Below are 72,089 nucleotides of genomic sequence, written 5' to 3'. Positions count from 1 at the left end.
GCGCTCTTCCACCTGGGTGGCAGAGGGGGGGAAGGATAGAAACAGTTGTGTGTCATCGGCATAACAGTGATAGGATATATTGTGAGCAGAGATGATAGTGCCAAGGGATTTTGTGTACAGTGAGAAAAGGAGGGGACCAAGTACAGATCCCTGTGGGACCCCAGTTTGGAGGGTTCGGGGGGATGATAACAGACCTTTCCAGGAGACCTGGTAGGTCCGGTCGGTGAGGTAAGAGGAGAACCACTTTAGTGCCGTCCCGCCGATGCCTAGATCCGCTAGGGTGTCTAGGAGCAGCTGGTGGTTCACTGTGTCAAATGCTGCTGATAGGTCTAGGAGAATCAGGACTGCGGAGTGGGAAGCAGCCTGGGCAGCATGTAGTGCTTCTGTGACTGCCAGCAGGGCAGTTTCTGTGGAGTGGGCCTTTTTGAATCCGGACTGGTTGGGATCCAGCAGGTTGTTATGTGAGAGATGGAGAGAGAGCTGGTTGGAGACAACACGTTCAATGCTTTTTGATAGAAATGAAAGGAGTGATACCGGTCTGTAGTTCTTGACATCTGAGGGGTCAAGGGTTGGTTTCTTGAGGAGTGGTGTTACTCTGGCTGACTTGAGGGCAGATGGGACGCAGCCTGAGGTTACTGAGGTGTTGATGATGGAGGTGATGAAGGGGAGCAGATCAGGTGCGATGGTCTGGAAGATTGGAGACGGGACAGGGTCGAGAGGACAGGTGGTAGGTCTAGTGGAAGTCACTAGTTGTAGGACCTCGTCTGGGGAAAGAGGAGAGAAGGAGGACATACATGGTGTGTTGGGGTTAGTGTTGGTTGAGTCAGATGCCACTTTATGGGGGAGAGGGGGGAAGGAGCTGCTGATATCGTCAACCTTCTTCTCGAAGTAGTTGAGAAAAACATCAGCAGTGAGGGATGAAGGTTGGGTGGGGGGAGGGGGCTTAAGGAGGGAGGAGAAAGTGGAGAAGAGCTTCCTTGGGTTAGAAGTACAGGATTGGATTTTGGTGTGGTAGAAAGAGGTTTTAGCAGTGGTTAGTGAGAGGGAGAAGGCAGAGAGGAGTGAGTGAAAGTGGGATAGGTCATCAGGTAGCTTTGTCTTGCGCCACTTCCTTTCGGCTGCTCTTAGAGGTGTTCGTTCAGATCTGAGAGTTTCAGATAACCAGGGAGCCGGTGGACATGAGCGAGCTGGCCTGGATGAGAGCGGGCAGTGTTGGTCGGATGCAGATGAGATAGAGGAGAGGAAGGATGAGGTTGCAGAGTCAGGTGAGAGAGAGAGGAAGGACTCCAGGGAGGGTAGAGAGGAGAGAATAGAGGATGAGAGGGAGGAGGGGTTTAGGGATTTGAGATTGCGTCGGGTGGTGACGTTAGGAGCGTTAGTGGGTTTAGGCGGGAGGGTGGAGAGAGAGAGGGAGAAGGCTATGAAGTGGTGGTCAGACCTAATTAACGGAGTAACAGAGAGTGTAGAGGGAGAGCAGGCTCTGGAGAACACAAGGTCCAAAACATTACCAGCCTTGTGAGTGGGAGGGGAGGGAGATAGAGAGAGGTCAAATGAGGCCAGAAGGGATGTAACGGGAAGATACTTCTCTGCTGTAGGTAGGTTGAAATCGCCCAGTAGGATCAGGGGGGTGCCATCTTCTGGAAATGAACTAATCAGGGAATCTAGTTCTTCCAGGAAGTTCCCAAGAGTTCCTGGGGGGCGATAGAGGACAATGAGGGTGAGGGGGACTGGTTGTGATATTGAGATAGCATGGAATTCAAATGTGGACAGAGAAAGGTGAGAGAGATTTAAGACACGGAAATTCCATTTGGGGGACATTAGTAGTCCTGTGCCACCCCCTGCACCTGTTGGGCGAGGGGTGTGGGTAAACTTGTGGGAAACAGAGAGGGCGGCCGGGGTTGAAGTGTTGTCTGGGGTAATCCAGGTTTCAGTCAGAGCAAGGAAATGCAGAGACTTGAGGGAGGCGTGGCCTGAGATGAATTCAGGCATTTTCTTCTTGGTAGCTGCATGGCAGTTCCAGAGGCCTCCCTCCACCACCATGTGGTGACTGGGTGAACGAGCTGGATAGATGAGATTTGAGGGATTTCTGAGACGGGGGAAGTAGTGACTAGGACGGCATGAGGGGGAAAGTATGGGGATGGTGGGAAAACACATTGTACAGAGAAAAATAGGTAATATATATATATAGTGGTAGTAATAATAGAACAAAACCGTAGTAATAATGATAAAAATAATAATAATAATACAAATAATAATAATAATAATAACAATAATAGTAATGACAATAATATGTAGTGAAAAAGGATGATACAAAACCCTGGGAGGTAGTTTTCTTCGCTGGATGTGTTTCTGGATGTCCGGGTCTTTAGCTTTGGCACTAGGCTATACTAGATAGCCTGTGAGAGTTTGTTCGATGAGGATGGAGATTTAACCAGTCGTGAGCCAGAGTATAGCGTGGGGGCACAGTGAAGACAGACGGGAGGAGAGGAAAGGAACTAAGAGAGCTCAGAGAAGTTTTAAAGAGACAGACAGACAGAAAGAGTGAGTGACCGAAGGAGTGAACGATAAACAGATGTAGATGTTATTAAAAGAGAGTGGCCGAAGAAAATGAACAATAAACAGATGTAGATGTTATTACAAGAGAGACAGACAGAGAGTGAGTGACCGAAAGGTGTCACACCGCTGGTCAGAGTGTTGTTTGATCTGAGGCATATATATAGCAGTGCTATTTATATGCCTAGAGAGCTATTAAGACAAGGATATGCAAAGTCCAAAGAGGGGCTGATTGCTTAGCCTAATGGTGATTGCATATCCTGCTAGCCCTTCAGATCAAGCGGACAGATTGGGTTAGGAACGAACAAAGGAAAACAGACAGAAATAGTAGAAAGACAGAAATATTACTAAAAGGAATTCAGATAGTGCAGAAAAACTGCAGAGTAAGTTCCCCCACCTACTGTGTCCAATTTCAAATAGCAGCAGATCAAAATATCAGCTGCTCTTGTCACACCACCACTGGTCAAAGTGTGGTTTTTATGACCAAACATTTTTTTAAAGTGAAATATCCCTTTAAGTGGAGCCTCCTCACACCAGATGGAGAACATAAAGGTTTAAGTGGAGCCTCCTCACACCAGATGGAGAACATAAAGGTTTAAATGGAGCCTCCTCACACCAGATGGAGGACATAAAGGTTTAAGTGGAGCCTCCTCACACCAGGTGGAGAACATAAAGGTTTAAGTGGAGCCTCCTCACACCAGATGGAGAACATAAAGGTTTAAGTGGAGCCTCCTCACACCAGATGGAGGACATAAAGGTTTAAGTGGAGCCTCCTCACACCAGGTGGAGAACATAAAGGTTTAAATGGAGCCTCCTCACACCAGATGGAGAACATAAAGGTTTAAGTGGAGCCTCCTCACACCAGATGGAGAACATAAAGGTTTAAGTGGAGCCTCCTCACACCAGGTGGAGAACATAAAGGTTTAAGTGGAGCCTCCTCACACCAGATGGAGAACATAAAGGTTTAAGTGGAGCCTCCTCACACCAGATGGTATCACTGATGGAATGTGAAACATGGTGCTTTAGTAAACAGGTGTAGTTTCACCCACCGTTTGAGACACTGACAATGACACAGCGAAGCTCCGACTGATATGTGGACGCACTGAGAAAACAGACATGTTTAATGAACAGGAGTTTAGTTTTATCTTCATGGTTTTCATGTGATGTGTGTAAGCTATTCAAAAGGTGAATACATATTAAAATGGTTAGACAGACAGACAGACAGACAGACAGACAGACAGACGCTGACCTGTTGGTCTGAGCAACAAAGCAGACAGGGTGATGTTCTCCATCCTCTGACTGTGATGGTGTCCATCTCAGGATGAACTGTCCCTGTGCTGGTCCAGTCAGCTCCATGTTGTGAGGTCCACTGAACAGCAGCTCAGAGACCCTACAGCACCAGCAAACAAGAGAACATTAGGTCCACTGAACAGCAGCTCAGAGACCCTACAACACCAGCAAACAAGAGAACATTAGGTCCACTGAACAGCAGCTCAGAGACCCTACAACACCAGCAAACAAGACAACATGAGGTCCACTGAACAGCAGCTCAGAGACCCTACAACACCAGCAAACAAGACAGCATGAGGTCCACTGAACAGCAGCTCAGAGACCCTACAACACCAGCAAACAAGACAACATGAGGTCCACTGAACAGCAGCTCAGAGACCCTACAACACCAGCAAACAAGACAGCATGAGGTCCACTGAACAGCAGCTCAGAGACCCTACAACACCAGCAAACAAGACAACATGAGGTCCACTGAACAGCAGCTCAGAGACCCTACAACACCAGCAAACAAGAGAACATGAGGTCCACTGAACAGCAGCTCAGAGACCCTACAACACCAGCAAACAAGAGAACATGAGGTCCACTGAACAACAGCTCAGAGACCCTACAACACCAGCAAACAAGACAACATGAGGTCAAAAGTCTTTAGCAACGTTGGGGACATCATAGGACAACAAAACACTAACTAATACATTACTTCATTCAATATGTCAGATGTTCAGAAACCCTTTAGATCAGTGATTCTGGATCTCAACCTTTTGTGCCAAGAACCCCAAATGGATCCACACCCCTGGTGATATAATGTCTTTACTGTAAGCAATGAAATGCTTTTAAAATCAATGAAATGGTTTTGTTGAATTTTGTTGTCATGTCTGTGTCAATTCTACTACTAATTATTAAAATGCCTTTCGATCCATTTGTTCTGAGGTCTGCCAGCCTTGTTTCTGTATGAAACGTTACAGCAAGCTATCCAGGGTTAGCGTTAAAGTTATGGCGTGTCTGAAAATGACTAAATGACGTGTGGGAAGTGAACATATTCCTGTTTGACTGCATAGTAGGATCAGAAGGAGATAGGGAGACAGTGGAAAGAGATCAGAAGGAGATAGGGAGAACGGGGATGAGCGAGTGCGTAAGTTGTCATGTGACCTTATAAATCTAGTATAAAACATCCATCATTTAAACTGTCTGTGACAATTGGAAGGGAAAGTAGAAAATATTATTTTACAAAACAACATTTCAACATCAGGTAGACTGACTACAGGCAACAACCAAAGTAAACCAGGTCTAAAAATGGCATATTTAGCTGCCAGAATTATGTGTTTGGCAGTATTTTTGTTATTTCTTATTTGGTTTGTTGGTCATGTAGGTCATGTATGTATTTGTTGCGGAGTTTAATTTCGTCATATCCGGTCTTATGACCATATATGGTGTCAAGTTATCATGCCTGACGAGCCTTGTAGGCTTCCGTCTGAAGTGGGCAGACGGAGGTTTGTTTGACAACAGCGTGTCACCATGTTAAGGTTCGTTTGTTTGTTTCTGTGTCAATATGTTCTGTTTCCTTGTTAAGATTTAAGTTTTATTGCATTTGGTTATGAGTCTAATTTATCAATTGTGTGAAATGAAATGAAATTAAATGATGACTATATTTACCCAGGGTATCTGGGCTAAGCTCAAGAACTTGTTTCCAGCCAGGCCCTGCTCATAGAACACATTTCATCGTAGTGGTTCAATGCCTTGTTCAAGGGCACTTCAGCGGTGGTCATTTTAACGTGTCGGACCGCTGATTCGAACTGGCAACCTTCCGGTATCAAGACCGCTCCGCTATCCGTTCGGCCACCGCTGCCACAGTCTGGGTTGCTTTTGATGTTATTGTGGGTTTCCTCCTTCATTCCCTTTGATCCCCATGTGCAGCCAGTGAGGTGAATATTTGTTTGTGTATTTTCGTATGTTTATGTCCTTTATGCTTCATTTATTGTTGTTCTGAATCTGATCACTGTTTGTTTCCATTTGTCAGTTTTTGTTGGCTTTTGAGAAAGAAAGTTGCTCTAAATAAAGCCACCAGTCCAAAGAAACAGCCGACTCGTTTTGAAGACATCACTGGGAGTGACAGCATGCATGTGGGTGATTCTTTGACAATAGATAAAACCATATGTGAATAATTTAGCAAAGAAATTGTCTGGAGTTTTATTCCAGACAATTATGGTGACTGTGTGTCACACTCTGCCCTGTTTAGCCTGTCTCTGCACTGCCCTGTGTACTGTGTCTCACTCTGCCCTGCCCTGTGTCTCACTCTGCCCTGTCCTGTGTACTGTGTCTCACTCTGCCCTGCCCTGTGTACTGTGTCTCACTCTGCCCTGTGTACTGTGTCTCACTCTGCCCTGCCCTGTGTACTGTGTCTCACTCTGCCCTGCCCTGTGTACTGTGTCTCACTCTGCCCTGTTTAGCCTGTCTCTGCCCTGCACTGTGTACTGTGTCTCACTCTGCCCTGCCCTGTGTCTCACTCTGCCCTGCGCTGTGTACTGTGTCTCACTCTGCCCTGCCCTGTGTCACACTCTGCCCTGTTTAGCCTGCCTCTGCCCTGCCCTGTGTACTGTGTCTCACTCTGCCCTGCCCTGTGTCTCACTCTGCCCTGCACTGTGTACTGTGTCTCACTCTGCCCTGTGTACTGTGTCTCACTCTGCCCTGTGTACTGTGTACTGTGTCTCACTCTGCCCTGCACTGCTGTGTCTCACTCTGCCCTGTGTACTGTGTCTCACTCTGCCCTGTCCTGTGTACTGTGTCTCACTCTGCCCTGCCCTGTGTCTCACTCTGCCCTGTGTACTGTGTCTCACTCTGCCCTGTCCTGTGTACTGTGTCTCACTCTGCCCTGCCCTGTGTCTCACTCTGCCCTGTCCTGTGTACTGTGTCTCACTCTGCCCTGTGTACTGTGTCTCACTCTGCCCTGTCCTGTGTACTGTGTCTCACTCTGCCCTGTCCTGTGTACTGTGTCTCACTCTGCCCTGTGTACTGTGTCTCACTCAGCCCCTGCTTTGTGTACTGTGTCTCACTCTGCCCTGTGTACTGTGTCTCACTCAGCCCCTGCTTTGTGTACTGTGTCTCACTCTGCCCTGCCCTGTGTACTGTGTCTCACTCTGCCCTGTGTACTGTGTCTCACTCAGCCCCTGCTTTGTGTACTGTGTCTCACTCTGCCCTGTGTACTGTGTCTCACTCAGCCCCTGCTTTGTGTACTGTGTCTCACTCTGCCCTGTCCTGTGTACTGTGTCTCACTCTGCCCCTGCGATGTGTACTGTGTCTCACTCTGCCCTGTCCTGTGTCTCACTCTGCCCCTGCGTTGTGTACTGTGTCTCACTCTGCCCTGTCCTGTGTACTGTGTCTCACTCTGCCCTGCCCTGTGTACTGTGTCTCACTCTGCCCCTGCACTGTGTACTGTGTCTCACTCTGCCCTGCGCTTCCTGCCTCTGCCCTGCCCTGTGTACTGTGTCTCACTCTGCCCTGCACTGTGTACTGTGTCTCACTCTGCCCTGTGTACTGTGTCTCACTCTGCCCTGCCCTGTGTACTGTGTCTCACTCTGCCCTGTGTACTGTGTCTCACTCTGCCCTGCCCTGTGTACTGTGTCTCACTCTGCCCTGCCCTGTGTACTGTGTCTCACTCTGCCCTGCCCTGTGTACTGTGTCTCACTCTGCCCTGTCCTGTGTACTGTGTCTCACTCTGCCCCTGCGTTGTGTACTGTGTCTCACTCTGCGCTGTGTACTGTGTCTCACTCTGCCCCTGTGCTGTGTACTGTGTCTCACTCTGCCCCTGCGTTGTGTACTGTGTCTCACTCTGCCCTGTCCTGTGTACTGTGTCTCACTCTGCCCCTGCCCTGTGTACTGTGTCTCACTCTGCCCCTGCGCTGTGTACTGTGTCTCACTCTGCCCCTGCGCTGTGTACTGTGTCTCACTCTGCCCCTGTGCTGTGTACTGTGTCTCACTCTGCCCTGCCCTGTGTACTGTGTCTCACTCTGCCCTGCCCTGTGTACTGTGTCTCACTCTGCCCTGTGGTGACTTCACCCTACAGCTAGGGGTTCTCAACCATGGCCATGGCTCGCGAAAATAATCTATTATTTGAACTTTCATGTTGTCAGTGGAATATTTCAGACACACCCTCAGAGACAGTTTTTTGAGTGGTGTAAACCACTCCTACAACTGGCTTTGTTAGTGCAGAAAAAATGAGCATGGTTGCTATGTTCACCCTGTTCACCCGGGTGTGATTTCATTACATCAGACATGATTTCATTAAGTCGGACAGGCTATATAAGACCTTACACCACTCAGTTCACACGGGTGTGATTTTTTTGGTTTATGGAAAGCTTCTAGGAAATCTTAGCATTGATGTTGACCTCAATGTGGAACTCTGAGTGTGTTGTCTCTGTTGATGGTGATATATTTATTGTACTCACGTGGCGAGTGTTGCCTCTGTGCTGATGGTGATTTCCAGTGTGTGACCAACAGGGGTGTAGAGCTGTGCCCTGTTATCCGGGGTGGGAGGCAGGAACCTGGGTAGATACTGTCCCTCTGTACAGCTGGCTACTGCTCCATCCACTGACCACATGACAAGGAGGGAATATAACCATTTTAATGGCTTTATGTTTAGGTTAGATTATTGATTTAATTAGATCATCTATATTCACTTTATTAGCACATTAACTGGTTGAGGTGCCAGGAACCCCTATAGGAAAATAGAGCTGCAATGGTCAATGTTTATATGTGAGGGTGCTGAGTACCTTTGATAACAAACTGTAGAGGTATAAGGTTGAGAAGGTTACTGGTAGTGATATTGTACTGAGATCCATCAGTGCGGGTGATGGTGATATTCTGGTTGGGATAGTCATCCATCCTCAACTGGACAACGTAGTTACCCTCATTACTGCTGTCGGTGGCAGGAAATGACAAAGTGCAATCCTGAAAGAGAGAAAGGACAGGAAGAGTAAAAAAAGAAAAGAAAAAAAACATGAGAAACATATTTCTAAGAAGAGGCGTAGAGAAAAACAGTACAGATTGATCATAACTGTAATCATGATTAAAATAAATGCAATGTTACTTAAAATCTGTGTTTGCATCAGAATTAAATTAGCATACAATTGTGTATTAGCATCAGTATGGCGTGATCTATGTTCTTATTTACAAATTAAAAACATTGAACTCACAGGTGACAAGTTGAGAATGGAAGGAAGAGTAGACCATGGTGCACATATAACCCGGTCTCCATCTGGGTCAAACGCTAACAGGGTGAAGTTTCTCCCACAGTTAGAAGGAACTCTGAGAGACAAAGAGACATTTATCATTAGTGTCTTTTACACTTCTTTATTAGTAGAGGTATGTAGTATAGTGTTATATTAGTATTACAACTATATCATTATATTTTTGTATAAATGATAATGGGAATATTTAGCCTCAAACTGAATTCACATTGAGCTTTTCCAGTTATCTTAAATAGTAGGCTCTAATAAAACAGTGTCTAATGTTAATGTTAGTAATATCAGAACATAACATCAGTGTGTAATGTTAATGTTAGTAATATCAGAACATAACATCAGTGTGTAATGTTAATGTTAGTAATATAAGAACATAACATCAGTGTATAATGTTAATGTTAATAATATAAGAACATAACATCAGTGTGTAATGTTAATGTTAGTAATATCAGAACATAACACCAGTGTATAATGTTAATGTTAGTAATATAAGAACATAACATCAGTGTATAATGTTAATGTTAATAATATCAGAACATAACATCAGTGTGTAATGTTAATGTTAGTAATATCAGAACATAACACCAGTGTGTAATGTTAATGTTAGTAATATCAGAACATAACACCAGTGTATAATGTTAATGTTAGTAATATAAGAACATAACATCAGTGTATAATGTTAATGTTAATAATATCAGAACATAACATCAGTGTGTAATGTTAATGTTAGTAATATCAGAACATAACACCAGTGTGTAATGTTAATGTTAGTAATATCAGAACATAACACCAGTGTATAATGTTAATGTTAGTAATATAAGAACATAACATCAGTGTATAATGTTAATGTTAATAATATCAGAACATAACATCAGTGTGTAATGTTAATGTTAGTAATATCAGAACATAACATCAGTGTGTAATGTTACCGTAGTGAAGGTATGATGGTGGTCTGAGGAGACCTGTCAGATTTCCCAGTGTCTGATCTGGTCCAGAGGTTCACACCCGTCCGCGCATACCAGCTCACAGCGCTGTTATTGTTATTTATCCAGTTACCACCTTGTAACCTGTGGGGGATGATTCTATTATTATTATTATTATTATTGTTTACAAAGTGACAGATAAAAGTATAATAACACATTTATTCATGTCATAATTTTGTCAGATGGAACAAAAGTTAAATGTAAAACATGTAGGGGTGAAAGAGTTAATTGAACTCATTTAATGAATCAATCAATAAACATTATTTTGGCCACGTGATAAAAAATGTTGAATATAACCGATCAACAATCATAGCGCCTCACATCGCACGCACGCACGCACGCACACACGTTATATGAGAATTATAACTAATTAAATACCAATTAAATGACCTACTGTGTAAAACATGAACATGGTATCTAGTGTAATGGTGTGTGTTGTCATAGTGCATCTCTCTTCACTCACTGCATAATGAAGCGAGTGTTGATAGGAACCAGTCGAGTCATGATTCCCTCTCGTTGACACCACTCTGAGGTGTTATACACCGTGTTCACCTCCAGGTGGCTCTCACTGCCACAGTCTCCATAACGACGATAACACTCCCATGTGTCTGAATGTGAGCAGGACGTGAAGGCGTTCTTATAGCGCAGAACCACCTGGAATTAGGAGATTATGACATCATAAAAGTTACACTACATGACTTTGATCCTGTCTCTGTTTACAGTAGGTGGATACGGACACAGAATAATTTTAATTTACTATGAAAACCTGCGTATCCCGTCAGTCAGTTAGTCAGTCAGGTAACGCCTCGTGACACGCTCCATATATGGGCGTCTCCATATACAGTATGAAGATGCATGACACTGAGCACATCAAACCCTGGATAGCCATACATGGAGAAGACTGGATCATCAACTAGATCTGCATATATGGAGCCGGCCAGCAACTCTACATCTGACCTCAAACCCTTAGATCTCCATACATGGAGCTGACCTGACATTCCATTATGTTTTCTGACCTTATCAAACCCTGTACACTCAAGACACGCAAAACTAATTTGTTCAGCCCAAATAAAATTGTTTATTGTCATGATTTGTCACCATCCGAGTTGGCTTTGACCGAGGCTTTAGGTCTTTAAATAAATTCTTTCTGAAACGTCTGTGGGAAAAAATAATTGGAAATTGTCTTCCGGGCCGCTCGTCGGGGGCGGGACTGCAACACTCTAGTATAGTATATAATATAATATAGTATAGTTAGATATAATAATTATTTAAAAAAACAATTAAAATGAACAGTTAATTAGAAAGAAAGACATAATGTTTCAGTTTGAGAAGAAGTTAAACTGTGTTTAGTCGGGCAGCCGACCGGCTTCTTTTGTTTAAAGTGGGAAATTGGTATATAGTCTTTTATTGGCCTAAAATATTGTCTATATACATTCATGAATCCACTTGCTGACCGGCTGTTAGTATTGAGCAAATTGTTTTATAGAGCGTCACAGTCCCGCCCCCTACCAGGGCCCAGGAAATGAATGCTTTTTGAAATATCTATGAGGAAAATGCATTGGGAATTATTTCTTGGGCCTGGCGTCGTCATGAAAGGGGGCGGGACTGCGACGCTCTATTGGGGTTTATATGTGACCCTACCATTAACATCCTATATAAGGCAAGATTTAAAAAAATGTCATTATGGTTTATATAGCATGTGACGTGTCAAACTAGGGGGTTTCCGTGATAGCTTGTGACATGTCAAACTAGGGGGTTTCCGTGATAGCTTGTGACATGTCAAACTAGGGGGTTTCCATTATTCTGAATCCATTCCAAGCATTAGTTTTGCACAAAAAACACTCCTTGGACTAAAAACTGCCATAGCCACTTGCCCAAATGTGCCCAAAATGTGCTGACCTCATCACATTTCATCACATTTGTGATGACAGCTATGACCGTTCTTAGCCTAACGAGTGTTTTTTGCTACTTAAAGCATAATGAAGATTTGTCATTTTTGCCTTATAGGATGTTAATGGTAGGATCACCCCCTATAAAACAAACATCAAACAAACAACAAACATCAAAACAAATTTCTAATTGTTGACAGCCAGTCAGCAAGTGGATTCATGAATCTATGTGTATATAGACAATATTTTAGGCCAATAAAAAAAGACTATTCCCCACCCCACAACCCCGGCTGCCGAACTAGTTTATTTTATTTTCGTGTCATTCGTGTCAGATCCTGAGTCTACGTGAGACACGATCTAAAATGTCTCAGTTGAAGAGCAGGGAAACAGAATACAGTCACCCCAATTGTACTTATATTGGATTAACATCTCAACAACTCAACCATACAGAATGTACAAAAATAGATTTTATTCATGAAAAATAGAGTTATACATACTTTAATAAATAATTATTTTTTATTTCCGTTACCTAAATGTTTTTTTTTAATTTATTAATTTTATTTTATTGTATCTTAATTTTTTAATTGTAGTTTTAGTTTTTCCCCAAATGTTATTATCAATGGTAATCCTGACTTACCGTCATAGTTCCATTTTCGTACGTGTCCTTTGGGTCAACGGTGATGACAGTTCCATAGAAGTTGTTCTGCTGGGTTCGTCCACGCTGAGCTCCACAGAGCAGCAGCAGCACCACCGCCGTCCAACTCCAACACACACTCATGGTTACGGAGAGAAAATCCTGAGGAAGATCCCAGTGATCCAAACGTTGAATTAATAAACCAGTGGAGACGAGTGTTTTCTACCAGCGTTGCGGACTCTAGCTATGTCTTCCTCTTGTACTGAGAGAATGGAACAACTACTCTCCACTGTCAGGTTTTATACACCCACTCACGCACGCACGCACGCACACACACGCGCACACACACACCCACACACACACACACACACACCCACACACACACACACACACTCACACACACACACACACACACACACACACACACACACACACACACACACACACACACACACACACACACACACTGAACATTTTGAATATTTGAATTGCCAGTTGATTGAAGATAACTACCTGGTATGAGGAAATAGTCTGTCTGTCTGTCTGTCTGTCTGTCTGTCTGTCTGTCTGTCTGTCTGTCTGTCTGTCTGTCTGTCTGGCTGTCTGTCTGTCTGTCTGTCTGTCTGTCTGTCTGTCTGTCTGTCTGTCTGTCTGTCTGTCTGTCTGTCTGTCTGTCTGGCTGGCTGGCTGTCTGTCTGTCTGTCTGTCTGTCTGGCTGGCTGTCTGTCTGTCTGTCTGTCTGTCTGTCTGTCTGTCTGTCTGTCTGTCTGTCTGTCTGTCTGGCTGTCTGACAGATCAACTACATAGCCTATTACATACATATGTAGCAGGGCGGTATAAATACCCTCCCCCTCCCTCCCTCCCCCCCCTCCCTCCCTCCCTCCCTCCCTATTACATACATATGTAGCAGGGCGGTATAAATACCCTCCCCCTCCCTCCCTCCCCCCCTCCCTCCCTCCCTCCCTCCCTATTACATACATATGTAGCAGGGCGGTATAAATACCCTCCCCCTCCCCCCCCTCCCTCCCTCCCTCCCTCCCTATTACATACATATGTAGCAGGGCGGTATAAAGGCAGTATATAAAGGCGGTATAAATGCGACTACGCCACCTAGGAAATTGCGCCCCAGGAAATAGTTATAATTTAATTAACCACCTGAATACATGGTATAACTCCTCACACAGTTCGTTGTACATTATAAATAAGGCAGAAACGGGGAGAGTAAATATAAAGGTCAAAACAATTTTTATTTTTTTTAATTTTGCCACATACGGACATGTGTGTGTGTGGGTGGGGGGGGGGTGTTGTGGGGGCCCAATACGAGCTTATGTGGGGGCCAATAAGGGCTTGTGTGGGGGGAAAACAAGGGCTTGTGTGGGGGACCAATAAGGGCTTATGTGGGGGGCAAATACGGGCTTGTGTGGGGGGGCAATAAGGGCTTGTGGGGGGCCAACAAGGGCTTGTGTGGGGGACCAATAAGGGCTTGTGTGGGGGGCAATAAGGGCTTGTGTGGGGGGCAAATACGGGCTTGTGTGGGGGGCCAATAAGGGCTTGTGTGGGGGGCCAATAAGGGCTTGTGTGGGGGGGGCAATAAGGGCTTGTGTGGGGGGCAAATAAGGGCTTGTGTGGGGGGCCAATAAGGGCTTATGTGGGGGCCAAAAAGGGCTTAGCTTATGTGGGGGGCAAATAAGGGCTTGTGTGGGGGGCAATAACGGCTTGTGTGGGGGGCAAATAAGGGCTTGTGTGGGGGGAAAATAAGGGCTTGTGTGTGGGGCAAATAAGGGCTTATGTGGGAGGCCAATAAGGGCTTGTGTGGGGGGCAAATAAGGGCTTGTGTGGGGGGCCAATAAGGGCTTGTGTGGGGGGGCAATAAGGGCTTATGTGGGGGGCCAATAAGGGCTTATGTGGGGGGCCAATAAGGGCTTGTGTGGGGGGCCAATAAGGGCTTGTGTGGGGGGCCAATAAGGGCTTGTGTGGGGGGACAATAAGGGCTTGTGTGGGGGGCCAATAAGGGCTTGTGTGGGGGGGAAACAAGGGCTTGTGTGGGGGACCAATAAGGGCTTATGTGGGGGGCAAATACGGGCTTGTGTGGGGGGCCAATAAGGGCTTATGTGGGGGGCAATAAGGGCTTGTGTGGGGGGCAAATAAGGGCTTGTGTGGGGGGCCAATAAGGGCTTGTGTGGGGGGCAATAACGGCTGTGTGGGGGGCAAATAAGGGCTTGTGTGGGGGGCAAATAAGGGCTTGTGTGGGGGGCAAATAAGGGCTTATGTGGGAGGCCAATAAGGGCTTGTGTGGGGGGCAAATAAGGGCTTGTGTGGGGGGCCAATAAGGGCTTGTGTGGGGGGCAATAACGGCTTGTGTGGTGGGGCAAATAAGGGCTTGTGTGGGGGGCAAATAAGGGCTTGTGTGGGGGGCAAATAAGGGCTTGTGTGGGGGGCAAATAAGGGCTTATGTGGGAGGCCAATAAGGGCTTGTGTGGGGGGCAAATAAGGGCTTGTGTGGGGGACCAATAAGTGCCATTGGCCCTTCAAGACGAACATTTGACAAGTAATGATAAATGCCACTATCATAATTAATTATCTTTTAATCTGCCATCAGTCAGTTTTAGTTTCAGACTAATGACAACATATTTCTTATTTTACTGTCCAATGACATGAAACGGCACAAGGGAAGGACTCCACAAAAAGACCACCTCCAAAAATCGGCGTCCCACGGCACCCTAGGGTGCCGTGGGACCCTTAGGGTGTCGTGACGCAAGTCCAGGGGTGTCTCAGAATACTTTGCTAACATTTGGAATTCATCATCTCTTCAGTTTAACCACTTAAACCCTGTATACTTAGTAAGACGGACCACCAAAGCCTCTAAAAACACCATCATATAATCCATGGTAAGCCTCCACCTTAAAAACTAAAGGTGATCGAGCCTTTGCTAGTTTCGCCCCCAGGCTATGGAATGACCTCCCAGGCTATGGAATGACCTCCCAGGCTATGGAATGACCTCCCGGAGCACCTGAAATCTGTGGCCTCAGTGGACCTTTTTAAAAAACATTTAAAGACCCACCTTTTTGGACAAGCCTTTGCAACATAGTGCTGTATTGATCTCTTGATTATTATTATTTCTTTATTGTTCTGTTTTCTCTTTCTTTGCTTTATTTCTCATTATTCGTATTTTTATTATTAATATTACTTTTGTTACTATTGATATGTTTTGCTTTTATTGTTGTGAAGCACTTTGTGACTGATGTCTGTGAAATGTGCTCTATAAATAAAATGTACTTACTTACTTACTTACAGCTCCTCCAACCTAAAAGTTACATCAACTCTGATCAAAGTTAGGTGTCGTCACATTAAACTATTGTGACACTGCAGTCAATTGGCACGCCCTTAATTCATTAATCTGTCATCGTGTACGTTTCTGTTGTGACTCTAGTTCCTTGACAGCGTTCCATTGGTATTTTATCATGACGTTTCCGTGAGGAGCATTCAGCTTGTAATCATTACGTCTAATAAATCAAATCAAGTGTGTGTGTGTGTGTGTGTGTGTGTGTGTGTGTGTGTGTGTGTGTGTGTGTGTGTGTGTGTGTGTGTGTGTGTGTGTGTGTGTGTGTGTGTGTGTGTGTGTGTTTTTTCCACTGTTAATTTGCATGCCTTAGGACATTCTCATCAGTCGAGAATAGCCTAGAATAGCCTCCTTTAAGGAAGCTATTGAAGCTATACTTTGCCAAACCAAACAAATAGTTTAGCAGGTATAACTTGTTCTCGGTAACACTGTCCTTTGAAAAAGCTATAATTATATGACGTGCAATACACCCACTCACCTCTGCAGCTCAGTGGCCGTTTTAAAAAAGCACTGAGGAGACTCAATTATTATTATCCAAAATAATTAGGATTTTTCTTTTTGTCTTTTTAAGGCTCAGTCAATATCAACCCCTCAATCCTCCCTCCTCATGTGTTCATCATGTCTAGGTCAGAACCATCCCTCCTCATGTGTTCATCATGTCTAGGTCAGAACCATCCCTCATGTGTTCATCATGTCTAGATCAGAACCATCCCTCCTCATGTGTTCATCATGTCTAGGTCAGAACCATCCCTCCTCATGTGTTCATCATGTCTAGGTCAGAACCATCCCTCCTCATGTGTTCATCATGTCTAGGTCAGAACCATCCCTCCTCATGTGTTCATCATGTCTAGATCAGAACCATCCCTCCTCATGTGTTCATCATGTCTAAATCAGAACCATCCCTCCTCATGTGTTCATGTCTAGGTCAGAACCATCCCTCCTCATGTGTTCATCATGTCTAGATCAGAACCATCCCTCCTCATGTGTTCATCATGTCTAGGTCAGAACCATCCCTCCTCATGTGTTCATGTCTAGATCAGAACCATCCCTCCTCATGTGTTCATGTCTAGATCAGAACCATCCCTCCTCATGTGTTCATGTCTAGATCAGAACCATCCCTCCTCATGTGTTCATCATGTCTAGGTCAGAACCATCCCTCCTCATGTGTTCATCATGTCTAGATCAGAACCATCCCTCCTCATGTGTTCATCATGTCTAGATCAGAACCATCCCTCCTCATGTGTTCATCATGTCTAGGTCAGAACCATCCCTCCTCATGTGTTCATCATGTCTAGGTCAGAACCATCCCTCCTCATGTGTTCATCATGTCTAGGTCAGAACCATCCCTCCTCATGTGTTCATCATGTCTAGATCAGAACCATCCCTCCTCATGTGTTCATCATGTCTAGGTCAGAACCATCCCTCATGTGTTCATCATGTCTAGATCAGAACCATCCCTCCTCATGTGTTCATCATGTCTAGATCAGAACCATCCCTCCTCATGTGTTCATCATGTCTAGGTCAGAACCATCCCTCCTCATGTGTTCATCATGTCTAGATCAGAACCATCCCTCCTCATGTGTTCATGTCTAGGTCAGAACCATCCCTCCTCATGTGTTCATGTCTAGGTCAGAACCATCCCTCCTCATGTGTTCATCATGTCTAGGTCAGAACCATCCCTCCTCATGTGTTCATCATGTCTAGGTCAGAACCATCCCTCATGTGTTCATCATGTCTAGGTCAGAACCATCCCTCCTCATGTGTTCATCATGTCTAGATCAGAACCATCCCTCCTCATGTGTTCATCATGTCTAGATCAGAACCATCCCTCATGTGTTCATCATGTCTAGATCAGAACCATCCCTCCTCATGTGTTCATCATGTCTAGGTCAGAACCATCCCTCATGTGTTCATCATGTCTAGATCAGAACCATCCCTCCTCATGTATTCATGTCTAGATCAGAACCATCCCTCCTCATGTGTTCATCATGTCTAGGTCAGAACCATCCCTCCTCATGTGTTCATCATGTCTAGATCAGAACCATCCCTCATGTGTTCATCATGTCTAGATCAGAACCATCCCTCATGTGTTCATCATGTCTAGGTCAGAACCATCCCTCCTCATGTGTTCATCATGTCTAGGTCAGAACCATCCCTCCTCATGTGTTCATCATGTCTAGGTCAGAACCATCCCTCCTCATGTGTTCATCATGTCTAGGTCAGAACCATCCCTCCTCATGTGTTCATCATGTCTAGATCAGAACCATCCCTCCTCATGTGTTCATCATGTCTAGATCAGAACCATCCCTCATGTGTTCATCATGTCTAGATCAGAACCATCCCTCCTCATGTGTTCATCATGTCTAGGTCAGAACCATCCCTCCTCATGTGTTCATCATGTCTAGGTCAGAACCATCCCTCCTCATGTGTTCATGTCTAGATCAGAACCATCCCTCCTCATGTGTTCATGTCTAGATCAGAACCATCCCTCCTCATGTGTTCATGTCTAGGTCAGAACCATCCCTCCTCATGTGTTCATCATGTCTAGGTCAGAACCATCCCTCCTCATGTGTTCATCATGTCTAGGTCAGAACCATCCCTCCTCATGTGTTCATGTCTAGATCAGAACCATCCCTCATGTGTTCATCATGTCTAGATCAGAACCATCCCTCATGTGTTCATCATGTCTAGGTCAGAACCACCCCTCCTCATGTGTTCATCATGTCTAGGTCAGAACCATCCCTCCTCATGTGTTCATCATGTCTAGGTCAGAACCATCCCTCATGTGTTCATCATGTCTAGATCAGAACCATCCCTCATGTGTTCATCATGTCTAGGTCAGAACCATCCCTCCTCATGTGTTCATCATGTCTAGGTCAGAACCATCCCTCCTCATGTGTTCATCATGTCTAGATCAGAACCATCCCTCATGTGTTCATCATGTCTAGATCAGAACCATCCCTCATGTGTTCATCATGTCTAGGTCAGAACCATCCCTCCTCATGTGTTCATCATGTCTAGGTCAGAACCATCCCTCCTCATGTGTTCATCATGTCTAGATCAGAACCATCCCTCCTCATGTGTTCATCATGTCTAGATCAGAACCATCCCTCCTCATGTGTTCATCATGTCTAGGTCAGAACCATCCCTCCTCATGTGTTCATCATGTCTAGATCAGAACCATCCCTCCTCATGTGTTCATCATGTCTAGGTCAGAACCATCCCTCCTCATGTGTTCATGTCTAGATCAGAACCATCCCTCCTCATGTGTTCATCATGTCTAGATCAGAACCATCCCTCCTCATGTGTTCATGTCTAGGTCAGAACCATCCCTCCTCATGTGTTCATCATGTCTAGGTCAGAACCATCCCTCCTCATGTGTTCATCATGTCTAGGTCAGAACCATCCCTCCTCATGTGTTCATCATGTCTAGGTCAGAACCATCCCTCCTCATGTGTTCATCATGTCTAGGTCAGAACCATCCCTCCTCATGTGTTCATCATGTCTAGATCAGAACCATCCCTCATGTGTTCATCATGTCTAGATCAGAACCATCCCTCCTCATGTGTTCATCATGTCTAGATCAGAACCATCCCTCATGTGTTCATCATGTCTAGATCAGAACCATCCCTCCTCATGTGTTCATCATGTCTAGATCAGAACCATCCCTCATGTGTTCATCATGTCTAGATCAGAACCATCCCTCATGTGTTCATCATGTCTAGGTCAGAACCATCCCTCCTCATGTGTTCATCATGTCTAGGTCAGAACCATCCCTCCTCATGTGTTCATCATGTCTAGGTCAGAACCATCCCTCATGTGTTCATCATGTCTAGATCAGAACCATCCCTCATGTGTTCATCATGTCTAGGTCAGAACCATCCCTCCTCATGTGTTCATCATGTCTAGGTCAGAACCATCCCTCCTCATGTGTTCATCATGTCTAGATCAGAACCATCCCTCATGTGTTCATCATGTCTAGATCAGAACCATCCCTCATGTGTTCATCATGTCTAGGTCAGAACCATCCCTCCTCATGTGTTCATCATGTATAGGTCAGAACCATCCCTCCTCATGTGTTCATCATGTCTAGATCAGAACCATCCCTCCTCATGTGTTCATCAAGTCTAGGTCAGAACCATCCCTCCTCATGTGTTCATGTCTAGATCAGAACCATCCCTCCTCATGTGTTCATCATGTCTAGATCAGAACCATCCCTCCTCATGTGTTCATCATGTCTAGATCAGAACCATCCCTCATGTGTTCATCATGTCTAGATCAGAACCATCCCTCCTCATGTGTTCATCATGTCTAGGTCAGAACCATCCCTCCTCATGTGTTCATCATGTCTAGGTCAGAACCATCCCTCCTCATGTGTTCATCATGTCTAGGTCAGAACCATCCCTCCTCATGTGTTCATCATGTCTAGATCAGAACCATCCCTCCTCATGTGTTCATCATGTCTAGATCAGAACCATCCCTCATGTGTTCATCATGTCTAGATCAGAACCATCCCTCCTCATGTGTTCATCATGTCTAGGTCAGAACCATCCCTCCTCATGTGTTCATCATGTCTAGGTCAGAACCATCCCTCCTCATGTGTTCATGTCTAGATCAGAACCATCCCTCCTCATGTGTTCATGTCTAGATCAGAACCATCCCTCCTCATGTGTTCATGTCTAGGTCAGAACCATCCCTCCTCATGTGTTCATCATGTCTAGGTCAGAACCATCCCTCCTCATGTGTTCATCATGTCTAGGTCAGAACCATCCCTCCTCATGTGTTCATGTCTAGATCAGAACCATCCCTCATGTGTTCATCATGTCTAGATCAGAACCATCCCTCATGTGTTCATCATGTCTAGGTCAGAACCATCCCTCCTCATGTGTTCATCATGTCTAGGTCAGAACCATCCCTCCTCATGTGTTCATCATGTCTAGGTCAGAACCATCCCTCATGTGTTCATCATGTCTAGATCAGAACCATCCCTCATGTGTTCATCATGTCTAGGTCAGAACCATCCCTCCTCATGTGTTCATCATGTCTAGGTCAGAACCATCCCTCCTCATGTGTTCATCATGTCTAGATCAGAACCATCCCTCATGTGTTCATCATGTCTAGATCAGAACCATCCCTCATGTGTTCATCATGTCTAGGTCAGAACCATCCCTCCTCATGTGTTCATCATGTCTAGGTCAGAACCATCCCTCCTCATGTGTTCATCATGTCTAGATCAGAACCATCCCTCCTCATGTGTTCATCATGTCTAGATCAGAACCATCCCTCCTCATGTGTTCATCATGTCTAGGTCAGAACCATCCCTCCTCATGTGTTCATCATGTCTAGATCAGAACCATCCCTCCTCATGTGTTCATCATGTCTAGGTCAGAACCATCCCTCCTCATGTGTTCATGTCTAGATCAGAACCATCCCTCCTCATGTGTTCATCATGTCTAGATCAGAACCATCCCTCCTCATGTGTTCATGTCTAGGTCAGAACCATCCCTCCTCATGTGTTCATCATGTCTAGGTCAGAACCATCCCTCCTCATGTGTTCATCATGTCTAGGTCAGAACCATCCCTCCTCATGTGTTCATCATGTCTAGGTCAGAACCATCCCTCCTCATGTGTTCATCATGTCTAGGTCAGAACCATCCCTCCTCATGTGTTCATCATGTCTAGATCAGAACCATCCCTCATGTGTTCATCATGTCTAGATCAGAACCATCCCTCCTCATGTGTTCATCATGTCTAGATCAGAACCATCCCTCATGTGTTCATCATGTCTAGATCAGAACCATCCCTCCTCATGTGTTCATCATGTCTAGATCAGAACCATCCCTCATGTGTTCATCATGTCTAGATCAGAACCATCCCTCATGTGTTCATCATGTCTAGGTCAGAACCATCCCTCCTCATGTGTTCATCATGTCTAGGTCAGAACCATCCCTCCTCATGTGTTCATCATGTCTAGGTCAGAACCATCCCTCATGTGTTCATCATGTCTAGATCAGAACCATCCCTCATGTGTTCATCATGTCTAGGTCAGAACCATCCCTCCTCATGTGTTCATCATGTCTAGGTCAGAACCATCCCTCCTCATGTGTTCATCATGTCTAGATCAGAACCATCCCTCATGTGTTCATCATGTCTAGATCAGAACCATCCCTCATGTGTTCATCATGTCTAGGTCAGAACCATCCCTCCTCATGTGTTCATCATGTATAGGTCAGAACCATCCCTCCTCATGTGTTCATCATGTCTAGATCAGAACCATCCCTCCTCATGTGTTCATCAAGTCTAGGTCAGAACCATCCCTCCTCATGTGTTCATGTCTAGATCAGAACCATCCCTCCTCATGTGTTCATCATGTCTAGATCAGAACCATCCCTCCTCATGTGTTCATGTCTAGGTCAGAACCATCCCTCCTCATGTGTTCATCATGTCTAGGTCAGAACCATCCCTCCTCATGTGTTCATCATGTCTAGGTCAGAACCATCCCTCCTCATGTGTTCATCATGTCTAGGTCAGAACCATCCCTCCTCATGTGTTCATCATGTCTAGGTCAGAACCATCCCTCCTCATGTGTTCATCATGTCTAGATCAGAACCATCCCTCATGTGTTCATCATGTCTAGATCAGAACCATCCCTCCTCATGTGTTCATCATGTCTAGATCAGAACCATCCCTCCTCATGTGTTCATGTCTAGATCAGAACCATCCCTCCTCATGTGTTCATCATGTCTAGATCAGAACCATCCCTCCTCATGTGTTCATCATGTCTAGGTCAGAACCATCCCTCCTCATGTGTTCATCATGTCTAGGTCAGAACCATCCCTCCTCATGTGTTCATCATGTCTAGGTCAGAACCATCCCTCCTCATGTGTTCATCATGTCTAGGTCAGAACCATCCCTCATGTGTTCATCATGTCTAGATCAGAACCATCCCTCCTCATGTGTTCATCATGTCTAGGTCAGAACCATCCCTCATGTGTTCATCATGTCTAGATCAGAACCATCCCTCCTCATGTGTTCATCATGTCTAGATCAGAACCATCCCTCCTCATGTGTTCATCATGTCTAGGTCAGAACCATCCCTCCTCATGTGTTCATCATGTCTAGGTCAGAACCATCCCTCCTCATGTGTTCATCATGTCTAGATCAGAACCATCCCTCATGTGTTCATCATGTCTAGATCAGAACCATCCCTCCTCATGTGTTCATCATGTCTAGATCAGAACCATCCCTCATGTGTTCATCATGTCTAGGTCAGAACCATCCCTCCTCATGTGTTCATCATGTCTAGGTCAGAACCATCCCTCCTCATGTGTTCATCATGTCTAGGTCAGAACCATCCCTCCTCATGTGTTCATCATGTCTAGGTCAGAACCATCCCTCCTCATGTGTTCATCATGTCTAGGTCAGAACCATCCCTCCTCATGTGTTCATCATGTCTAGGTCAGAACCATCCCTCCTCATGTGTTCATCATGTCTAGATCAGAACCATCCCTCCTCATGTGTTCATCATGTCTAGATCAGAACCATCCCTCATGTGTTCATCATGTCTAGATCAGAACCATCCCTCCTCATGTGTTCATCATGTCTAGGTCAGAACCATCCCTCCTCATGTGTTCATCATGTCTAGGTCAGAACCATCCCTCCTCATGTGTTCATCATGTCTAGGTCAGAACCATCCCTCCTCATGTGTTCATCATGTCTAGGTCAGAACCATCCCTCCTCATGTGTTCATGTCTAGATCAGAACCATCCCTCCTCATGTGTTCATGTCTAGATCAGAACCATCCCTCCTCATGTGTTCATCATGTCTAGGTCAGAACCATCCCTCCTCATGTGTTCATCATGTCTAGATCAGAACCATCCCTCCTCATGTGTTCATCATGTCTAGGTCAGAACCATCCCTCCTCATGTGTTCATCATGTCTAGGTCAGAACCATCCCTCCTCATGTGTTCATCATGTCTAGGTCAGAACCATCCCTCCTCATGTGTTCATCATGTCTAGGTCAGAACCATCCCTCCTCATGTGTTCATCATGTCTAGGTCAGAACCATCCCTCCTCATGTGTTCATCATGTCTAGGTCTCCTCATTTCAGGTGAAATTGTATTTTGTTTGATAATGAAGACGATTAGAGTGCTTCCTCACCTCCAAGCCATACACACACACACACATGCACGCACGCACGCACGCACACACGCACACACGCACGGCAGTATAAAGCTGTATAACATTTCCTTGTGTTTTAATTCACTGAAATCATTCACAATTATTACATTGTAATATTTGCCTGATCATCTTTTGCTATGTAGGAAAAACTAAAAGAGAATTAAGAACCAGAAGCACCGAACATAAAAGTTATATCAGAACAAAAGTTGAAAAATACCCCATAGCCCCTTTTTTTGCCCCCCCCTGGTGGCCAAAAAATACAAATGCTCATTTATATTTTCCATTTCATCCATGCTTTGTAATGAACAGTTTTGCAACATTACATGATTGACATGACTCACATGCTGATTGGCTACAGTATGCTCCACAATGAGTAAATAAATCATATTAGTGTGTCACAGCCCCCTGTAGCTTGGCCTACCAGGGTCTGTGCTGCCTACTCTATCTGTCTCCACAAGGCCAGGGTCTGTGCTGCCTACTCTATCTGTCTCCACAAGGCCTACCAGGGTCTGTGCTGCCTACTCTATCTGTCTCCACAAGGTCTACCAGGGTCTGTGCTGCCTACTCTATCTGTCTCCACAAGGCCTACCAGGGTCTGTGATGCCTACTCTATCTGTCTCCACAAGGCCTACCAGGGTCTGTGCTGCCTACTCTATCTGTCTCCACAAGGCCTACCAGGGTCTGTGCTGCCTACTCTATCTGTCTCCACAAGGCCTACCAGGGTCTGTGCTGCCTACTCTATCTGTCTCAACAATGTCTACCAGGGTCTGTGCTGCCTACTCTATCTGTCTCCACAAGGCCTACCAGGGTCTGTGCTGCCTACTCTATCTGTCTCCACAAGGCCTACCAGGGTCTGTGCTGCCTACTCTATCTGTCTCCACAAGGCCAGGGTCTGTGCTGCCTACTCTATCTGTCTCCACAAGGCCTACCAGGGTCTGTGCTGCCTACTCTATCTGTCTCCACAAGGCCAGGGTCTGTGCTGCCTACTCTATCTGTCTCCACAAGGTCTACCAGGGTCTGTGCTGCCTACTCTATCTGTCTCCACAAGGCCTACCAGGGTCTGTGCTGCCTACTCTATCTGTCTCCACAAGGCCTACCAGGGTCTGTGCTGCCTACTCTATCTGTCTCCACAAGGCCTACCTGTGCTGCCTACTCTATCTGTCTCCACAAGGCCTACCAGGGTCTGTGCTGCCTACTCTATCTGTCTCCACAAGGCCTACCTGTGCTGCCTACTCTATCTGTCTCCACAAGGCCTACCAGGGTCTGTGCTGCCTACTCTATCTGTCTCCACAAGGCCTGCAGGTTGAGAAATTGGGGTGCCAATCAGTACATTGGGAGCACCTGGCCAGTATTCCCAGTGCGCTCTATAAGGACTGGGTGTTGGCCACACTCACCCACACTCACCCTCTTTTTTTTTTCTTTTTTTTTTTCACGATTTTTAAAAAATAGCAGACCTACAAGCTCGTAGCGCGCCACTCGGTGGCGCGCTATGAGCTTGTAGATCTGCTATTTTTCAATAGCTAAATTATAACAATGCTTAAAACACCAAAAGGGGTTCCCGCCCAAAATGGTTTAAGGTTATTGTAGCAGTCAATTTATATTGGGGGTCGGGAGGGGGGCGGGGCGGGGGTCCCGAGACATTGCCAAAGCATTTCCGGGGGTCCCCGGCCAAAAACGTTGAGAACCCCTGACCTACACTACTGATTTCACTGATTAACACCCCCCACACGATTAAGTTGTTTATATTGTAGATCAATATTACTTTGTGCACTTTTAAAAGCCGTGTCTTCCTCCTTTTTGTTATGGCCTAGAGCCAGGTCATGACAAGTGTCTAGAAAAACATGTACTTGTCTTGCATATTTAGTTGTTTATATTCTATAACTTAGCCATTGAGTTCTCACAGATGTGTAACCAGATATTAGGCTATTATTATACAGCCTGTAAGCCTAAATCTCCTGTGCCTGAACCCTTACAGACTGTCTGAGATGAGTGTGCCTTTTCCCCTGCAGTGAATGGTAATGAGAGTGAACATTGTTATTTCAACTATCTGTACAACATCCAGAATGAATATATCTTTTCATATCAGCAGAAAATGACTTGAAGTTGTCCTATTCCTGCACATGAAATGACTGTACAACACCTCCTCTGTGCCACCAGTAGAGGGCGGTGCGGTGCCACACAGCCACAGCATGCCAGCAGTGTGCATTGATTGTAACAGAGACTAATGATGATGTCACCAATATAGGTGCTCTTTATTGTTACATCTTGTGTTCACAGGAGGCCTTAAGTTAACTTACTACTTCAACAAAACAATGACTTACACTCCTTTAAGGCATGGGAAGTGAAATGAAAATGTAACCACAAATAATAATAATGATATAGTGAAACAGAACATTTTGTCAAAGTCGTCATTTTATTTGCTTTAAGATTACAATGTTCAGCCCGTTTGGCCACCCATGTTCCATTAATAGATTTCAATGTTCAGTCCGTTTGGCCACCCATGTCCCATTCATAGATTACAATGTTCAGCCCGTTTGGCCACCCATGTCCCGTTAATAGATTACAATGTTCAGCCAGTTTGGCCACCCATGTCCCATTCATAGATTACAATGTTCAGCCCGTTTGGCCACCCATGTCCCGTTAATAGATTACAATGTTCAGTCCGTTTGGCCACCCATGTCCCATTCATAGATTACAATGTTCAGCCCGTTTGGCCACCCATGTCCATTAATAGATTACAATGTTCAGCCCGTTTGGCCACCCATGTCCCATTCATAGATTACAATGTTCAGTCCGTTTGGCCACCCATGTCCCATTCATAGATTACAATGTTCAGCCCGTTTGGCCACCCATGTCCCATTAATAGATTACAATGTTCAGTCCGTTTGGCCACCCATGTCCCATTCATAGATTACAATGTTCAGTCCGTTTGGCCACCCATGTCCCATTCATAGATTACAATGTTCAGCCCGTTTGGCCACCCATGTCCCATTAATAGATTACAATGTTCAGCCCGTTTGGCCACCCATGTCCCATTCATAGATTACAATGTTCAGTCCGTTTGGCCACCCATGTCCCATTCATAGATTACAATGTTCAGTCCGTTTGGCCACCCATGTCCCATTAATAGATTACAATGTTCAGCCCGTTTGGCCACCCATGTCCCATTCATAGATTACAATGTTCAGTCCGTTTGGCCACCCATGTCCCATTCATAGATTACAATGTTCAGTCCGTTTGGCCACCCATGTCCCATTCATAGATTACAATGTTCAGTCCGTTTGGCCACCCATGTCCCATTCATAGATTACAATGTTCAGTCCGTTTGGCCACCTATGTCCCATTCATAGATTACAATGTTCAGCCCGTTTGGCCACCCATGTCCCGTTAATAGATTACAATGTTCAGTCCGTTTGGCCACCCATGTCCCATTCATAGATTACAATATTCAGCCCGTTTGGCCACCCATGTCCATTAATAGATTACAATGTTCAGCCCGTTTGGCCACCCATGTCCCATTCATAGATTACAATGTTCAGCCCGTTTGGCCACCCATGTCCATTAATAGATTACAATGTTCAGCCCGTTTGGCCACCCATGTCCCATTCATAGATTACAATGTTCAGTCCGTTTGGCCACCCATGTCCCATTCATAGATTACAATGTTCAGCCCGTTTGGCCACCCATGTCCCATTAATAGATTACAATGTTCAGTCCGTTTGGCCACCCATGTCCCATTCATAGATTACAATGTTCAGTCCGTTTGGCCACCCATGTCCCATTCATAGATTACAATGTTCAGCCCGTTTGGCCACCCATGTCCCATTAATAGATTACAATGTTCAGCCCGTTTGGCCACCCATGTCCCATTCATAGATTACAATGTTCAGTCCGTTTGGCCACCCATGTCCCATTCATAGATTACAATGTTCAGTCTGTTTGGCCACCCATGTCCCATTAATAGATTACAATGTTCAGCCCGTTTGGCCACCCATGTCCCATTCATAGATTACAATGTTCAGTCCGTTTGGCCACCCATGTCCCATTCATAGATTACAATGTTCAGTCCGTTTGGCCACCCATGTCCCATTCATAGATTACAATGTTCAGTCCGTTTGGCCACCCATGTCCCATTCATAGATTACAATGTTCAGTCCGTTTGGCCACCCATGTCCCATTCATAGATTACAATGTTCAGCCCGTTTGGCCACCCATGTCCCGTTAATAGATTACAATGTTCAGTCCGTTTGGCCACCCATGTCCCATTCATAGATTACAATGTTCAGCCCGTTTGGCCACCCATGTCCATTAATAGATTACAATGTTCAGCCCGTTTGGCCACCCATGTCCCATTCATAGATTACAATGTTCAGCCCGTTTGGCCACCCATGTCCATTAATAGATTACAATGTTCAGCCCGTTTGGCCACCCATGTCCCATTCATAGATTACAATGTTCAGTCCGTTTGGCCACCCATGTCCCATTAATAGATTACAATGTTCAGTCCGTTTGGCCACCCATGTCCCATTAATAGATTACAATGTTCAGCCCGTTTGGCCACCCATGTCCCATTAATAGATTACAATGTTCAGCCCGTTTGGCCACCCATGTCCCATTAATAGATTACAATGTTCAGCCCGTTTGGCCACCCATGTCCCATTAATAGATTACAATGTTCAGCCCGTTTGGCCACCCATGTCCCATTAATAGATTACAATGTTCAGTCCGTTTGGCCACCCATGTCCCATTCATAGATTACAATGTTCAGCCCGTTTGGCCACCCATGTCCCATTCATAGATTACAATGTTCAGCCCGTTTGGCCACCCATGTCCCATTCATAGATTACAATGTTCAGCCCGTTTGGCCACCCATGTCCCATTCATAGATTACAATGTTCAGTCCGTTTGGCCACCCATGTCCCATTAATAGATTACAATGTTCAGTCCGTTTGGCCACCCATGTCCCATTAATATATTACAATGTTCAGTCCGTTTGGCCACCCATGTTCCATTAATAGATTACAATGTTCAGTCCGTTTGGCCACCCATGTTCCATTAATAGATTACAATGTTCAGTCCGTTTGGCCACCCATGTTCCATTAATAGATTACAATGTTCAGCCCGTTTGGCCACCCATGTTCCATTAATAGATTACAATGTTCAGTCCGTTTGGCCACCCATGTCCCATTCATAGATTACAATGTTCAGCCCGTTTGGCCACCCATGTCCCATTAATAGATTACAATGTTCAGCCCGTTTGGCCACCCATGTCCCATTCATAGATTACAATGTTCAGCCCGTTTGGCCACCCATGTCCCATTAATAGATTACAATGTTCAGTCCGTTTGGCCACCCATGTCCCATTCATAGATTACAATGTTCAGCCCGTTTGGCCACCCATGTCCCATTCATAGATTACAATGTTCAGCCCGTTTGGCCACCCATGTCCCATTCATAGATTACAATGTTCAGCCCGTTTGGCCACCCATGTTCCATTAATGTTAAAGTGGAGAGTAAAGATGCAGGTATTGTTATTAAACACATTGGGCTCTATTTCCGTCCATGCTGAACCCCTTATCCCTAAACTACGTTACTAGTAGGGGAGCCTATCACTTTCCGTGATTTTGGAATGTTAATTTTTGGAGACAGGTATATCTTGATTCTTGGGGTTACCAGAATGCCAAAAAAACATGTCTCCAATTTTTTATGTCAGGTTTAGCATGTTTAATTAGCATAATTAGCTAATAAATTGTCAAAAACGGAAATGGCAATAACTTTGCTTCTAGGTAACTTATAAAGGTGATCTAAGAGTCTGAGTCCATGTTTGTGATGTCCAGAAATGCATCTGTTACCATTGTGAAGTCATTCAAGCTTTCCTAATTAGCATAACTCCCATAAATTATGCAAAAACGAGGTGAACATCAGCAAATTGCTGCATGTTTTACTTTTAGTCAACTTTGAAAGCTTCTCACAGACTCCATGTGTATGTTTACAACTCCAGGAATAATTATCATCCTATGAATAAATCATGCAACCTTTTGTCTATGTAATAATTATGTAATAATCACACCAAAACCAGAAATAGCTATATTTCGTTGCTTTAAGTTAATTAATAAATGTGATCTTACAGACAGTAAGTCTGTTTGCATGTCTAGAAAATATTCTCTTTCCATAACTAGGATATGCAACCTTTCCATTATTAGCTTTATATATATATATATATATATATATATATATATATATCCCTCATAAAATAAAGAACAATATGAGAAATGGTCACAGAATTATCACATGATTTTTATTCTAATATTTACAGAAAGTTTTGAAAACACATTTAATTGAAGGGTCTTCGTCATCGTCAATCCCCAACAGATGTGCCTTGTTTACATTACCACACACCTCTAATCATCGGCCCTACACATGCACATCTCAGAGCAGTTCAAATTTTGAGATCGACAAGAACAATGTGATATGCACTGTGATTTCTTGCAGACACATTTTATCAGTTGGGTAATGGTGGCTGGGCCGTGGGTATCCCGTGTTGTGACTGGCACCAGTTGATCTCCCTCAGCCTCCCATCCATTTTTAGTTTCTGGTGGCATCTGTGGGTTAGGTACGTGGTCCTGATCCCATACCATTGCCTGATAATATGCATGGGTAATGGCTTGATTTAATGCTGCTTGTGTAGGTGGCAGCTTCTCGGCTTCTAATTGTTTCTTTGTGAATAACCTATGAGCTCATCAACATCCACAGTATTTGTACCGGGCTCGTACAGCTGGCAAACAAATGCTTCAATCTTTTTTGACAGTTGTACCCTTCCAGCTAAGAGTGTAACTGTCATAGATGGAATGGCATTGGTACAGGCAATGGGAAAGCCACCATGGATCAAGACATGTTCCCAGTAAGCTGACCACTCCATAGCCACACTGGACAGGAAGACCAAAGAACATAGTGAGATCCATGTAGTATTTGACCGACGCCAGGGTGGAAAGCCCCGGGCCCCTACCACTTATCATGTGGAAGACAACACACCGATAGGGAAGTGTCAGAAAAACAGTTCTTGTCAGGTATCAGCACCAAAGATGAGCTGACTGTCTTATCTTGCTAAGAAAGCCCTCCAACACTTCCAGGTGAAACCCAATGTTTTTATAATCACGTCAAGGCAGGCTGTCCACTCAAACTCTATCGATGTAAAACATCTCCACAGCGTACAGGAAGAGGCTGACACAAGGATAATCCTGCACAGCCTGGATGCTGTCCGAAGAGGGGCAACACAGCTCTACATTGAGTCCCCTGACACTGATGTCTTTGTTCTTAACAATACGACGGTACCATCAGCTGTGCAAGGACATCTATTTCATCACCGGTGTGGGGAACAAAAAACGTATCATCGCTGGAGCCAGTAGTGCAGGCACTGGGTAAAACGAGGACTTCAGCCTTACCAGGGTTCCATGCCGTCTCTGGAGCTGATCAGACAGCTCCAGGGAATTTAACCTGTTGGCCAGGTCTAAACAGGTGTCCTGTGGAGGTGGTATCTGCAGTTGCTACTGTATATACTATGAGCTACAAAAAGGCTCAGTTCTGACGCAGCACGTACCTAACCCACAGATGCCACCAGCAACTGAATATGGATGGGAGGCTGAGGGAGCTCAACTGGTGCCAGTCACAACACGGGATACCCACGGGCCAGCCACCATTACCCAACTGATCAAATGTGTCTGCAAGAAATCACAGTGCATATCACATTGTTCTTGTCGATCTAAAATTTGAACTGCTCTGAGATGTGCATGTGTGGGGCAGATGATTAGAGGTGTGTGGTAAGCAAGGCACATCTGTTGGGGATTGACGATGACGACGAAGATGGAGACCCTTCAATTTTCAAAACTTTCTGTAAATATTAGAATAAACAATCTGATAATTCTGTGACCATTTCCCATATTGTTCTTTCTTGCGACTGCAGGTCGCCTTTAGGAAATTATGGACGGGCCTGCCCCAAAGTTCTCAACAGGCCCGAAAATTAAATTAGATCTCTATATGGAGCTGACCTGTTCTGACATTCCATATGTTGATCTGACCTCATCAAACCCTGTACACTCAAGACACGCTCCATATATGGCCAGTTCAGAATACATTCCATATGTTGATCTGACCCCCCATGCCAAAGCACCAGCACTCGCCCAGCAGTCTGTCATGACCCAGGCAGATATGTTGATCTGACCCCCCATTCCAAAGCACCAGCACTCGCCCAGCCCTTTAGTGCGAGGTCGCTTCTAATATTTTCTAGACATGCAAACAGACTTACACTGTCTGTAAGATCATGCGTATTAATTAACTTAAAGCAAAGAAATACAGCTATTTCTGGTTTTGGTGTGATTATTACATAATTATTACATAGACAAAAGGTTGCATGATTTATTCATAGGATGATAATTATTCCTGGAGTTGTAAACATACACTTGAAGTCTGTGAGAAGCTTTCAAAGTTGACTAAAAGTAAAACATGCAGCAATTTGCTGATGTTCACCTCGTTTTTGCATAATGTATGGCAATTATGCTAATTAGGAAAGGTTGTATGACTTCACAATGGTAACAGATGAATATCTGGACATCACAAACATGGACTCAGACTCTTAGATCACCTTTATAAGTTACCTAGAAGCAAAGTTATTGCCATTTCCGTTTTTGACAATTTATTAGCTAATTATGCTAATTAAACATGCTAAACCTGACATAAAAAATTGGAGACATGTTTTTTTGGCATTCTGGTAACCCCAAGAATCAAGATATACCTGTCTCCAAAAATTAACATTCCAAAATCACGGGCATCAAAATTTGATTGATAGGCTCCCCTACTATACCTTTGTTTTATACTATTGTGAAAATAAATGTTTAATAGTTAAACCAGCCGATCTACATCGACATGTTGTGAGCTTGTAGATTCAAACATGTTTTTCAAAGTAGTAAAACAAAAAAAAGGTAAAGGAGTTTAGATCTGATGAAAATAGAGCCCATAATATCTAAACATTTCAAGCTGTTTATGACATGATGTCACAGAAGGCGGCTGCAGTCTGTAAGAGGGTTAAGATCTTAAGATCCCATGGTCTGGCTGTGTCTACACTTAAGATCCCATGGTCTGTAAGAGGGTTGGTCTGGCTGTGTCTACACTTAAGATCCCATGGTCTGTAAGAGGGTTGGTCTGGCTGTGTCTACACTTAAGATCCCATGGTCTGTAAGAGGGTTGGTCTGGCTGTGTCTACACTTAAGATCCCATGGTCTGGCTGTGTCTACACTTAAGATCCCATGCGCGGACAAAAGAAGCTGTCTTTTGCGTCATTTCCGGGTTTTTAGACAGCTGGTGGATGGAAATGAAGCTCCACCCACAAGGCAGAATGCCGCTGGGGCAAGCTGCTTTTCCAGGAATCTGGCCGACGCAGCATTCAGCCGTGTGGGTGGAGCTTCATTGGGTGGGTGGAGCTTCATTGGGTGGGTGGAGCTTCATTGGGTGGGCGGAGCTTCATTTCATCCACCAGCTGTCTAAAAACCCGGAAGAGACCCCAGCAGACAGCTTCCTTTGGCCGCGCATGGAGGTTCTGGTGTGCCCAGCCCGTCTGTCTGATCCCAGTGTCAACTTCCCTATACAAAAGCAGACCAATCACATCAAACTACACACCTCCCTATACAAAAGCAGACCAATCACATCAAACTACACACCTCCCTATACAAAAGCAGACCAATCACATCAAACTACACACCTCAGCTGATGCTGCTACGCCAATCACGGCATACTGTCTGGAGCCCTCAGATAGCACTGCTGCTAGTCTGCTACGCTAATGACAGCTCAGCAACATGAAGCACACACACCTCTTAGCATCTTAGCTCATCATTGGTGATAGCCTATGTAGGCCTGGTGCCATGCAAAGAAAAAAATAAAAATAAAAAATGAAATAAAAAGCAATGTAAAGAGAGGTTTCCCGTGGGCAACTTAAATAACTCAAAGAGCCCTTATGCAAAACCAGCCGTGCTGCACAGAATCAGCACAAGCGTTAAGATATAAGTGAAGTAGGAGAAACGGATGGTGTTCGGGCCACCACAGAACAGACTCTCACATGGTTTAACGGGTGGTGGTGGTGGGGCCATGGTTGTACAAGTAGGTGGTGTTGCAGTTTCTGTAGTCGGAGGTGTCATGGGTGTAGTAGCAGGAGGGTTCATGGGTGTAGTAGCAGGAGGGTTCATGGGTGTAGTAGCAGGAGGGTTCATGGGTGTAGTAGCAGGAGGGTTCATGGGTGTAGTAGCAGGTGGGTTCATGGGTGTAGTAGCAGCTGGTGTGGTGGTTGCAGGCGCTGCGGGTGGAGAACATAAAGGTTTAAGTGGAGCCTCCTCACACCAGATGGAGAACATAAAGGTTTAAGTGGAGCCTCCTCACACCAGATGGAGAACATAAAGGTTTAAGTGGAGCCTCCTCACACCAGGTGGAGAACATAAAGGTTTAAGTGGAGCCTCCTCACACCAGGTGGAGAACATAAAGGTTTAAGTGGAGCCTCCTCACACCAGGTGGAGAACATAAAGGTTTAAGTGGAGCCTCCTCACACCAGTTGGAGAACATAAAGGTTTAAGTGGAGCCTCCTCACACCAGATGGAGAACATAAAGGTTTAAGTGGAGCCTCCTCACACCAGATGGAGAACATAAAGGTTTAAGTGGAGCCTCCTCACACCAGGTGGAGAACATAAAGGTTTAAGTGGAGCCTCCTCACACCAGATGGAGAACATAAAGGTTTAAGTGGAGCCTCCTCACACCAGATGGAGAACATAAAGGTTTAAGTGGAGCCTCCTCACACCAGATGGAGAACATAAAGGTTTAAGTGGAGCCTCCTCACACCAGATGGAGAACATAAAGGTTTAAGTGGAGCCTCCTCACACCAGATGGAGAACATAAAGGTTTAAGTGGAGCCTCCTCACACCAGATGGAGAACATAAAGGTTTAAGTGGAGCCTCCTCACTCCAGGTGGTATCACTGATGGAATGTGAAACATGGTGCTTTAGTAAACAGGTGTAGTTTCACCCACCGTTTGAGACACTGACAATGACACAGCGAAGCTCCGACTGATATGTGGACGCACTGAGAAAACAGACATGTTTAATGAACAGGAGTTTAGTTTTATCTTCATGGTTTTCATGTGATGTGTGTAAGCTATTCAAAAGGTGAATACATATTAAAATGGTTAGACAGACAGACAGACAGACAGACAGACAGACAGACAGACAGACAGACAGACAGACAGACAGACAGACAGACAGACGCTGACCTGTTGGTCTGAGCAACAAAGCAGACAGGGTGATGTTCTCCATCCTCTGACTGTGATGGTGTCCATCTCAGGATGAACTGTCCCTGTGCTGGTCCAGTCAGCTCCATGTTGTGAGGTCCACTGAACAGCAGCTCAGAGACCCTACAGCACCAGCAAACAAGAGAACATTAGGTCCACTGAACAGCAGCTCAGAGACCCTACAACACCAGCAAACAAGAGAACATTAGGTCCACTGAACAGCAGCTCAGAGACCCTACAACACCAGCAAACAAGACAACATGAGGTCCACTGAACAGCAGCTCAGAGACCCTACAACACCAGCAAACAAGACAGCATGAGGTCCACTGAACAGCAGCTCAGAGACCCTACAACACCAGCAAACAAGACAACATGAGGTCCACTGAACAGCAGCTCAGAGACCCTACAACACCAGCAAACAAGACAACATGAGGTCCACTGAACAGCAGCTCAGAGACCCTACAACACCAGCAAACAAGACAACATGAGGTCCACTGAACAGCAGCTCAGAGACCCTACAACACCAGCAAACAAGAGAACATGAGGTCCACTGAACAGCAGCTCAGAGACCCTACAACACCAGCAAACAAGAGAACATGAGGTCCACTGAACAACAGCTCAGAGACCCTACAACACCAGCAAACAAGGTAACATGAGGTCAAAAGTCTTTAGCAACGCTGGGGACATCATAGGACAACAAAACACTAACTAATACATTACTTCATTCAATATGTCAGATGTTCAGAAACCCTTTAGATCAGTGATTCTGGATCTCAACCTTTTGTGCCAAGAACCCCAAATGGATCCACACCCCTGGTGATATAATGTCTTTACTGTAAGCAATGAAATGCTTTTAAAATCAATGAAATGGTTTTGTTGAATTTTGTTGTCATGTCTGTGTCAATTCTACTACTAATTATTAAAATGCCTTTCGATCCATTTGTTCTGAGGTCTGCCAGCCTTGTTTCTGTATGAAACGTTACAGCAAGCTATCCAGGGTTAGCGTTAAAGTTATGGCGTGTCTGAAAATGACTAAATGACGTGTGGGAAGTGAACATATTCCTGTTTGACTGCATAGTAGGATCAGAAGGAGATAGGGAGACAGTGGAAAGAGATCAGAAGGAGAGAGGGAGAACGGGGATGAGCGAGTGCGTAAGTTGTCATGTGACCTTATAAATCTAGTATAAAACATCCATCATTTAAACTGTCTGTGACAATTGGAAGGGAAAGTAGAAAATATTATTTTACAAACCAATATTTCAACATCAGGTAGACTGACTACAGGCAACAACCAAAGTAAACCAGGTCTAAAAATGGCATATTTAGCTGCCAGAATGATGTGTTTGGCAGTATTTTTGTTATTTCTTATTTGGTTTGTTGGTCATGTAGGTCATGTATGTATTTGTTGCAGAGTTTAATTTCGTCATTTCCGGTCTTATGACCATATATGGTGTCAAGTTATCATGCCTGACGAGCCTTGTAGGCTTCCGTCTGAAGTGGGCAGACGGAGGTTTGTTTGACAACAGCGTGTCACCATGTTAAGGTTCGTTTGTTTGTTTCTGTGTCAATATTTTCTGTTTGCTTGTCAAGATTTAAGTTTTATTGCATTTGGTTATGAGTCTAATTTATCAATTGTGTGAAATGAAATGAAATGAAATGATTACTATATTTACCCAGGGTATCTGGGCTAAGCTCAAGAACTTGTTTCCAGCCAGGCCCTGCTCATAGAACACATTTCATCTTAGTGGTTCAATGCCTTGTTCAAGGGCACTTCAGCGGTGGTAATTTTAACGTGTCGGACCGCTGATTCGAACTGGCGACCTTCCGGTATCAAGACCGCTCCGCTATCCGTTCGGCCACCGCTGCCACAGTCTGGGTTGCTTTTGATGTTATTGTGGGTTTCCTCCTTCATTCCCTTTGATCCCCATGTGCAGCCAGTGAGGTGAATATTTGTTTGTGTATTTTCGTATATTTATGTGCTCTATGCTTCATTTATTGTTGTTCTGAATCTGATCACTGTTTGTTTCCATTTGTCAGTTTTACGTTGGCTTTTGAGAAAGAAAGTTGCTCGAAATAAAGCCACCAGTCCAAAGAAAAAGCTGACTCGTTTTGAAGACATCACTGGGAGTGACAGCATGCATGTGGGTGATTCTTTGACAATAGATAAAACCATATGTGAATAATTTAGCAAAGAAATTGTCTGGAGTTTTATTCCAGACAATTATGGTGACTGTGTGTCACACTCTGCCCTGTTTAGCCTGTCTCTGCACTGCACTGTGTACTGTGTCTCACTCTGCCCTGCCCTGTGTCTCACTCTGCCCTGTCCTGTGTACTGTGTCTCACTCTGCCCTGCCCTGTGTACTGTGTCTCACTCTGCCCTGTGTACTGTGTCTCACTCTGCCCTGCCCTGTGTACTGTGTCTCACTCTGCCCTGCCCTGTGTACTGTGTCTCACTCTGCCCTGTTTAGCCTGTCTCTGCCCTGCACTGTGTACTGTGTCTCACTCTGCCCTGCCCTGTGTCTCACTCTGCCCTGCCCTGTGTCTCACTCTGCCCTGCGCTGTGTCTCACTCTGCCCTGCCCTGTGTACTGTGTCTCACTCTGCCCTGCCCTGTGTACTGTGTCTCACTCTGCCCTGCCCTGTGTACTGTGTCTCACTCTGCCCTGCACTGTGTACTGTGTCTCACTCTGCCCTGCCCTGTGTACTGTGTCTCACTCTGCCCTGCCCTGTGTACTGTGTCTCACTCTGCCCTGCCCTGTGTACTGTGTCTCACTCTGCCATGTGTACTGTGTCTCACTCTGCCCTGCACTGTGTACTGTGTCTCACTCTGCCCTGCCCTGTGTACTGTGTCTCACTCTGCCCTGCCCTGTGTACTGTGTCTCACTCTGCCATGTGTACTGTGTCTCACTCTGCCCTGCACTGTGTACTGTGTCTCACTCTGCCCTGCCCTGTGTACTGTGTCTCACTCTGCCCTGTCCTGTGTACTGTGTCTCACTCTGCCCTGCCCTGTGTACTGTGTCTCACTCTGCCATGCCCTGTGTCTCACTCTGCCCTGCACTGTGTACTGTGTCTCACTCTGCCCTGCCCTGTGTCTCACTCTGCCCTGCACTGTGTACTGTGTCTCACTCTGCCCTGCCCTGTGTCTCACTCTGCCCTGCGCTGTGTACTGTGTCTCACTCTGCCCTGCCCTGTGTACTGTGTCTCACTCTGCCCTGCCCTGTGTACTGTGTCTCACTCTGCCCTGCCCTGTGTACTGTGTCTCACTCTGCTCTGCGCTGTGTACTGTGTCTCACTCTGCCCTGTGTACTGTGTCTCACTCTGCCCTGCCCTGTGTATTGTGTCTCACTCTGTCCTGTGTACTGTGTCTCACTCTGCCCTGCCCTGTGTTCTGTGTCTCACTCTGCCCTGCCCTGTGTTCTGTGTCTCACTCTGCCCTGCGCTGTGTACTGTGTCTCACTCAGCCCCTGCGTTGTGTACTGTGTCTCACTCTGCCCTGCCCTGTGTACTGTGTCTCACTCTGCCCTGGGCTGTGTACTGTGTCTCACTCTGCCCCTGCCCTGTGTACTGTGTCTCACTCTGCCCTGTGTACTGTGTCTCACTCTGCCCTGGGCTGTGTACTGTGTCTCACTCTGCCCCTGCCCTGTGTACTGTGTCTCACTCTGCCCTGTGTACTGTGTCTCACTCTGCCCTGTGTACTGTGTCTCACTCTGCCCCTGCGATGTGTACTGTGTCTCACTCTGCCCTGCCCTGTGTACTGTGTCTCACTCTGCCCTGGGCTGTGTACTGTGTCTCACTCTGCCCCTGCCCTGTGTACTGTGTCTCACTCTGCCCTGCCCTGTGTACTGTGTCTCACTCTGCCCTGCCCTGTGTACTGTGTCTCACTCTGCCCTGCACTGTGTACTGTGTCTCACTCTGCCATGCCCTGTGTCTCACTCTGCCCTGCCCTGTGTACTGTGTCTCACTCTGCCCTGCCCTGTGTACTGTGTCTCACTCTGCCATGCCCTGTGTCTCACTCTGCCCTGCACTGTGTACTGTGTCTCACTCTGCCCTGCCCTGTGTCTCACTCTGCCCTGCACTGTGTACTGTGTCTCACTCTGCCCTGCGCTGTGTACTGTGTCTCACTCTGCCCTGCCCTGTGTACTGTGTCTCACTCTGCTCTGCCCTGCCCTGTGTCTCACTCTGCCCTGCGCTGTGTACTGTGTCTCACTCTGCCCTGTGTACTGTGTCTCACTCTGCCCTGCCCTGTGTACTGTGTCTCACTCTGCCCTGCCCTGTGTATTGTGTCTCACTCTGTCCTGTGTACTGTGTCTCACTCTGCCCTGCCCTGTGTTCTGTGTCTCACTCTGCCCTGCCCTGTGTTCTGTGTCTCACTCTGCCCTGCGCTGTGTACTGTGTCTCACTCAGCCCCTGCGTTGTGTACTGTGTCTCACTCTGCCCTGCCCTGTGTACTGTGTCTCACTCTGCCCTGGGCTGTGTACTGTGTCTCACTCTGCCCCTGCCCTGTGTACTGTGTCTCACTCTGCCCTGTGTACTGTGTCTCACTCTGCCCTGGGCTGTGTACTGTGTCTCACTCTGCCCCTGCCCTGTGTACTGTGTCTCACTCTGCCCTGTGTACTGTGTCTCACTCTGCCCTGTGTACTGTGTCTCACTCTGCCCCTGCGATGTGTACTGTGTCTCACTCTGCCCTGCCCTGTGTACTGTGTCTCACTCTGCCATGTGTACTGTGTCTCACTCTGCCCTGCACTGTGTACTGTGTCTCACTCTGCCCTGCCCTGTGTACTGTGTCTCACTCTGCCCTGTCCTGTGTACTGTGTCTCACTCTGCCCTGCCCTGTGTACTGTGTCTCACTCTGCCATGCCCTGTGTCTCACTCTGCCCTGCACTGTGTACTGTGTCTCACTCTGCCCTGCCCTGTGTCTCACTCTGCCCTGCACTGTGTACTGTGTCTCACTCTGCCCTGCCCTGTGTCTCACTCTGCCCTGCGCTGTGTACTGTGTCTCACTCTGCCCTGCCCTGTGTACTGTGTCTCACTCTGCCCTGCCCTGTGTACTGTGTCTCACTCTGCCCTGCCCTGTGTACTGTGTCTCACTCTGCTCTGCGCTGCCCTGTGTCTCACTCTGCCCTGCCCTGTGTATTGTGTCTCACTCTGTCCTGTGTACTGTGTCTCACTCTGCCCTGCCCTGTGTTCTGTGTCTCACTCTGCCCTGCCCTGTGTTCTGTGTCTCACTCTGCCCTGCGCTGTGTACTGTGTCTCACTCAGCCCCTGCGTTGTGTACTGTGTCTCACTCTGCCCTGCCCTGTGTACTGTGTCTCACTCTGCCCTGGGCTGTGTACTGTGTCTCACTCTGCCCCTGCCCTGTGTACTGTGTCTCACTCTGCCCTGTGTACTGTGTCTCACTCTGCCCTGGGCTGTGTACTGTGTCTCACTCTGCCCCTGCCCTGTGTACTGTGTCTCACTCTGCCCTGTGTACTGTGTCTCACTCTGCCCTGTGTACTGTGTCTCACTCTGCCCCTGCCCTGTGTACTGTGTCTCACTCTGCCCTGGGCTGTGTACTGTGTCTCACTCTGCCCCTGCCCTGTGTACTGTGTCTCACTCTGCCCTGCCCTGTGTACTGTGTCTCACTCTGCCCTGCCCTGTGTACTGTGTCTCACTCTGCCCTGCACTGTGTACTGTGTCTCACTCTGCCATGCCCTGTGTCTCACTCTGCCCTGCCCTGTGTACTGTGTCTCACTCTGCCCTGCCCTGTGTACTGTGTCTCACTCTGCCATGCCCTGTGTCTCACTCTGCCCTGCACTGTGTACTGTGTCTCACTCTGCCCTGCCCTGTGTCTCACTCTGCCCTGCACTGTGTACTGTGTCTCACTCTGCCCTGCCCTGTGTCTCACTCTGCCCTGCGCTGTGTACTGTGTCTCACTCTGCCCTGCCCTGTGTACTGTGTCTCACTCTGCCCTGCCCTGTGTACTGTGTCTCACTCTGCTCTGCCCTGCCCTGTGTCTCACTCTGCCCTGCGCTGTGTACTGTGTCTCACTCTGCCCTGTGTACTGTGTCTCACTCTGCCCTGCCCTGTGTACTGTGTCTCACTCTGCCCTGCCCTGTGTATTGTGTCTCACTCTGTCCTGTGTACTGTGTCTCACTCTGCCCTGCCCTGTGTTCTGTGTCTCACTCTGCCCTGCCCTGTGTTCTGTGTCTCACTCTGCCCTGCGCTGTGTACTGTGTCTCACTCAGCCCCTGCGTTGTGTACTGTGTCTCACTCTGCCCTGCCCTGTGTACTGTGTCTCACTCTGCCCTGGGCTGTGTACTGTGTCTCACTCTGCCCCTGCCCTGTGTACTGTGTCTCACTCTGCCCTGTGTACTGTGTCTCACTCTGCCCTGGGCTGTGTACTGTGTCTCACTCTGCCCCTGCCCTGTGTACTGTGTCTCACTCTGCCCTGTGTACTGTGTCTCACTCTGCCCCTGCGATGTGTACTGTGTCTCACTCTGCCCTGCCCTGTGTACTGTGTCTCACTCTGCCCTGGGCTGTGTACTGTGTCTCACTCTGCCCCTGCCCTGTGTACTGTGTCTCACTCTGCCCTGTGTACTGTGTCTCACTCTGCCCTGCCCTGTGTACTGTGTCTCACTCTGCCCTGCCCTGTGTCTCACTCTGCCCTGCACTGTGTACTGTGTCTCACTCTGCCCTGCACTGTGTACTGTGTCTCACTCTGCCCTGCCCTGTGTCTCACTCTGCCCCTGCACTGTGTACTGTGTCTCACTCTGCCCTGCCCTGTGTACTGTGTCTCACTCTGCCCCTGCACTGTGTACTGTGTCTCACTCTGCCCTGTGTACTGTGTCTCACTCTGCCCCTGCACTGTGTACTGTGTCTCACTCTGCCCTGTGTACTGTGTCTCACTCTGCCCTGCTGTGTACTGTGTCTCACTCTGCCCTGCCCTGCTGTGTACTGTGTCTCACTCTGCCCTGCCCTGTGTACTGTGTCTCACTCTGCCCTGGGCTGTGTACTGTGTCTCACTCTGCCCTGCTGTGTACTGTGTCTCACTCTGCCCTGCCCTGTGTACTGTGTCTCACTCTGCCCTGCCCTGTGTACTGTGTCTCACTCTGCCCTGCACTGTGTACTGTGTCTCACTCTGCCCTGTGTACTGTGTCTCACTCTGCCCTGCCCTGTGTACTGTGTCTCACTCTGCCCTGCACTGTGTACTGTATCTCACTCTGCCATGTGTACTGTGTCTCACTCTGCCATGTGTACTGTGTCTCACTCTGCCATGCCCTGTGTCTCACTCTGCCCTGCCCTGTGTACTGTGTCTCACTCTGCCCTGCCCTGTGTACTGTGTCTCACTCTGCCCTGTGTACTGTGTCTCACTCTGCCCTGCCCTGTGTACTGTGTCTCACTCTGCCCTGCCCTGCTGTGTACTGTGTCTCACTCTGCCCTGCCCTGTGTACTGTGTCTCACTCTGCCCTGCCCTGTGTACTGTGTCTCACTCTGCCCTGCCCTGTGTACTGTGTCTCACTCTGCCCTGGGCTGTGTACTGTGTCTCACTCTGCCCTGCTGTGTACTGTGTCTCACTCTGCCCTGCCCTGTGTACTGTGTCTCACTCTGCCCTGCCCTGTGTACTGTGTCTCACTCTGCCCTGCACTGTGTACTGTGTCTCACTCTGCCATGTGTACTGTGTCTCACTCTGCCATGCCCTGTGTCTCACTCTGCCCTGCACTGTGTACTGTGTCTCACTCTGCCCTGCCCTGTGTACTGTGTCTCACTCTGCCCTGCCCTGTGTACTGTGTCTCACTCTGCCCTGCCCTGTGTCTCACTCTGCCCTGCACTGTGTACTGTGTCTCACTCTGCCCTGCCCTGTGTACTGTGTCTCACTCTGCTCTGCCCTGCCCTGTGTCTCACTCTGCCCTGCCCTGTGTACTGTGTCTCACTCTGCCCTGCCCTGTGTCTCACTCTGCCCTGCCCTGTGTACTGTGTCTCACTCTGCCCCTGCACTGTGTACTGTGTCTCACTCTGCCCTGCCCTGTGTACTGTGTCTCACTCTGCCCTGCCCTGTGTACTGTGTCTCACTCTGCCCTGCCCTGTGTACTGTCTCACTCTGCCCTGCACTGTGTACTGTGTCTCACTCTGCCCTGTGTACTGTGTCTCACTCTGCCCTGTCCTGTGTCTCACTCTGCCCTGCACTGTGTACTGTGTCTCACTCTGCCCTGTCCTGTGTACTGTGTCTCACTCTGCCCTGCCCTGTGTACTGTGTCTCACTCTGCCCTGCCCTGCTGTGTACTGTGTCTCACTCTGCCCTGTCCTGTGTACTGTGTCTCACTCTGCCCTGCCCTGCTGTGTACTGTGTCTCACTCTGCCCTGCCCTGTGTACTGTGTCTCACTCTGCCCTGCACTGTGTACTGTGTCTCACTCTGCCGTGCCCTGTGTACTGTGTCTCACTCTGCCCTGCCCTGTGTACTGTGTCTCACTCTGCCCCTGCGCTGTGTACTGTGTCTCACTCTGCCCCTGTGTAGTGTACTGTGTCTCACTCTGCCCTGTGTTCTGTGTCTCACTCTGCCCTGTGTACTGTGTCTCACTCTGCCCTGTCCTGTGTACTGTGTCTCACTCTGCCCTGTGTTCTGTGTCTCACTCTGCCCTGTGTACTGTGTCTCACTCTGCCCTGTCCTGTGTACTGTGTCTCACTCTGCCCCTGCGTTGTGTACTGTGTCTCACTCTGCCCTGCGCTGTGTACTGTGTCTCACTCTGCCCTGTGTACTGTGTCTCACTCTGCCCTGCCCTGTGTACTGTGTCTCACTCTGCCCTGTGTACTGTGTCTCACTCTGCCCTGTCCTGTGTACTGTGTCTCACTCTGCCCTGTCCTGTGTACTGTGTCTCACTCTGCCCTGCGCTGTGTACTGTGTCTCACTCTGCCCCTGCGCTGTGTACTGTGTCTCACTCTGCCCCTGTGTAGTGTACTGTGTCTCACTCTGCCCTGTGTTCTGTGTCTCACTCTGCCCTGTGTACTGTGTCTCACTCTGCCCTGTCCTGTGTACTGTGTCTCACTCTGCCCTGTGTTCTGTGTCTCACTCTGCCCTGTGTACTGTGTCTCACTCTGCCCTGTCCTGTGTACTGTGTCTCACTCTGCCCCTGCGTTGTGTACTGTGTCTCACTCTGCCCTGCGCTGTGTACTGTGTCTCACTCTGCCCTGTGTACTGTGTCTCACTCTGCCCTGCCCTGTGTACTGTGTCTCACTCTGCCCTGTGTACTGTGTCTCACTCTGCCCTGTGTACTGTGTCTCACTCTGCCCTGTCCTGTGTACTGTGTCTCACTCTGCCCTGCCCTGTGTCTCACTCTGCCCTGCACTGTGTACTGTGTCTCACTCTGCCCTGCCCTGTGTACTGTGTCTCACTCTGCTCTGCCCTGCCCTGTGTCTCACTCTGCCCTGCCCTGTGTACTGTGTCTCACTCTGCCCTGCCCTGTGTCTCACTCTGCCCTGCCCTGTGTACTGTGTCTCACTCTGCCCCTGCACTGTGTACTGTGTCTCACTCTGCCCTGCCCTGTGTACTGTGTCTCACTCTGCCCTGCCCTGTGTACTGTGTCTCACTCTGCCCTGCCCTGTGTACTGTGTCTCACTCTGCCCTGTCCTGTGTACTGTGTCTCACTCTGCCCTGCCCTGTGTACTGTGTCTCACTCTGCCCTGCCCTGCTGTGTACTGTGTCTCACTCTGCCCTGTCCTGTGTACTGTGTCTCACTCTGCCCTGCACTGTGTACTGTGTCTCACTCTGCCCTGTCCTGTGTACTGTGTCTCACTCTGCCCTGCCCTGTGTACTGTGTCTCACTCTGCCCTGCCCTGCTGTGTACTGTGTCTCACTCTGCCCTGTCCTGTGTACTGTGTCTCACTCTGCCCTGCCCTGCTGTGTACTGTGTCTCACTCTGCCCTGCCCTGTGTACTGTGTCTCACTCTGCCCTGCACTGTGTACTGTGTCTCACTCTGCCGTGCCCTGTGTACTGTGTCTCACTCTGCCCTGCCCTGTGTACTGTGTCTCACTCTGCCCCTGCGCTGTGTACTGTGTCTCACTCTGCCCCTGTGTAGTGTACTGTGTCTCACTCTGCCCTGTGTTCTGTGTCTCACTCTGCCCTGTGTACTGTGTCTCACTCTGCCCTGTCCTGTGTACTGTGTCTCACTCTGCCCTGTGTTCTGTGTCTCACTCTGCCCTGTGTACTGTGTCTCACTCTGCCCTGTCCTGTGTACTGTGTCTCACTCTGCCCCTGCGTTGTGTACTGTGTCTCACTCTGCCCTGCGCTGTGTACTGTGTCTCACTCTGCCCTGTGTACTGTGTCTCACTCTGCCCTGCCCTGTGTACTGTGTCTCACTCTGCCCTGTGTACTGTGTCTCACTCTGCCCTGTCCTGTGTACTGTGTCTCACTCTGCCCTGTCCTGTGTACTGTGTCTCACTCTGCCCTGCGCTGTGTACTGTGTCTCACTCTGCCCCTGCGCTGTGTACTGTGTCTCACTCTGCCCCTGTGTAGTGTACTGTGTCTCACTCTGCCCTGTGTTCTGTGTCTCACTCTGCCCTGTGTACTGTGTCTCACTCTGCCCTGTCCTGTGTACTGTGTCTCACTCTGCCCTGTGTTCTGTGTCTCACTCTGCCCTGTGTACTGTGTCTCACTCTGCCCTGTCCTGTGTACTGTGTCTCACTCTGCCCCTGCGTTGTGTACTGTGTCTCACTCTGCCCTGCGCTGTGTACTGTGTCTCACTCTGCCCTGTGTACTGTGTCTCACTCTGCCCTGCCCTGTGTACTGTGTCTCACTCTGCCCTGTGTACTGTGTCTCACTCTGCCCTGTGTACTGTGTCTCACTCTGCCCTGTCCTGTGTACTGTGTCTCACTCTGCCCTGCCCTGTGTCTCACTCTGCCCTGCACTGTGTACTGTGTCTCACTCTGCCCTGCCCTGTGTACTGTGTCTCACTCTGCTCTGCCCTGCCCTGTGTCTCACTCTGCCCTGCCCTGTGTACTGTGTCTCACTCTGCCCTGCCCTGTGTCTCACTCTGCCCTGCCCTGTGTACTGTGTCTCACTCTGCCCCTGCACTGTGTACTGTGTCTCACTCTGCCCTGCCCTGTGTACTGTGTCTCACTCTGCCCTGCCCTGTGTACTGTGTCTCACTCTGCCCTGCCCTGTGTACTGTGTCTCACTCTGCCCTGTCCTGTGTACTGTGTCTCACTCTGCCCTGCCCTGTGTACTGTGTCTCACTCTGCCCTGCCCTGCTGTGTACTGTGTCTCACTCTGCCCTGTCCTGTGTACTGTGTCTCACTCTGCCCTGCCCTGCTGTGTACTGTGTCTCACTCTGCCCTGCCCTGTGTACTGTGTCTCACTCTGCCCTGCACTGTGTACTGTGTCTCACTCTGCCGTGCCCTGTGTACTGTGTCTCACTCTGCCCTGCCCTGTGTACTGTGTCTCACTCTGCCCCTGCGCTGTGTACTGTGTCTCACTCTGCCCCTGTGTAGTGTACTGTGTCTCACTCTGCCCTGTGTTCTGTGTCTCACTCTGCCCTGTGTACTGTGTCTCACTCTGCCCTGTCCTGTGTACTGTGTCTCACTCTGCCCTGTGTTCTGTGTCTCACTCTGCCCTGTGTACTGTGTCTCACTCTGCCCTGTCCTGTGTACTGTGTCTCACTCTGCCCCTGCGTTGTGTACTGTGTCTCACTCTGCCCTGTGTACTGTGTCTCACTCTGCCCTGCCCTGTGTACTGTGTCTCACTCTGCCCTGTGTACTGTGTCTCACTCTGCCCTGTGTACTGTGTCTCACTCTGCCCTGTCCTGTGTACTGTGTCTCACTCTGCCCTGTCCTGTGTACTGTGTCTCACTCTGCCCTGCGCTGTGTACTGTGTCTCACTCTGCCCCTGCGCTGTGTACTGTGTCTCACTCTGCCCCTGTGTAGTGTACTGTGTCTCACTCTGCCCTGTGTTCTGTGTCTCACTCTGCCCTGTGTACTGTGTCTCACTCTGCCCTGTCCTGTGTACTGTGTCTCACTCTGCCCTGTGTTCTGTGTCTCACTCTGCCCTGTGTACTGTGTCTCACTCTGCCCTGTCCTGTGTACTGTGTCTCACTCTGCCCCTGCGTTGTGTACTGTGTCTCACTCTGCCCTGCGCTGTGTACTGTGTCTCACTCTGCCCTGTGTACTGTGTCTCACTCTGCCCTGCCCTGTGTACTGTGTCTCACTCTGCCCTGTGTACTGTGTCTCACTCTGCCCTGTGTACTGTGTCTCACTCTGCCCTGTCCTGTGTACTGTGTCTCACTCTGCCCTGTCCTGTGTACTGTGTCTCACTCTGCCCTGCCCTGTGTACTGTGTCTCACTCTGCCCTGCCCTGTGGTGACTTCACCCTACAGCTAGGGGTTCTCAACCATGGCTCGCGAAAATAATCTATTATTTGAACTTTCATGTTGTCAGTGGAATATTTCAGACACACCCTCAGAGACAGTTTTTTGAGTGGTGTAAACCACTCCTACAACTGGCTTTGTTAGTGCAGAAAAAATGAGCATGGTTGCTATGTTCACCCTGTTCACCCGGGTGTGATTTCATTACATCAGACATGATTTCATTACGTCGGACAGGCTATATAAGACCTTACACCACTCAGTTCACACGGGTGTGATTTTTTTGGTTTATGGAAAGCTTCTAGGAAATCTTAGCATTGATGTTGACCTCAATGTGGAACTCTGAGTGTGTTGTCTCTGTTGATGGTTATATATTTATTGTACTGACGTAGTGAGTGTTGTCTCTGTGGTGATGGTTATATATTTATTGTACTGACGTGAAGAGTGTTGCCTCTGTGGTGATGGTTATATATTTATTGTACTCACGTAGAGAGTGTTGCCTCTGTGGTGATGGTTATATATTTATTGTACTGACATAGAGAGTGTTGTCTCTGTGGTGATGGTTATATATTTATTGTACTGACGTGGAGAGTGTTGTCTCTGTGGTGATGGTTATATATTTATTGTACTGACGTGGAGAGTGTTGTCTCTGTGCTGATGGTGATATATTTATTGTACTCACGTGGAGAGTGTTGCCTCTGTGCTGATGGTGATTTCCAGTGTGTGACCAACAGGGGTGTAGAGCTGTGCCCTGTTATCCGGGGTGGGAGGCAGGAACCTGGGTAGATACTGTCCCTCTGTACAGCTGGCTACTGCTCCATCCACTGACCACATGACAAGGAGGGAATATAACCATTTTAATGGCTTTATGTTTAGGTTAGATTATTGATTTAATTAGATCATCTATATTCACTTTATTAGCACATTAACTGGTTGAGGTGCCAGGAACCCCTATAGGAAAATAGAGCTGCAATGGTCAATGTTTATATGTGAGGGTGCTGAGTACCTTTGATAACAAACTGTAGAGGTATAAGGCTGAGATAGTAACTGGTAGTGTGATTGTACTGAGATCCATCAGTGCGGGTGAGGGTGATATCCTGGTTGGGATAGTCAGGCATCTCCAACCAGACAACGTAGTTACCCTCATTACTGCTGTTGGTGGCAGTAAATGACAAAGTGCAATCCTGAAAGAGAGAAAGGACAGGAAGAGTAAAAAAAGAAAATAAATAATGGGAAACAATGGGTCACATTTCTAAGAAGAGATGTAGAGAAAAACTGTACAGATTGATCATAACCGTAATCATGATTAAAATAAATGCAATGTTACTTAAAATATGTGTTCGCATCTGAATTAAATTAGCATAGATTTGTGTATTAGCATCAGGATGGTGTGATCTATGTTCTTATTTACAAATTAAAAACATTGAACTCACAGGTGACAAGTTGAGAATGGAAGGAAGAGGAGACCATGCTCTACATATAACCAGGTCTCCATCTGGGTCAAACGCTAACAGGGTGAAGTTTCTCCCACAGTTAGAAGGAACTCTGAGAGACAAAGAGAGACATTTATCATTAGTGTCTTTTACACTTCTTTATTAGTAGAGGTATGTAGTATAGTGTTATATTAGTATTACAACTATATCATTATATTTTAGTATAAATGATAATGGGAATATTTAGCCTCAAACTGAATTCACATTGAGCTTTTCCAGTTATCTTAAATAGTAGGGTCTATATACATATTGGTATCTAGACATACAATTGTATCCATCATCTAAAAATCCAAGTGTATTATGTTAATTGTTAGTAATATATGAATAAAACAGTGTCTAATGTTAATGTTAGTAATATCAGAACATAACACCAGTGTCTAATGTTAATGTTAATAATATCAGAACATAACACCAGTGTGTAATGTTACCGTAGTGAAGGTATGATGGTGGTCTGAGGAGGCCTGTCAGATTTCCCAGTGTCTGATCTGGTCATGAGGTTCACACGCGTCCACGCCTCCCAGCTCACAGCGTTGTTATTGTAATTTATCCAGTTACCACCTTGTAACCTGTGGGAGATGATTTTATTATTATTATTATTATTATTAAAAAAGTGACAGATAAAAGTATAATAACACATTTATTCATGTCATAAACTCAACACACACACACACACACACGCACCCACACACACACGCGCACACACACACACACGCACACACGCATGCACGCACGCACGCACGCACGCGCACACACGTAATGGTGTGTGTTGTGTCATAGTGCATCTCTCTTCACTCACTGCATATAGAAGAGAGCGTTGATAGGAACCAGTCGAGTCATGATTCCCTCTCGTTGACACCACTCTGAGGTGTTATACACCGTGTTCACCTCCAGGTGGCTCTCACTGCCACAGTCTCTATAAGGACCACACCCCCATGTGTCTGAATGTGAGCAGGACGTGAAGGCGTTCTTATAGCGCAGAACCACCTGGAATTAGGAGATTATGACATCATAAAGGTTACACTACATGACTTTGATCCTCTCTGTTTACAGTAGGTTGATACGGACACAGAATAATTTTAATTTACTATGAAAACCTGCGTATCCCGTCAGTCAGTTAGTCAGTCAGGTAACGCCTCGTGACACGCTCCATATATGGGCGTCTCCATATACAGTATGAAGATGCATGACACTGAGCACATCAAACCCTGGATAGCCATACATGGAGAAGACTGGATCATCAACTAGATCTGCATATATGGAGCCGGCCAGCAACTCTACATCTGACCTCAAACCCTTAGATCTCCATATATGGAGCTGACCTGACATTCCATTATGTTTTCTGACCTTATCAAACCCTGTACACTCAAGACACGCAAAACGAATTTGTTCAGCCCAAAAAAATGTGTTTATTGTCATGATTTGTCACCATCTGAGTTGGCTTTGACCGAGGCTTTAGGTCTTTCTGAAACGTCTGTGGGAAAAAATAATTGGAAATTGTCTTCCGGGCCGCTCGTCGGGGGCGGGACTGCAACACTCTAGTATAGTATATAATATAATATAGTATAGTTAGATATAATAATTCTTTTAAAAAACAATTAAAATTAACAGTTAATTAGAAAGAAAGACATAATGTTTCAGTTTGAGAAGAAGTTAAACTGTGTTTAGTCGGGCAGCCGACCGGCTTCTTTTGTTTAAAGTGGGAAATTGGTATATAGTCTTTTATTGGCCTAAAATATTGTCTATATACATTCATGAATCCACTTGCTGACCGGCTGTTAGTGTTGAGCAAATTGTTTTATAGAGCGTCACAGTCCCGCCCCCTACCAGGGCCCAGGAAATGAATGCTTTTTGAAATATCTATGAGGAAAATGCATTGGGAATTATTTCTTGGGCCTGGCGTCGTCATGAAAGGGGGCGGGACTGCGACGCTCTATTGGGGTTTATATGTGACCCTACCATTAACATCCTATATAAGGCAAGATTTAAAAAATGTCATTATGGTTTATATAGCATGTGACGTGTCAAACTAGGGGGTTTCCGTGATAGCTTGTGACATGTCAAACTAGGGGGTTTCCGTGATAGCTTGTGACATGTCAAACTAGGGGGTTTCCGTGATAGCTTGTGACATGTCAAACTAGGGGGTTTCCGTTATTCTGAATCCATTCCAAGCATTAGTTTTGCACAAAAAACACTCCTTGGACTAAAAACTGCCATAGTCACTTGCCCAAATGTGCCCAAAATGTGCTGACCTCATCACATTTCATCACATTTGTGATGACAGCTATGACCGTTCTTAGCCTAGCGAGTGTTTTTTGCTACTTAAAGCATAATGAAGATTTGTCATTTTTGCCTTATAGGATGTTAATGGTAGGATCACCCCCTATAAAACAAACATCAAACAAACAACAAACATCAAAACAAATTTCTAATTGTTGACAGCCAGTCAGCAAGTGGATTCATGAATCTATGTTTATATAGACAATATTTTAGGCCAATACAAAAAGACTATTCCCCACCCCACAACCCCGGCTGCCGAACTAGTTTATTTTATTTTCGTGTTATTCGTGTCAGATCCAGAGTCTACGTGAGACACGATCTAAAATGTCTCAGTTGAAGAGCAGGGAAACAGAATACAGTCACCCCAATTGTACTTATATTGGATTAACATACTCAACCATACAGAATGTACAAAAATTGATTTTATTCATGAAAAATAGTTATACATACTTTAATAAATATATATTTTTTATTTCCGTTACCTAAATGTTTTTTTTAATTTATTATTTTTATTTTATTGTATCTTATTTTTTAAATTGTAGTTTTCGTTTTCCCCCAAATTGTATTATCAATGGTAATCCTGACTTACCGTCATAGTTCCATTTTCGTACGTGTCCTTTGGGTCAAAGGTCATGACAGTTCCATAGAAGTTGTTCTGCTGGGTTCGTCCACGCTGAGCTCCACAGAGCAGCAGCAGCACCACCGCCGTCCAACTCCAACACACACTCATGGTTACGGAGAGAAAATCCTGAAGAAGATCCCAGTGATCCAAACGTTGAATTAATAAACCAGTGGAGACGAGTGTTTTCTACCAGCGTTGCAGACTCTAGCTATGTCTTCCTCTTGTACTGAGAGAATGGAACAACTACTCTCCACTGTCAGGTTTTATACACACACTCGCACGCACACACACACGCACGCACGCACACGCACACACACACGCACGCACGCACGCACACTGAACATTTTGAATATTTGAATTGCCAGTTGATTGAAGATAACTACCTGGTATGAGGAAATATTCTGTCTGTCTGGCTGTCTGTCTGTCTGTCTGTCTGTCTGTCTGTCTGTCTGTCTGGCTGTCTGTCTGTCTGTCTGTCTGTCTGTCTGTCTGTCTGTCTGTCTGGCTGTGTCAAACTGTGCCTGCCTGACAGATCAACTACATAGCCTATTACATACATACATGACTGTTTTATGAATTGCATTTTTATAGCGCTTTTCCACTTCCTAAAAGCGCTTTACAATGGTTCATTCATTCATACATTGAGAGGTGAATCTTTACCATGGTTCATTCATTCATACATTGAGAGGTGAATCTTTACAATGGTTCATTCATTCATACATTGAGAGGTGAATCTTTACCATGGTTCATTCATTCATACATTGGGGGGTGAAGCGGTCAACAGTCGATGCCAGCGTCCTCACTTCACACATTCACACACCAATGGTGGCGAGCTCACACCGACCGACCGACCGTTCAGTGTCTCAGTGGAGGCAGGGTGGGGTTCAGTGTCTCATTGGAGGCAGTGTGGGGTTCAGTGTCTCAGTGGAGACAGTGTGGGGTTTAGTGTCTTGCCCAAGGACACTTCCACATGTGGACAGGAGGAGGAGCTGGGATTCGAACCTGCAGGGTCTTGGACACGACAGTGTGATTTGAGCCTTTTTGTGTTCTTTTCACATAATAAATACTGGACTTGACCAGACCTAGCCTTCATGACCTAGCCTTCATGACCTAGCCTTCATGGCTAAAGCCAGACGCAAATCAGAAGCCCAGCGCAGCCAGCACCACGCTAGACTTGACCTGCATTGTTCTGCTTCTGGGTCGTCACCTGACCTGACACACACCGTGACAGATACTGGTGCAGGAAGAGATTGAACACCTGATCTGTTCAGAACGTAAACTGTACAAAGGAAGGGCGGAACTGGACAAGTAAAGCTGCCCGGAAAATATTTTCACCGTTGAGAGAAAGTGTTTCAGAGTGTCCAAAAATAACAATAGTTATAAGTATAAATACCCACTGTGCAATCATTAATCATAGTAGGTGGAAACACCTGATCCATAATCACAAACAGACCTCCAGTTTTAATCTCACCTCTGATCAACTTTAGGAGCGTTTCATCAAACTTGTGACACAGCATTCCTGTAAATAATGTCCATGGCCTTTATCGTTTATCTGATCTCTTGTGTACGTAGGCCTACACTCCTTCAGACACTGAGGCACCTGCTGTTTTAGACTCTAATCTTTCTCTTCACATTGTTCCTTTCGCATACCTTAACATCACAACTAAAGGTCTGAGGCAGGGGTCGGCAATAGGCGGCCCGCTGGCCAAAACCGGCCCCTCAGAAATTATTTCTGGTCCGTGAGATTATTTAGAGAATTCTCTCTCTCTTTCTCTCTCTCTCTATTGGACTGACGGCGCAGTCCCACCCCCTTTCATGACGACGCCAGGCCCACGAAATGATTCCCAATGCATTTTTCCCATAGACATTTCAAAAAGTATTTATTTAAAGACGTTTACGCCGCGGACAAAGCCAACTCGAGTCGTGACAAATCATGACAATAAACACAATTTTTTGGACCAAACAAATAATTACAAAGAAGAAAAACAACAAAACAAAGTGTTGTAACCTGCTGTTTTTTTCTTCTTTCTAATTATTTGTTGTCATGATTTGTCACAACTCGAGTTCGAGTTCAGACAGCCAGCAATGAGTAAACTATTTAAAATACATTGACATTATTTTAAACTAAGTAATGAATCCCCTCCTTTTCTTTTATCTAAATACCTGCATGCACAAAAATGTTAGCCTGGATCCAGCCCAAAGACCCCGCCCACTCTCTGAGTGGACTCCGTCTCTTGGTCTGGTGTTGCACTGTGAACCTATCATTTCTTCGGTACAAAAATGTATTATCCAATGAGAATCGGTGGTGGGGGTGGGTCTAACGAACAACCAATCAGCGCCGAGTCCCGTTTTCAGCGTCATCACACAGCGCAACACACAGAGGAAGGAGGGAAAAACAACACCAATGGCTACTGGTTGAGGGAAATTCTAATCCCCTCCCCCTTGAAATCGCTCAGACAGGAGGAGACAATGTAAAATGGTAAATGGTGCATTTATATAGCGCCTTTATCCAAGGCGCTTTACATAGATTGTGCATTACATTCACCCATTCACACACACATTCATACACCGATTGCGGCGGAAACCATGCAAGGTACCAACCAGCACATCGGGAGCAATTTGGGGTTCAGTGTCTTGCCCAAGGACACTTCGACATGTAGCCAGGAGGAGCCGGGATTCGAACCGCCGACCCATGGATCATTGGACGACCTGCTCTACCTCTTGAGCCACAATGTCAGACTGAAGCTTCAAGAAAGCTACAGTCTGTATCAATACTACATTTTTGTAGCCTGATTATCAATCGATTATGTGCATAGCAAAACGATTCGATACGATACATAATCAATGTTGCTAGTATATCATTTCATGAAATTAAAATCAATGTTTCGATGCAGTTACTACAACGTATATCGTTACACCCCTCTGCTTTAGTAAACAGGTGTAGTTCCACCCACCGTTGTTTGAGACACTGACCATGACACAGCGAAGCTCTGACTGATATGTGGACTCACTGAGACAATGACACAGAGAAGCTCTGACTGATATGTGGACTCACTGAGACAATGACACAGAGAAGCTCTGACTGATATGTGGACTCACTGAGACAATGACACAGAGAAGCTCTGACTGATATGTGGACTCACTGAGACAATGACACAGAGAAGCTCTGACTGATATGTGGACTCACTGAGACAATGACACAGAGAAGCTCTGACTGATATGTGGACACACTGAGACAACAAGTAAGACGAAGCGAACACAGCTCGTAAATTGCAATAACAACAATTAGAATAAATTACGTACTTTTTAAAGGTTTTTTTTAAGTTATTTTATTTTTTATTATTTTGTAAGTGTTTTTTTAAGTTATTTTTTAGTGTGTGTGTATGTGTGCGTGCGTGTTTTCTTTAAGTATATATATAAAACGTATATATTCAAATATTTGTGCCGCATTTTCACGATTTTTCAAAAATAGCAGACCTACAAGCTCATAGCGCAAGTGCCGTGCTACAAGCTTGTAGATCTGCTATTTTTCAATATCTAAAGTATAACATAATGCTTTAAAACACCAAAAGGGGTTCCCGCCTAGAATGGGTTAATACATACATTGGTTACTGATACTAAAACTATTGCTTTGAATTTAAAAAATGTCCCAGTGTTGTTGGATTAATTGTATTTTTTGTATTTATTTATTCAGCACAGTATAAAAACAATACAGTTAACATATAAATATAAGAAGTGTAAAGTGCTAGGCTGAGGCAAAAAAGCCCAAGGGGCAGGGCTTATACGAGGCCTCTACCTATATGTAAAACACAATGAAACATCTTATACGAGGCCTCTACTGTAAAACACAATGAAACATCTTATACGAGGCCTCTACCTGTAAAACACAATGAAACATCTTATACGAGGCCTCTACTGTAAAACACAATGAAACATCTTATACGAGGCCTCTACCTGTAAAACACAATGAAACATCTTATACGAGGCCTCTACTGTAAAACACAATGAAACATCTTATACGAGGCCTCTACCTATATGTAAAACACAATGAAACATCTTATACGAGGCCTCTACCTATATGTAAAACACAATGAAACATCTTATACGAGGCCTCTACCTATATGTAAAACACAATGAAACATCTTATACGAGGCCTCTACCTATATGTAAAACACAATGAAACATCTTATACGAGGCCTCTACCAATATGTAAAACACAATGAAACATCTTATACGAGGCCTCTACCTATATGTAAAACACAATGAAACTTATACGAGGCCTCTACCTATATGTAAAACACAATGAAACATCTTATACGAGGCCTCTACCTATATGTAAAACACAATGAAACATCTTATACGAGGCCTCTACTGTAAAACACAATGAAACATCTTATACAAGGCCTCTACCTATATGTAAAACACAATGAAACATCTTATACGAGGCCTCTACCTATATGTAAAACACAATGAAACATCTTATACGAGGCCTCTACTGTAAAACACAATGAAACATCTTATACGAGGCCTCTACTGTAAAACACAATGAAACATCTTATACGAGGCCTCTACCTGTAAAACACAATGAAACATCTTATACGAGGCCTCTACTGTAAAACACAATGAAACATCTTATACGAGGCCTCTACTGTAAAACACAATGAAACATCTTATACGAGGCCTCTACCTGTAAAACACAATGAAACATCTTATACGAGGCCTCTACCTGTAAAACACAATGAAACATCTTATACGAGGCCTCTACTGTAAAACACAATGAAACATCTTATACGAGGCCTCTACCTGTAAAACACAATGAAACATCTTATACGAGGCCTCTACCTGTAAAACACAATGAAACATCTTATACGAGGCCTCTACCTATATGTAAAACACAATGAAACATCTTATACGAGGCCTCTACCTGTAAAACACAATGAAACATCTTATACGAGGCCTCTACCTGTAAAACACAATGAAACATCTTATACGAGGCCTCTACCTGTAAAACACAATGATACATCTTATACGAGGCCTCTACCTGTAAAACACAATGAAACATCTTATACGAGGCCTCTACCTGTAAAACACAATGAAACATCTTATACGAGGCCTCTACCTGTAAAACACAATTAAACATCTTATAGGTTTTCAATGTAATGAGTCCCGGGATGCAGGGATGGTATTTTAGAAATGAGTCCCAGGGACATTTGATGAGTCCCACTTCAACAATGTTAGGAGTCACATTTTGCCATTTTTACAAATTGCAGCATTTAACTCCCATTTCATTTTATATAAGTAGGTATACCAGTAACATATGAGCTGGAGGGAATAATGCAAGAGAAAATACAAATGAAATTCCATCAGGTTGAATAGAAAATAAGATCCATAGACAAGATAAAACAAAAATCCATCACAAGAAACTATTAATGTGTTTTTTATTCAGTCATGTTGATATTGTCAGATTATGTAATTCCTCTTTTTTTGCATCATTGTCATCCTGGATTAGACTGACTGATCATAGGTCATAAACTAAAGGCTTTCCCCTGTATGAGTCCTCATGTGTTTACTCACACTACCCGAATGAGTAAAGCCTTTACCACACACTGTACAAGAAAATGGCTTTTCGCCTGTATGAGTCATGATGTGTCTTTTTAGATCAATCATCTGAGTAAAGCCTTTATCACAAACTGTACACAAAAATGGCTTTTCACCTGTATGAGTCCTCATGTGTGTTTTTAGATTACCCGTCTGAGTAAAGCCTGTACCACATACTGTACAAGAAAATGGCTTTTTGCCTGTATGACCCCTTATGTGTGTTTTTAGATTACCCGCCTGAGTAAAGCCTTTACCACATACTGTACAAGAGAAGGGCTTTTCGCCTGTATGAGTACTCATGTGTCTTTTTACATCAGCTGCCAGAGTAAACCCTTTACCACACTCTGTACAACTAAATGGTTTCTTCCCTGTGTGAATCATTGAGTGACTCTTCAGATGTTGCTTTAATCTAAACACTTTACCACACTCTGTACAACTAAAAGGTTTCTTCCCTGTGTGACTCCTCATGGGGTCAGGTTGTGTGGATGATTTCAGGTCCTGGGACAGCTTGGCTCCTCCCACATGTGTGTTTTGTGATTTCAGTTGGTTTAAAGCTGACTGATGTCCCCTAGTCTCCTTCCACTCATCACTGTCTTCAGTGTCAGATTCAGAACAGTGTGAAGAGAGGAGCTGCTCATCACTAGTTGGTTGTGATCGTACCCAGTACTCCATATAAGCTTGTGTTTTCATGTGTTCAGTTGAGGTGCCGGCTACAGGCTTTGTCTCTCTGTTTTCATCATCATCAACTTCACTTTTCACTGCTAGTAATGTCAACGTTGACCCACCAGCCTCTTCTGGTCTTTGAAGTAGCTCCTCCTGTTCCTCTTTAATGTGTGGAGGTTGTGGTTCCTCCTGGACCAGACTGGAGCTCCTCTCCTCTTCAGGTGGAACCTCCTCTTTACACACAGGGACGAGCAGAAAGTCTAGGAAAAACAATACAAAGAGACTCTATAAAAGGTTTGAATCCCGTACCTCAGTGCAGGGTAGTGGATGGAAAAAGTACCAACAAATTACACGGGTTTCGTGCTGTAACTGTGGACATTAATAGCCGACTGTGTGCACTGGAGCGTCCTACTGACCTAAGGCCACGGGAGGCTGTGCCTGATACAGGTGGGGATGCTGCGACTAGTGCTGATAGCTCGGTGGCTACAGAGACTGTGCCGGTGTCTGCAACACTGGTACCCGCGGCTGCGGGGCCATGCCTCGGAGAGAGGGACCTGTCTACGAGGGACCTGTCTACGAGAGAGGGACCTGTCTACGAGAGAGGGACCTGTCTACGAGGAGTCAGCGGCTGCGGGGCCATGCCTCGGAGAGAGGGACCTGTCTACGAGGAGTCAGCGGCTGCGGGGCCATGCCTCGGAGAGAGGGACCTGTCTACGAGGAGTCAGCGGCTTCGGGGCCATGCCTCGGAGAGAGGGACCTGTCTACGAGGAGTCAGCGGCTGCGGGGCCATGCCTCGGAGAGAGGGACCTGTCTACGAGGAGTCAGCGGCTTCAGGGCCATGCCTCGGAGAGAGGGACCTGTCTACGAGGAGTCAGCGGCTTCGGGGCCATGCCTCGGAGAGAGGGACCTGTCTACGAGGAGTCAGCGGCTGCGGGGCCATGCCTCGGAGAGAGGGACCTGTCTACGAGGAGTCAGCGGCTGCGGGGCCATGCCTCGGAGAGGGACCTGTCTATGAGGAGTCAGCGGCTGCGGGGCCATGCCTCGGAGAGAGGGACCTGTCTACGAGGAGTCAGCGGCTGCGGGGCCATGCCTCGGAGAGAGGGACCTGTCTACGAGGAGTCAACGGCTGCGGGGCCATGCCTCGGAGAGAGGGACCTGTCTACGAGGAGTCAGCGGCTGCGGGGCCATGCCTCGGAGAGAGGGACCTGTCTACGAGGAGTCAGCGGCTGCGGGGCCATGCCTCGGAGAGAGGGACCTGTCTACGAGGAGTCAGCGGCTTCGGCCGGGTTCGGTGAAAGCTGCCGGTCAGTCTGTCTAACTGTCTATGTACATTTGGACTGTTTTCTATTGGATGTATATTGTATTTTGTATGTTTCTCTATGGACCCTGAGTCTGCAATGAAGGCATTCATTCATTCATTCATTCATTCATTCATATACTGTACTATGCTATATATATGGACTATGAAGTGCTGTCTACATAACATGCTATAAGTCTGTATCAAATGCTATCTAAGTCTACAAAAAGTGCTATCTAAGTCTACATAAAGTGCTATCTAAGGGGGTAGGGTAAGTGCTACGGGCCATGGTGGAGTCTGAATAGTTGGGTTTTCAGACTACGGCGGAATATTGGGAGTGAGGCTGCAGTTCTGATTGTAATGGGAAGTGCATTCTTCCAGTTTCCCTGCGTTGGCTGATCTGAGTGTGCGGGAGGATTTGTAGGGTTCGATCATACTTGAAAGATATAGGGGAGCCATACCTTTGGTTGCTTTGAATGCCATCCATCAGAGTTTTGTATTCTGTGCGGGGAAAGCGGCCGGGAGCCAGTGGAGGGAGCGGAGAAGGGGGGGAGACATGTGAGCATTTGGGCTGGTTGAAGACCAAGCGAGCTGCAGCGTTTTGGATCAGTTGGAGGGGCTTAAGTGCACATGCCGGTAGGCCAGTAAGGAGGGAGTTACAATAGTCAAGTTTTGACAAGACTGTTGTCTGGATTAGGAGCTGGGCTGACTCCTGGGTGAGGAACGCTCTGATTGGCTGACTCCTGGGAAACCTGCAGTATCGAGTGACAGCTGTGATGTGTGTTTTGAACGAGAGCTGACTGTCCAGGACAACACCAAGATTCCTGGCTGTCGGGACAGACGTTACCAAGGCATTGTCTACGGAAATGGTTAGCTCCCGCATAGGGCAGGACTTAGCTGGGAAGAAGAGAAGCTCAGTCTTGTCTGGGTTCAGCTTGAGGTGGTTGGAAAACAGGAAAACAGGAAGGACCAAACAGGCCAACATCCTGTTATCCACAACGCCCCCAGAGGAAAATTCAAAGGCCTGTTTTTCCATTTTTTTGGCAATGGGTTCCAGACTGATTACATCTCGATGATAAAAGACATCGGTGGAAAAACTAGCGATGTCGAATATATCAGTGAGACAGATACATTGGACTAGGGTTATGGAGTTAGTAGAATATATCAGTGAGACAGATACATTGGACTAGGGTTATGGAGTTAGTAGAATATATCAGTGAGACAGATACATTGGACTAGGGTTATGGAGTTAGTAGAATATATCAGTGAGACAGATACATTAGACTAGGGTTATGGAGTTAGTAGAATATATCAGTGAGACGGATACATTAGACTAGGGTTATGGAGTTAGTAGAATATATCAGTGAGACGGATACATTAGACTAGGGTTATGGAGTTAGTAGAATATATCAGTGAGACAGATACATTGGAATAGGGCTGGGGGGGGGGGGGGGGTACGGCATTTTAGTTACCGCCGTATTCATCTTCCCCTTACCGACTGTATTACCGCCTAAACGTTGATGAGTAAAGGCTGGGAACGAACTACTCTGAAGTAAAGCAGCTCTCCAGTCCGTTTCCACTGAAGTGTTGCAGTTACAGTATATCCAAGTAGTGTCTGTCCCCATTTGAAAAGTGAAACTCATCTTCGTGCAGTGGTAGCCTACAAACAGAGCCTAACCCTAACCCACCCAATGGTAGCCTACAAACAGAGCCTTTTTAATGGTAGCCTACAAACAGAGCCTAACCCTAACCCTAACCCAATGGTAGCCTACAAACAGAGCCTTTTTAGTGAAGGTACTTCCAGCTTCCCTGCGTTGGCTGATCTGAGCGTGCGGGAGGATTCTAGAGTTTGATCAGACTTGCGAGATATGGGGGTGCCATACCTTTGGTTTCTCTGAATGCCAGTGTAACGCCCGGGATTCAAACTCGGGTCTCCCGCTTGAAAGTCTTAACCACTAGACCAAAGGGATATCAGGCAGAGGCTCTGAGCCACTCTGCTACACCAGCATCAGAGTTTTGTACTTTGCAGCGACTGGGAGCCAATGGAGGGAGCGGAGAAGGGGGGAGACGTGTGAGAGTTTTGGCTGGTTTGAAGACCAAGCAAGCTGTGGCATTTTGGATCAACTGGAGAGGCTTAAGTGCGCATGCCGGTAGGCCAGTAAGGAGGGAATTACAATAGTCAAGTTTTGATATGACTGATACCATGTTACATTAGTGACATGCTGAGACTGAGGCTGTGCACAGCGCGCACCGAGAGAAAATAAAAGACAAGGAAAGGACAATATTTATCAGGCTTGTCATTCATTAATGCATCAAAAACATAACCGTGGTATGGAGGTATTGTGGTTACCGTACCCAGCCCTACATTGGATGGAGTCTAATGTTATTTCTGAGCATTAAAGGACAACAAATATGTCTTCTCTTTTGTATTCTCTCCTTGTTATTTTCTCTCTCTCTGGATGAATTGAATTATTTGTTCATTCTCACTGAACGTTTTACACTACAATTATTTGAAAACTTGTGTTACTCGTTACTTTGCAGATTTGGATTAGTATGGTATTACAACACATAGGCTACATTAAACACATTTCATACTGTGGTTATTCAAAACTGGCAGATCTACAAGGTCACAACATGTTGCTTGTTAGATTAGAATCGATAGTGATATTTTATTGTATTTACCTGAGAGAGTGTCACAGCTCGTCTCCCAGTGTAGTGATGTCAATGTTGACACATCAGCCTCCTCCTCCTGTTCTTCTTTAATGTGTGGAGGTTGTGGTTCCTCCTGGACCAGACTAGAGCTCCTCTCCTGATGTTCATCAGCAACCTCCTCTGTGGAGGCAAGGAAGTCTAGGGGAAAAAATGAAATGAGGGAAAAAAGCAGAGAAAAAAAACGTATAAAATAGAAGGTACAAAATAAAGGTTATGTACAGCCTGTGGACTAGTGGTTTTCAACCAGTGGTCCGGGGACCACCAGTGGTCCTTGAGGGGGTTCCATGTGGTCCCCAGCTAAATGGTTGAGAGTTGCTATCCAAATGGACCCTTAACACTCTTGAGAGTGTAAAATGAGTGTGTAAAACTCTCAAGAGTTAAATTATTGTTAAATACCTGCAGGCTACTTCATTTACAAGAAGTCGTGTCAGCCTTCTGATTGGTCCCTGACTGACTAACCAGCAGGCTCTTTCTGCCTTGTTCCGCCTTGTTTATGTTGAATTTGATAAAACATAATTTTTGGAGAAAAAAACCCTAAAAACAAACAATAATAATATAATATGCCCAGTCACCATGTTGCACCTGTGATGTTCCTTTTGTACTGACACCAAGTTTAAAATAACAATTGAACTCACAGAATATCAATACGAAGCAACTGAAACACAGCTTATTTCAATGGTAGTGGATGGAGAGAGAAAGGATTTTTGTCCAACCACGAAACGGCAGAACCATGGGCGGGACTTGACAAAGGGTGAGTTATAGAAAATAATAGAAAATAATTATTTGGATCAAGTTTGCCTGTTATCTCTCCTAATGGTAATAACATCAATTCAGCATGGAATTGTGGACAAAATGTTATCCAACAATAAAAAAGGGGTCCGTGTAGCAAAATGTCATCAAATGGCCTGTGGCTCAAATGCCGAACAAATAATGGTCCTTGATGAGAAAAAGGTTGAAAACCTGCTGTGGATCAACATCAGTTGGAAAATGGAAACATTACATTTTGATGTGGTGTCATAATTAAACTTAGTGTTGACATGGAACACTGACTATCAGGGCAATGAAAACATGGAACTTTATGTCAACTTAGTGTTGACATGGAACACTGACTATCAGGGCAATGAAAACATGGAACTTTATGTCAACTTAGTGTTGACATGAAACACTGACTATCAGGGCAATGAAAACATGGAACTTCATGTCAACTTAGTGTTGACATGAAACACTGACTATCAGGGCAATGAAAACATGGAACTTCATGTCAACTTAGTGTTGACATGGAACACTGACTATCAGGAAAGTGAAAACATGGAACTTCATGTCAACTTAGTGTTGACATGAAACACTGACTATCAGGAAAATGAAAACATGGAACTTTATGTCAACTTAGTGTTGACATGGAACACTGACTATCAGGAAAGTGAAAACATGGAACACTGACTATCAGGAAAGTGAAAACATGGAACTTCATGTCAACTTAGTGTTGACATGGAACACTGACTATCAGGGCAATGAAAACATGGAACTTTATGTCAACTTAGTGTTGACATGGAACACTGACTATCAGGGCAATGAAAACATGGAACTTCATGTCAACTTAGTGTTGACATGGAACACTGACTATCAGGGCAATGAAAACATGGAACTTCATGTGCAAAAGGTTGCCGACCACTCTTATAGATGGTTGAACCCCTGGGGGTCCGCGGACCACACTTTGAGAAACACTGGTCTAGCAGTGTTTTTATTTATTTATTCATTGATTTATTTTACTTTTTGGGGCCAACTTGGCACACCATAGAGGAAGTCAAATAGCTCAAGACAGATATATTCCAGAGAACAGTGGTTCTCAAAGTGGGGTCCGGGGACCCCAAGGGGTCCTTTAGGGGGGTCCGGGGGGTCCCCAGCTAAATCAATAGAGCATCAAACTCTGTTCAAACACTTTAGACTTATATATACTTTGGCTGTTTAAAAATAGCTGATCCACAAGCTCAATATGACTTAAAGCTTGTATAACATTTGACACATTTAGAGTATATTAAAATAATAATAACAACATCATTTTCAGATGGGGGTCTGTGGCCAAATACATTTATATTAATTTACACACACACACACACACACACACACACACACACACACACACACACACACACACACACAGACCTGCAGCGGTGTGTAGCAGTGTGTCCATCTCTCTCTGCAAGAGGCTGCACATGAACTGTGCGGCCGCGCTGAGGCGCTCCAACACAAACACTCTGAGCCGACCAACATCACCGCTTGTTGTGTGTTTGTCCAAAACACACAATATCTGCTCTCCCACCGACGTCATGTGTCCGTTTATCTCCAGCCGTACAGACGCCATTTGATTCACTTTCACTGCTTTATGAGACATTTAAACTTCTTTAAGAGACGTTTTAACTTCTTTAAGAGACGTTTTAACTTCTTTAAGAGACGTTTTAACTCGTTTTATGAGACATTTGAGCTGCTTTGTTGTCAGACCGTGTTCGTTTGGAGAAACCCTGGAGAAACCTCGCGTCAACAGGAAGAACTACACGAACTTCTACTTCCTGGTCAACGTGTGTCACGCATGCGCAACAACACAGGATCCAGGGTACTGTGGCCTTAATGCCTTTCGCCCCCTGGTGGATGAAGTGTGTAACTGTCGCTGATAGATCTAGAATAGAATAGATCAGACAATAATGAGTGTGGAGAGAATGTGAATCAAATGTTAAAATAAAACCATGGATGGAAACATAGTCTATGTATATCGTTGCTGTCGGGTAGAAACCTCATGTGTCCAAAACTGTTACTTTTCAGGATCTATCAGGCCATCATAGAGGGCAAGATCGATGAAAAACGTGCATATTAGTTTAAACATATTCCTAGAAAAAGATACATTTAGTCAGAAACTTCTCCTTTGGTCCACCCTTTCCTAGGACATGTGAGAATGATTTTTCTCTATCGCTGCACACCTGTCTGTAGAAACAACACCTGCCTGTAGAAACAACACCTGTCTTTAGAAACAACACCTGAGTGTAGAAACAACACCTGTCTGTAGAAACAACACCTGTCTGTAGAAACAACACCTGCCTGTAGAAACAACACCTGCCTGTATAAACAACACCTGCCTGTAGAAACAACACCTGTCTGTAGAAACAACAGCTGAGTGTAGAAACAACACCTGTCTGTAGAAACAACACCTGAGTGTAGAAACAACACCTGTCTGTAGAAACAACACCTGCCTGTAGAAACAACACCTGTCTGTAGAAACAACACCTGCCTGTAGAAACAACAGGGGTGTGGGCAGGGAAACAAACCTACCTTCTGTGATGTCACTGTCTGAGCATCATGAATGTACTTAAAGACCCGCCCACCTCAGACATCAGCAACATTATGATGTCACTGAGCATCATGAAGGTACTGAAAGACCCGCCCACCTCAGACATCAGCAACATTATGATGTCACTGAACATCATGAAGGTAACCGCGCCTGGAAATGTCATGATAGGTTAAACATTCACATAAAATAGACGATTTACAAGCTCATTTTCTTCTACAATGTAATCCCACATAAATATGAGTCACATTTTAGCAGTGGTGGGCCGTCAGGGCCAGCAAGGCCTTCTCTGCTGGCCCACTTGCCTGATGCCACTTGCCTGATGCAGAAATTTATATTTTATAATAAGTTTTTCTTTTTAACAAATTTATTATATCTATAATATTATATATAATATTATATTTATTTCGCTGCCACTGCACTGTTTTTCACTCAGACAGGCTGGATGCTCTGCTTCCATTCTGTGCAGGTACAACAGCCCTTGGGTTTTTTTTAACCAATGAGATTATTTCCTTGTGTTGTCTCCGGGTAAAATTCTCTACCGGGAGGCCTGCAGAAACTCCAGTGAATCCCCTTGCTGTTGAAATGAATGGGATCAATATAGAGATTGACAGGTTCCTTAGCCAATCAGATTTCGAGTTTGCCCTGCTGGGCGTTTTCTTTCATGTACCAGCGCCAGCTAGCTGGCCTTTGGTGACGTTAACGTCTTGCTTGGATCCCATCATTGGGGGGAAATATTGTCAAATGAGAAAAGAGAACTGGGTGTTTCAAACTTTCTGCGCGAGTTCCCATTTGTGGGTTGATTGAGGAGCTAAATAGATTTAACTCACAAACAAACGCGGAAAACGGCTGAAGGAGGAGAAGAAACAGATTTAGTGGTGGCCTAGTTCATTTCGGCACGGACCGCCACTGCATTTTAGTCATCTGAAATGTTTTAGTTTTAATCCAGTTTTAGTTGACAAAATATCATCAGATTTTAGTCTATTTATACTTGGCATTGTGCTGGACATAGCTGATCTACAAGCTCACAGCTAAGCGTTGTGGGCTTGTAGATTGGCTATTTTCAGAGTGAGACACATACAATCACTTGTCTATCTTCTACTGGATCTCAATACAAAGTCCCCCAGACCATTTTAGTCTACTTTTTATTTGTTGGCAAAATTGTCAGTATATTTTGTTTCTATTTAGTTTTTGTCAGTGAAAAAGGTGCGTATTTGCATTAGGACATTATGTAACTCCATGTGATAAGATTTATATCTATGGAACCAAAATATAGGACAATGTTGTATTATTAGGTATGATTATATTGTCGATCCAGAATGCCTTCATTGTCTTACTGTAGGCAGAGATCACATGGAAATCCTGATCAAAATAGTTATCTTGTTGCATTTACTTTAACATCTGTGATGATTGATGAAGATGAAGTAGCAATCATTTAGCTGGGGACCCCATGGAATCCTAAGGACCCCTGGGGGTCCCCAGAACCTACAGTGAGATAATTTAGCTGGGGACCCCCTGGAATCCTAAGGACCCCTGGGGGTCCCCAGAACCTATGAGATCATTTAGCTGGGGACCCCCTGGAACCCTAAGGACCCCTGGGGGTCCCCAGAACCTACAGTGAGATCATTTAGCTGGGGACCCCCTGGAATCCTAAGGACCCCTGGGGGTCCCCAGATCCTACAGTGAGATCATTTAGCTGGGGACCCCCTGGAATCCTAAGGACCCCTGGGGGTCCCCAGAACCTACAGTGAGATCATTTAGCTGGGGACCCCCTGGAATCCTAAGGACCCCTGGGGGTCCCCAGATCCTACAGTGAGATAATTTAGCTGGGGACCCCCTGGAATCCTAAGGACCCCTGGGGGTCCCCAGATCCTACAGTGAGATCATTTAGCTCGGGACCCCCTGGAACCCTAAGGACCCCTGTGGGTCCCCAGATCCTACAGTGAGATAATTTAGCTGGGGACCCCCTGGAACCCTAAGGACCCCTGGGGGTCCCCAGAACCTACAGTGAGATAATTTAGCTAGGGACTCCCTGGAATCCTAAGGACCCCTGGGGGTCCCCAGAACCTATGAGATAATTTAGCTGGGGACCCCCTGGAACCCTAAGAACCCCTGGGGGTCCCCAGAACCTACAGTGAGATCATTTAGCTGGGGACCCCCTGGAATCCTAAGGACCCCTGGGGGTCCCCAGAACCTAGAGTGAGATAATTTAGCTGGGGACCCCCTGGAATCCTAAGGACCCCTGGGGGTCCCCAGAACCTACAGTGAGATCATTTAGCTGGGGACTCCCTGGAATCCTAAGGACCCCTGGGGGTCCCCAGAACCTACAGTGAGATAATTTAGCTGGGGACCCCCTGGAATCCTAAGGACCCCTGGGGGTCCCCAGAACCTACAGTGAGATCCGTAACATGTATTACTGTGATAGAACCACTAGGACGTTGGTCTCCCCAAGACCCAGACGTACAAACACATCCATTATGAACAAACTGTTTTAAAATGAATAGAGAAAATAGCAGATCTACAATCTTTATTTTAACCTTTATTGAATAAATGGGTTCCAAATACATGTGATTGTTGAGGGGCACTAGCCCCTCCCCCTAGCCCCTCCTATGTCCAGCTTTGAGGGTTTGTGTTGAACACAAACATTGTTTTGCTACCACCACCTATGACTAGTTTTGAGTGTTTGTGTTCACACAGGTGTGATTTTTTAAATCCTATTTAAAGGTATATTCAGTGATTTCACTTAATTCAAATATCACTTCTTTTTTTGTTTTGTTGTGATAATCCTCCCTACTATAGTGTGCTGACCATATAAGGAGTTCCTCCCTGTCCCCAGTTAACCCCTGGGGTTAAAAAAAAACCTTTTTTGTTTTTGGCTAGGTGGCCCAGCCGTCATCCAATGAGGATAGAGATGGGCCTTCCGCCAATCATGATGGAGCGGGGACGGGCCTTGGTGTGCGTGCTGTTGGCCTGTTGAGAGTTCCCCCACTGTAGTGTGTGCATGTGCACAACTTGTTACCGGGCGGACTGGGTTTTTTCCAAATCACCCAAATTACTGAATGCTCCTTTAACACCTTATATTTCTACATTTCCTCTACATTTCTACAGAACCTCTGGATATCCTTGTCATTCTGGGAATAAACAATAAGTTGAATATTTGCTGATGAATCACACACAGAGGAGCAGTAGTGATGAAACCTTTATTAAACACACAGAGGAGCAGTAGTGATGAAACCTTTATTAAACACACAGAGGAGCAGTAGTGATGAAACCTTTATTAAACACACAGAGGAGCAGTAGTGATGAAACCTTTATTAAACACACAGAGGAGCAGTAGTGATGAAACCTTTATTAAACACACAGAGGAGCTGTAGTGATGAAACCTTTATTAAACACACAGAGGAGCAGTAGTGATGAAACCTTTATTAAACACACAGAGGAGCAGTAGTGATGAAACCTTTATTAAACACAGAGGAGCAGTAGTGATGAAACCTTTATTAAACACACAGAGGAGCAGTAGTGATGAAACCTTTATTAAACACAGAGGAGCAGTAGTGATGAAACCTTTATTAAACACACAGAGGAGCAGTAGTGATGAAACCTTTATTAAACACAGAGGAGCAGTAGTGATGAAACCTTTATTAAACACACAGAGGAGCAGTAGTGATGAAACCTTTATTAAACACACAGAGGAGCAGTAGTGATGAAACCTTTATTAAACACAGAGGAGCAGTAGTGATGAAACCTTTATTAAACACACAGAGGAGCAGTAGTGATGAAACCTTTATTAAACACACAGAGGAGCAGTAGTGATGAAACCTTTATTAAACACACAGAGGAGCAGTAGTGATGAAACCTTTATTAAACACACAGAGGAGCAGTAGTGATGAAACCTTTATTAAGCAAAACAAACTAAAACATGTAATTTTCCCCAAGAGATAAAAGTGGATCTTTGAGTTTATAAAAACAACTCTATAAAGAAACTAAACCATGTGGAATGTACACTGTCTCTGTGGAATCTACCATATTATGTACTATGATAATTTAAACCACTTCACCACTTTTCAACCTATCTTCATATAACACTAATGTTCATGATAAAATACCACCATTACTTTCTACTCGAGTCTGAGTCTCATAGGAGGGCTGTGGGCAGGTCAGAAAACCGTCCACCAGTGTCAAAATCGTTTTGTTTTTTTTACATTTAGATTTCTATTATCGATGGCGTTTCTGAACTGCCCACAGCCCTCCTATGAGACACAGACTGGTTTCTGAACTGCCCACAGCCCGAGACACAGACTGGTTTCTGAACTGCCCACAGCCCTCCTATGAGACACAGACTGGTTTCTATACTGCCCACAGCCCTGCTATGAGACACAGACAGGTTTCTATACTACCCACAGCCCTCCTATGAGACACAGACTGGTTTCTATACTGCCCACAGCCCTGCTATGAGACACAGACAGGTTTCTATACTGTCCACAGCCCTCCTATGAGACAGAGTAGGACAATAAATGTACTATTTTATCATGAACATTAGTGAGGACCAATTATATGAAGAAAAGTTGAAAAGTGATGAAGTGTTCCTTTAACAATGTAAACACACATGTCAACACAAAGCCAGCAGCTTGTCAGCACTTTACTGCACCATTATTTACTGCATATCAATGAACATAATAATTATTGCATGAATATTAATGAATATGACTTGTTAAATCCTGACCAATGTGGACACACACTGATGCTCATATTGTACTACCAGTAACCTATGAGCTGGAGGGAATAATGCAAGAGAAAATACAAATAACATTCCATCATGTTGAATAGAAAATAAGATCCATAGACAAGATAAAACAAAAAAACATCACAATAAACTATTAATGTGTGTTTTATTCAGTCATGTTGATATTGTCAGATTATGTCATTCCAGTGCTTTTGCATCATTGTCATCCTGGATTAGACTGACTGATCATATGTCTTAAACTAAAGGCTTTCCCCTGTATGAGTCCTCATGTGACTTTTTAGACTACCCGCCTGAGTATAGCCTTTACCACATACTGTACAAGAGAAGGGCTTTTCACCTGTATGAATCCTCATGTGTTTTTAGATCACCTGTCTGAGTAAAGCCTTTACCACACACTGTACAAGTATAGGGTTTTTCACCTGTATGAGTCCTCATGTGTGTTTTTATCTGACTTGTGTTAACACAGCCTTTACCACATACTGTACAAGAAAATGGCTTTTCGCCTGTATGAGTCCTCATGTGTGTTTTTAGATCACCTGTCTGAGTAAAGCCTTTACCACATACTGTACAAGAAAATGGCTTTTCACCTGTATGAATCATCATGTGTGTTTTTAGAATTCCCTTTTGATTAAACATTTTGCCACACTCTGTACAACTAAAAGGTTTCTTCCCTGTATGAATCGTCATGTGTGATTTTAGATGATGCTTTAGATTAAACATGTTGCCACATTCTGTACAACTAAAACGTTTCTTCCCTGTGTGAATCATTGTGTGTTTATTTAGATCACCCTTGTGATTGAACATTTTACCACATTCTGTACAACTAAAAGGTTTCTTCCCTGTATGAATCATCATGTGTGTTTTTAGATTTCCCTCTAGATTAAACATTTTGCCACACTCTGTACAACTAAAAGGTTTCTTCCCTGTATGAATCGTCATGTGTGATTTTAGATGATGCTTTAGATTAAACATGTTGCCACATTCTGTACAACTAAAACGTTTCTTCCCTGTGTGAATCATTGTGTGTTTATTTAGATCACCCTTGTGATTGAACATTTTACCACATTCTGTACAACTAAAAGGTTTCTTCCCTGTATGAATCATCATGTGTGTTTTTAGAGTTCCTGTGAAGTTGCCCGAACGGCCAAGGCTCCAAAAACAGTCAGTGATGCTTTGTATGGCTTTTATTTCTCCCACTCCAGCTCCAGTGCAGATATTCACAATAACAAAAATATCAAACAGCAAAAATAATACTGGCCAAAAATCCAAAACAAAGAAATCAAAAATACTTAATGGCAAACTTAGGACAAAGGAAAAATAACAAAACTGAACTAGGCTACGCCCATGAAATGGGCCCTAGCAGCTCTCCCCCTGGGCTGTCAACATGTTGCCTGCCCGAGCATAACTGACTAGCTCTGCCTGCAGTCTCCCTTTTATATGAGAGGATCCTACCACTCACAGAGAAGCAATTAAACCTAAACAGCTTATCTACAAGCTCACAGATATCCGCTGAACATGACTACATAACCACATAAATAGATGTTCTATTTTAGTCTAAACATCCTTTGGGTTTGCAATCATCTCCACCGATA

At 45.7% G+C, this 72,089-nt stretch overlaps 2 protein-coding genes and 1 long non-coding RNA gene across 3 annotated transcripts in view; all 3 read right to left on the bottom strand.

The window, feature by feature from the left end:
* LOC306928744 (uncharacterized protein) overlaps positions 1-12,727 on the bottom strand; it is a gene marked incomplete at its 5' end in the record, with an annotated part of 18,860 nt that extends 6,133 nt beyond the window's left edge. Inside the window, 8 exons of the mRNA XM_079509016.1 lie at positions 3,603-3,655; positions 3,803-3,943; positions 8,283-8,424; positions 8,607-8,784; positions 9,030-9,141; positions 10,007-10,144; positions 10,524-10,714; positions 12,587-12,727. Of these exons, the coding sequence (XP_079365142.1) occupies positions 3,603-3,655; positions 3,803-3,943; positions 8,283-8,424; positions 8,607-8,784; positions 9,030-9,141; positions 10,007-10,144; positions 10,524-10,714; positions 12,587-12,727 (1,096 nt within the window). The remainder of the gene's footprint in view (positions 1-3,602; positions 3,656-3,802; positions 3,944-8,282; positions 8,425-8,606; positions 8,785-9,029; positions 9,142-10,006; positions 10,145-10,523; positions 10,715-12,586) is intronic.
* A 20,935-nt stretch (positions 12,728-33,662) lies between these two features.
* On the bottom strand, positions 33,663-52,254 carry LOC306928039 (uncharacterized protein; the record flags this gene model as incomplete). Its single annotated transcript, XM_079507959.1, has 10 exons — positions 33,663-33,814; positions 33,856-34,443; positions 35,167-35,219; positions 35,407-35,547; positions 48,437-48,578; positions 48,761-48,938; positions 49,188-49,299; positions 49,676-49,813; positions 50,044-50,231; positions 52,114-52,254. The coding sequence occupies 9 exons, from the start codon at positions 52,252-52,254 to the stop codon at positions 34,106-34,108; spliced, it is 1,431 nt and encodes a 476-aa protein (XP_079364085.1). The 3' UTR covers positions 33,663-33,814; positions 33,856-34,105.
* A 4,980-nt stretch (positions 52,255-57,234) lies between these two features.
* LOC306927910 lies at positions 57,235-64,929 on the bottom strand. Its single transcript, XR_013790605.1, has 3 exons — positions 64,580-64,929; positions 62,387-62,554; positions 57,235-58,667 (listed from the first exon to the last, which is right to left on the bottom strand). It is a non-coding gene; the product is annotated as an uncharacterized lncRNA (long non-coding RNA).
* Positions 64,930-72,089: the final 7,160 nt, after the last annotated feature.

This window comes from Electrona antarctica (assembly GCF_951216825.1).
Source record: "Electrona antarctica genome assembly, chromosome: 8".
In the NCBI taxonomy this organism is placed as follows: domain Eukaryota; kingdom Metazoa; phylum Chordata; class Actinopteri; order Myctophiformes; family Myctophidae; genus Electrona; species Electrona antarctica.
This window is presented reverse-complemented; position numbering and strand designations above follow the sequence as displayed.